The sequence below is a fragment of the Cibotium barometz genome, chromosome 37 (assembly GCF_041138505.1).
Source record: "Cibotium barometz isolate CiBa-2024 chromosome 37, ASM4113850v1, whole genome shotgun sequence".
NCBI classification, from domain to species: domain Eukaryota; kingdom Viridiplantae; phylum Streptophyta; class Polypodiopsida; order Cyatheales; family Cibotiaceae; genus Cibotium; species Cibotium barometz.
In genome coordinates, this window is record NC_141082.1 from 18,034,175 (window position 1) to 18,098,696 (window position 64,522).

General features: G+C 43.8%; 1 protein-coding gene across 5 annotated transcripts; it reads right to left on the reverse strand.

The window, feature by feature from the left end:
• Positions 1-11,309: 11,309 nt before the first annotated feature.
• Positions 11,310-60,547, reverse strand: LOC147617023 (uncharacterized). Of its 5 annotated transcripts, none has more exons than XM_086776658.1 (4): positions 60,259-60,545; positions 36,002-36,157; positions 24,111-24,338; positions 11,310-12,246 (listed from the first exon to the last, which is right to left on the reverse strand). In XM_086776658.1, the coding sequence occupies exons 1-4, from the start codon at positions 60,511-60,513 to the stop codon at positions 12,187-12,189; spliced, it is 699 nt and encodes a 232-aa protein (XP_086632784.1). In that variant the 5' UTR covers positions 60,514-60,545; the 3' UTR covers positions 11,310-12,186. The 5 variants fall into 5 exon arrangements, with proteins under 5 accessions (XP_086632784.1, XP_086632780.1, XP_086632782.1 ...); XM_086776654.1 differs by lacking the exon at positions 11,310-12,246 and adding an exon at positions 23,470-23,874; XM_086776657.1 differs by lacking the exon at positions 11,310-12,246 and adding an exon at positions 23,696-23,874 and having other exon boundaries at positions 24,085-24,338.
• Between the last annotated feature and the right edge of the window lie 3,975 nt (positions 60,548-64,522).

A 64,522-nucleotide genomic window follows, 5' to 3' on the forward strand; every position in this document is an offset into this window, starting at 1 on the left:
AAGGTAACTAAAGAAGATGGAGCCACAGAACATGTATTACTCTTAGAGGATTTGATATGGGAGGCTCTATAGTTACTACCCACCTCTCAAAATACACTCTCAAAATTATGAGAAGATGCCCCTGGACGCCATGCTGAAGAAAAGTTCTTACAACTCTAACGAGACTGAGTATGACAACATTACAGATAAGGTGACAGAAAAAGCCTACAGAGCCATGTCCCTCATAATGCAAGTGAAGCCAGTGGACAAGTACAACACGGTTCCCCTTAACAGAATAGCCAAAGTACATGAAGAAAAAGAGGATGGCTGGGCATGGTACATCCATAGAGAAATGGAGAACTATCTGAAGGCACACCAGTCAAAGGTATGCAATCCATACTTGATGACAAAGGTGTTGAATCCTATAGCACTATTGGAATTAGGGTTAGGGTTACAACAATTCACACACGAGAGCACACAAACTCACTAGATTAGAATCAACAAATGTGTGCTAGATATAAAAGATAAGTACATACCCCAAAATAAGTAAATAAGAGGGTGTACATATGCGCGAGGGAAAAAACCTCCTAATGAGGTAAAAAGTGCCCCGACGGTCCTAAGTGTGTTCACACACATCACTACCATATAATGCTACACATCCCTCCTAGAGTGATGATGTGAATCTATACAGGGTATGGCGGATCAATCCTGAAAAGCAGTAAGCCGAAAGCTTTACGAAAAGCTTCGAACTTTTCACAAGGAAGAGCCTTCGTCGTGAATAAATCTGCAATGTTGTCATGTGTAAGCACATAGACCAAGCCGATCTCTGCTCTGTGTAGAGAGTCTTTCTCTAACATAGTGGTAATGCACCTTAATGTGCTTAGTGCGAGCATGAAACACTGGGTTCCTCGCAACTGCTAATGCGCTCTGGCTCTCAGTGAAAATTGTAGTGCTAGACGACTGTCCAAACACCCAAATCAACCATAAGACGTATGAGCCACACACACTCAACTATAGCGTAAAAGTTACCATGTACTTAGCTTCACAGTTGGAAGTGGCCACTGTAGACTGCTTCTTGTTGAGCCATGATATACGTGAATCACCAAGGCGAAAGCGAAACCCACTAGTAGACACTCGTGTGTGTCATAACATCCAACCCAATCTGACTCACCCCCCTTTGGATAAAATAATCCAAAATACTGAGTGCCTTATAGCGAAAAACCTACTTAAGAACTTGCCAATGCTTCGTACCTGGGCTATGCATAAATCTGCTCAATTGTGAGACCGCATACTATATATCTGGCCTCATGTTGCACACATAAAGAAGGGATCCAACAGCTTACTAATACAAACTAGTATCAAAAGAGTCTCTTGCATCTTAAAGACTAAGTCAAGTACCAGTATCCATAGGTGAACCCACTGGTTTACAGTCTTCAAGATTAAACCTCTTCAATAGCTTATGTATATATTTAGATTACATCATAACAATGCCATCATTGCGCTACATCATACCAATGCCATCATTGCGCTACATAAACTGAATCTCCAAATAGTAATGCAAGGGTCCTAAATCTAACATCTCAAATGATGACTGCAAGTCAGTCTTAAAGACTGAAATCTGATCTATATTGGTTCCCATAAGCAGCATGTCATCAATGTATAGAACGATGACCAAAAATGTGTTCTTACTCCTCTTCACATAGAGGGTACTCTCTGTTGAACTATTGCAAAAATCATTTGCAACCCAGTATCCATGAATCTTCTCATACCATGCTCTAGGAGCCTGCTAAAGGCCATAAAGAGCCTTTTTCAGCCTGCATACTTTAGAATCTTCTCCTTTCACAACAAAACCAGGAGGTTGCGATACATACACCTCCTCATGTAAATCACCATTCAAGAATGCAGTCTTAATGTCTAACTGATTTACATTCCATCCATGATGTGTTACCAAAGCAATGAAACACCTAATGGTAGTCATACGAGATATGGATGCAGAGGTCTCATCATAATAATGATAGTCATACGAGATGTGGACATACCCTTTGCAACAAGTTTGGCCTTGTAACGATCAATGCTACCATCTGCTTTACGTTTTAATTCTTGAGTATAGAGTTATACTCATCCTACATAGCATGTATCCAATGATCATCATTCTGTGCTTCCTTAAGGGAAACGAGTTCCTCCTCATTACATAAAGTAGAAATGAGAACATGATCCACATGAGAATAATCTACATAATGAGGACCTGCACAAGTTCTGCTAGGTAAAGGAGTTGCCAACTTGTTATCCCTCAATGTCTGCATACACCTAGATTCTTCTATGGCTGCACTCTCCTCATCCACTTCATCCTCGATAATTGCCTCATCACAAGGCTGATTTGCAAGCTGATTTTGCACCTACAAAGGTTAAATTTTAGCACTTGGTTGAGCATTCAATTACTCTACACATGGTTGTGCTCCATTAAACAAAGGTAAAAGCGAATCAAACATGTCATGTGAACATACATTTTGCTATTTTTTGCATGAAAGCATGGGATGAACTGAGTTTTTGACAAAAAATAACATCTCTACTTACCAAAATCTACTTTGAGGCCAGAGTCTATATCCCTTGGTTTCTAAACTGTATCTCGCAAATATGCATTTAACTGCCTTATCATCAAGCTTACTACTCATGAACAAGAGCATAAGTAAGACAACCAAAAACACACAAATGAGCCACAAAAGGCTTCCAGCCATGCCAAGATTCATAAGGAGTTTTAGACTACAAGGCCTTGGTAGGGCATTTGTTCAACACATAGTTGCCTCTAACCGAAAACCATGAGGTAAATCTTGGGCTTTCACCATACATCATGCTATCTCCATGAGAGACATGTTCTTCCTCTCAGCCACACCATTTTGCTGAGGTGTATAAGATACTGTACATTGATGCCTTATGCTTTTTTTCAGCCATATATGCATGAAATTCCTTGGACATATACTCCCCCCCCTCAATCTGAATGAAGGGTGCCAACTTTACATTCACATGCATTTTCATCCATGGATACAAAGTGCCTAAAGCACATAAAAACCTTAGACTTTTCCTTTAATGGATACATCCAACTATATCTAGAGTAATCATCAATAAAAGTGACGAAGTAGAGATATCCCCCAATAGATGTTGTCCTCATAGGACCACATACATCACTATATATAAGCTATAATTTCTTAAGAGCTCTCACATATCCATCCTTTGGAAATGATGCCCAATGCATTTTACCAAGAATACACCACTCACATACATGTCTAGCATGGGTCTCAAGAGTTGGCACACAATATCATGCCTTTGAAGGCGTAACAAACTGCCATAATTCAGATGGCCAAATCGTGCATGCCATAATTTTGCATCACTCATAGCACGAGTCGTAGAGACTGAGCAAGCATCACGCTGCAACTTTTCAAATACATCCATATTGTATAGGCCATGAGACAATGATAGAAGAACCATCATTAATATCTTGAACTGTACATTTGTCATCCACAAATTTCACCATCAAACCTAACAAGGCTAAGGCTGAAACTGACAACAAGTTCTTCTTAATGCATGGCACATATAAAGCTTTAGAAAGAGTAAACGCGCCCCCATTTGCCGCACTGAGCACAAATCTACCAACTCCACATTTTACACATGTGACGGTTCCTACACTTGGGATAGATTCTAGAGTTGAGAACAATTTTTTTGTAAAGTAATGTGCTTACTAGCACCACTCTCAAAGTACCAAGCATCCGATTCTGCCACACTGACATGCATACATTGAACAGAAGGGTCATAACTACAATGTACAGTCCATGCCCAATCATCTTGAGCAAAACTTACATATTCCTTCTTCTCTACACTTGGTGCAGATGCATCACCACCACAGCCATGCCTGATTCTTTCTTTTTCTCCTTCTCTAGCCTTTTTTGCACTCATTTATGTAGTGCTCTAGTTTCTTACAATAATGACACTTGCTCTTCTTTTTAGTCTTATTACCTTCTTTCTCTACATCCTTACGTGCTGAGGATTCTAATTTTCGCTTACAGCAACCATGCGAAGAAGCTTGACCTTTGCCTTTCTAACTGGCAACAAAAGCTTGGTCACCAACTCGCATAATAGATATGTTTTACCTAGACTGCTCTTCTTGCAAGAGTATTGAAACCAACTCATCAAATGTAAGGGCATTTGGATTTCCCTTCATCATAAGTCTAAGGGTAGAGGCAAAACTCTGATAAGAATCCGACAATGCATTGAAAACTGTGGGCACCAATGTACTATCAGGATATATCTCATCCACACTAGCGAGTTGCTCCTTAAAATCTTTGATCTTGGTCAAGAAGCTGTCCATTGAGTCTCCCTTATTCATGTGCTCAAACTCCAACTGTTTGCACAGATCTGCAACACGTGCTTCATTGCGCACCTGGTATAATGTAGCAAGTGCATCACATGCCTGTTTTGGAGTCTTACATGACCGAATATGAGGAATAATGCTTCGCTTCATAGAAAGTGCAAGCAATGCATGTGCATGTGCATCTCTTCCATCCCATCTCGTTTGAGCAACAATGGGAGGTATTGGTGGTGCATGTGGAGGAGCCACATCTATATCACATTCTACTTTAGATGTACCTGCAGCACCTGGTTGCACTGGTAGTTGTGAAACAAGACGAGTTTCACTACCACTGACCACATTCCAAAGGCCTTTAGCAACCAGTACATGCCTCATCATATAGGACCACAATGGGTTAGTCCCATCAAGTTTGTCCTCAATAGACAACATGTTGAATACATCACTAGTGCCAGCCATGACTGTCTACCAAATGCAAAATCTTTCAACACACTGCAAGTACTCAGTTTCACTGAATGCAACCCCAGATGGCTGCGAACTAACTGAATCACCTGCAAAGCGCATGAAAAATAAAAGAGTAGAGAATAGAGTGCTACAGGCGAAAGTATGATGGTCGATATTATTAAAGATGCTATAGATACTGCTGCACACCAAATCTTTGTCGTTGCACAACCCAAACACCCAAAATTGAGCAAAACCATTCCAAAATGACCCCTCTCCAGAACATCCGCAGAAACCTTACGGTGCCCAAAACGCACCCGAATCGTGCCGTGGACCTCGAAAATGTTGTATACTTTATATACATCACACTACAGTATATACCTTTTTCTCCTAAGAGGGTATGTCAATCGGAGACAGAAAAACAGGGTCATGTGAGGAGGGAGGCAGCCTACTAGATCATGTGAGGAGGGAGGCAGCCTACTAGATCAAGTGTCAAGCTCTAATACCAATAATTGGAATTAGGGTTAGGGTTGCAACAATGCACACACATAAAATAGAGAAGCTTGAGAGTATACAAACTCACTAGATTATAATCAACAAATGTATGCCAGATACAAAAGATAGGTACACACCCCAAAATGAGAAGATAAGAGGGTGTACATATGCACAGGGAAAAAACCTCCTAGTAAGGAAAAAAGTACCTCGGCGGTCATAAGTGTGTTCACACACATCACTACCAGATAATGCTAAAGACACAACAACCTCTTCTAGATCCAGAACAAGAAGAACAAATGCAACAGGCAACATAGATAATACCACCATCACTTACCTCTGAAGAGCTGCAAGAAGGACAAGCCTTATTGAAAGGACACAAAGAAAATCATGAAAGAGATCAAGAAAGGCAGAAAGAAGAAAACTGAAAAGGAAGATGAGGGGAATAATACCTGATGTTGTAGAGGAAACACAAAGCCTAGAGGCCGGGCTAGCCCAGGAGTTAGTATCTTACCAAGAAGTACCGGGACAGCGGGAAGCAACAAGTTTCAACTTATTAGCACTCTAGAGGGGACGACAGCACAAACACATCAATAAACCCCACCTCCAAGCCCATCACAATTAATTTTCAAAAACCTTTTCCCTCTTTGGAATTGAACCATATCAGATACATCTGCTTCCGCGCTTAGTTGCATACAGAGAGAGCCACTCAATAGGAAAAACTGCCAGAAGAAGAGCACCAAAGCTAAGAAGAAGCAACATCATTACAAGGAGAACTCCCTGAAGAACGACTGGATACAGGAAAGTGGAAGAGAATTGAGGAGACACCAAGCCCCAACAAACGCCAACGTTTGAATGATGCAGAGAGGATTACATAGAAGTCTTTCCTTTATAACCTGGATTACGAGAAATTCCTTCACGAGACTGTCAAAGGCATGGATAGTCTCTTACAGTTGTCACACTCTGGATTGGAAGGAGCGTCGAGAACAAGTGCTTCAATTTGGGAACAAGAGTAGAGGGTGTGGCGATGCCATCTCCTGACCACTCATATGCTTCAAGACAAAAATACAACACTATGGAAGTAGGTCTAGGATGCCACCAACAAAGTTCAAACACTCCAAGAGCATTTAACAACAACAAAAGCAACACACAGAGATGTAATCTTAAAAAGCTTAAAGGCTACCGAGGAGCAAGAAGTGAGGTATCAAACACTCGAAAGTAATAATCTTGTTCTCAACCAAACCTTGGTACAAAGAATTATACTTGAAAGCACAACTAGAATAGGCAAAAGAACAGATTCAAAGAGAAGTGGCACACAACAAAGAACAAGCAAGCATCTAGGCTCAACAAAAATACACACCAAGCTAAGGAAGAAGAACTACAAAGTAACTTGAAATCAATATTCACAACCCTTAAGGATGATGATAAAAGAGTGCTCCAACTTCAATAAGAAAGAGAACAAATAAATAAAGCAAATGCAGAAAAAGTATGAGCACTGAATGAGATCATCAACACCAAATCCTTGGAGATGCAAAAGTTGATGGACACACACAAAGAGGAAGTGCTGCATATTACTTCTTCTCAATTGGAAAGTGGAAGAGAATTGAGGAAGTGCTGAAGAATTGAGAATTGAGGATTACTCAGGAGCTCCAAACTAGTCAAGCCTTGGCCAAAGGCTTCAAAAGATTGCAGAGGCTCAAGAAATGAAAGCTACAACAGCCAGATGAGCACAGGAGGCGACCACAAGACATTTTGAAGAATTGGATGCCACAAGAATGGTGCGAGAAACAAGTATCTTAGATCTTCTCACCACCAAGGATTCTCTAATACATGAATTGGAGCGCCAGCTGGCAATTTGGAAACGCAATCAAAGACAAGAGCCTACCGACAAGTTACGACTACTTCTTAAGCGAGCCTCAGAAATAGGTTCATTGCCAGTAACTCCTCAGGCCCCTCCTCAAACTTTGACTCTCTTTTTGTCTACACTAACACTCTCTTTACTACAATATGAAATCAATCTGTCTGATGATTTGAGCCCAAGAGAATTAACACTACAAAATACAGAGCGTAAAGCTGACCCTACTATAATCATGGGGATTTTCTGGGGGGACCTAGTACTGACTAATCCAATGGATATTTTCTTCTATCCATTACACTCCATTGTGCTCAGCCTTCATAGTTGGTATTGGGTGTTACAAAACTCAGACATCTTGGACAACAGTGTCGACAAAGTAGATCTATTTGGTCCAAATGATATTTCTGGTACACGGCCAATTACGAGGTTCTAGCTTGCAGCTACTACCAGTGGATCATAAGTCATGGATGGTTAGAAGCATATAATACCCACCAACATTTAAATCTCTGTGAGTCTACACTATATCATCCTTTTCGCATTCTTAAATTATATCGAAATATCCACAAACATCTAGAAGCCATGCTGACTACCGTACTTTATAATTTTGATAAAATACATATTGAATATCCTAACATATCTCCAAAGGATATTATTGAGCTACAAGAATTTATGAAGCTCAACAAACCCAGCCACCCACCCCCTAGTTCTAGAGAGGGTCAAGAAGAAACATCAAGTTCCTCTTCTAATCCAACTTACCTTATATTCTCAAATGTCGTAAGTAAATTACTTAATGTATACCCAAGTGTTCCTCCTGCTGACAAATCTCAAGCCGATTGTATATTTTCTAGACTTCTTGCTCATCCCTTAGATTTTCCCACTAACACTCTCGCCCCCGAGGAGTTGCCAATACCCGACCCGTCTCCACCACGACCAACTCAAGAGGTTAGTCATACTCTACCCCAAGATACTCTTGAGCCATTTACTGATAATACTATTCTTCAATCTTTGTCTGTTGCAGAATACGAGGGATTAATCAGAGCAAGGAATCCTCTACTCAAAGCAAAGTTAATGTTCAAAGTGTTAATGTAAATAACACCTTTTGAACCTACTCGGTGGATCATGCCAGAGGCATATTCTGATGTTACTCCAACGAAGCGACCATATGTACCATACCCTCTCCGAGTACCAAAGCCAAAATTAGAAGAGTTATTGCCCTTGGCTGGAGAGGGCACATTATGGTCAAACGTGGCATGACATACAAACCTAGCAAACCCGCACTTGGTAGATCTTCTAGACATCAGATTTGTTACATTCATGATTAGTTACTACTTCCAGAGGTGGAAAAGGGTAGATCTAGACCATACACGATGGGGATATACAACCATTGTCACAGATGATACCAACCCCAAATTGAAAGATTCTGGTATATAGCCAGCATGAAGGAAGGAGTATCTGACTATTCTAAAATATACTCATCAGTATATGTGTGCCCCGCAAACATAAAGAAGGAAGGAGTATCTGACTATTCCAGAATATAGTCATCAATATGTGTGCCTCGCCAACACAGAGAGTGGACCCTTTATATATTCCAATGAAAAGAAGATGGACACCATTAAAATTCCAAGAGGCTAAGCAGAGGGATTCACATGTCTACTACAACTTTCCTTTATTCTTTCTAGCAACATTTACATATATAAGACATCAAAGGAAGCAATTGTTGATTTGGATACATGTATGGCGCCGCATCCCGGACGCTACCATTGCCACCAGTGTCTAATTTCTGAAATTGATCGTGGTCCTCATGGATCAACCTAAAGAGAGATATGATGGATATGGTGCTGATCACCTACACTTCGACATGAATCAAGCCCCTAGTGACAAAGGCATGATGTTATATTATCATCGCCTAAGGTGTCTACCCGCATACATGCATCTAACATTTGTAGATATGGTTGACACCGGGTTCTGGAGATGTCACTCTACATTCACAAGAACCCTGAAAAAGTTTCCATCATGCCAGAACTTCTATCGTCACACGAGTTCCGTGACCAAGTCTTTAGACCTAAGTGACAGGTTCTGAGAATAGAACCTACATTAGGTAGGGGGATGTTAATCCCATTTTGGATTAACAAATATGCTCCTCCATTTGAGGACATTAATAAGTGTCATGTAAAGGAACTATTAAAGTTGTACATTATGAGATATTGGTCACCCAAGGTCTTAGTTAGTAAGTTTTGGGCGCCCAAGTGTGAATAAGGACCAATTGTATATAAAGCATTTTCTCATAATGAATGGACACAATCCCCCTTTGTGCTATGAGAGTTCTTGCTTTTGTCTTGAGAGAGAGAGAGAGAGCATATACTCTAACACATATACCTTCTCTATACTTGTATGCTTGCCACCATAACACACATATTGATGCACTGAATATGAATATGAACTTATATGTATATATAAATACCTAGCATACACCCTATATTTATACCATTTCAAGAGGTGTAAAATATATATGAGTGGCTAAAGTATTTAGTATGCACACACACACACACACACACACATACACACACACACACAATCTATCCATGCATAAGCAAATAATTCCTTATCTAATAGATAAAAGCACCTATGCATATATGCTCTAAGTTCTATGACATACACCTAAGGACATGCGTGGATATGTGCTTTACACATGCTTATGCATCCATCCATGAATACACCCATGCACAAAAGATGGTGTGGGATATTACTCCAGTGAACGGTGTAGATCTGGTGAATGGGATCTTCTTCACAGCGTGGGAACAAGTGAAACTGTAGCACAACTACGAACCAAGAGTCACTTGCATTCGGGAGCTCTCAACGGTCAAGCGGACATAGTATCCTCGCCATCGACTCTTTTCCTCTTAAGGGCCTTGTAAAAACACCCTTATAAATTTTATGTTTAGCCGAATAATATGCTTATGGCATCACCCCTTGTAAATATATTCCACCCCTTCTCTCTCTAGCTGTGTCCTTACTACCCTTAGCTCATACCTCTATAGCCCCCCCCTTCACGATTTCCCCAACCATGGTTAGGAGCTCAACCCAAGCCCTAACCCATGGCTTCATGGACTATAAATATCCCCCTCTTAAGCCTCCAAAAAGCACTCCCCAAAGTAGCCCTTTAGTATCCTATTCCACACCCAATACCACCCCATCTCACCTAAAATCACACCCCTGATACCCAATTCATTCAATCCCTAGCATACCCAAGCATCCACAATCCATCACAAACACACACTCCCACAAGTGTAAGCACCTAAACGAATTCCACCCTCATTAGTTCTAAAGGATTCATTTTTCTACTTCCATGATAATATTTTTTTATATTTTTTTCACATGCTAATTGTCTTCTCCTCATCCCGCCCTCATATCAATGTCTATTATCCCTGTATCCTTCGGACTTCCCTACACCAAACTCGACAAGCCATGATTCTGAAATCAACAAAATCATGGCATCCATTTACGTGACTGCAAATCACAGCCACAAGATAATGTGCAAACCAACAATTACCCATACCCTTGACACATTAAAGTTGCCAATGCCAAATTCTGAGGTAAATTCCACCCCTTGCCGACCGTGATTTTACAGTCTATGGAATCACGGTGTGTGAATGACTTGTCCATTGTTTCTCACTCAGACCTATGTCCTTCTCTTCAACCAAGCTGCAGGGACTCCATCATGATAGCTTCACCTTCCTCCATCGTTTTTTTGGTTCACTCTACCAAAAACAATCTGTTTTGCTGCTATCCTCTATAGAGAGCCATGCATACTAAACATAAACTAGTGTTGTTTCCATTCTACGATCATGTTCTTTTGGCTCTCCCCATCGGTGTATCTCCTACTACCAAATGGGAAAACCTTCTATTCATGAGTGGGATACATGCGACATTGCAACATCATCATGTATATCATCAATAAGTCATCTTCATCACCTATATCATGTATCCCATATCACCTATATCATGTATCCCATACCCTCTATTATCTTCTGCATCACAATCATTTCACGACCTGCTAAAAACATTCCTTCTTAAGCTCACAAACACAAGGTTCTCTTGCCGGTGTTCTGATCCCTATGGTACTCATCATAAAAATGCCTTTCATATATTTGCCCAAACCCCCTCGAAAGTGTTTTACTTTCTCCTTTGTTCTCTAAATAACTTTTCCTTCAAAAAATGCTTCATGAAACTCCAATAACAGCAGCAAGGTCATCATCCAGCATGCCATCCTTCACAACCAACAACCAAGAAACACTCTATTAAAACCTGTAGCCATTTACTCTAGACTCCACTGATATCAGAGATATCGCAAATCAAAAAGGTCCTATATATCCTCTCCTTAACAATTGAGATACAAACCAACAACCTCTTGAATTAATAGGGCACAATATCATCTTCCATGGTCATCCAACTAAACTTACTCTCCCACTTGGATCATATACCTGCAAACAATCTTCAAACAACCTCAAAGTCTTGCCTCTATCAAATGGCTGCATAATCCATGCATAGCTTCTGTCAGCCCTCCTTCCAATCTCTCTATTACTATCAAATCTGAGCTCTTCATATAACTTAGAATGCTTCTCAACTCTGTGTACTTTAACTTAGAATGCTTCTCAACTGTGTACTTTCATCAAGCCTTCATTCCATTCAGATCCCAAATGCCATAATCCTCCTACATCAATGACTTCATCATGCAGTTGTACGTCATATCCACGTGTCACCTGCAGCTGTAAAGTATCTTTACCATCATAAAAGACATGCCCTCTCCTAAACACAACCTTACCATCATAAAAGATCTGTCCATCTAGATCACCTTCAGGATCCGTATGCAAATGCATTCCATCAAAAACATCCTCATGAACAAGATGATCATCTCCTAGCATAGAGCTACAAGTCCCCTTAAAACATTCCTTTTGCAAAACAAAATTTGCATAAACATCATCACCATATCTACTCCTCATACCAACCAAGTCTTGGATTTTCTTCATACACTCCGCATTCGCCAGGTCACAATTCTCTTCAATCACATCAAAACCATCTGACTGGATATCCTCATAACATATGTCCAAGGGCTCAGCATCATCTGCAGCAACATCGTCATCAACCACATCAAAGCAAGTGACATCAATATTATCAAGAAAAGTATCAACAAAGTATGGAGAAGCATCATCCAGCTCAGCTTGATCGCATCTAACACCCAGTGAATTCCCTATCATTTCTAGAATATATACAAGGGTCTGCTTCACAATGCCATCTTGCCCCAAATTTCCTCCTGAATACATGTGGTCAACATCTTCCGAATTTATGTTTGCTTCCTCCATAAGCATCTCAACAGTCAGCTCCACAGCTCTATTAGTATCAGTGCATGGATCTTCCACCACACTGACTCCAATAGGCTCTGATCCAGATGTATTTCATCATCAGATCCATCTGAGGACTATCAAACCAACATCATAACTCATCCTCATACTGACCAAAGCATCAGCCTCATCTTCCTCTTCATGTATTGCTCCAATCATACTCACATTACCAAATTGACTCGGGGGTTACACTTGTCTTGGCATATGATTCCCACTGATTCCATTCCAATAATCAACAGCCCTGTTGACCTCTGGTCTCTGATCCCACCTCGCTCACTTCTAGGTTAAAGACACGGAGGTGTTATTATATGACCTCTCTCTCCACAGTTATAGCACTGAATCTGATCCATCCTATTCCTTGGCTGCCTCTCCCCTTGTGGCCTTCACCTGTTTCTAAATTCCCTGGACTGCAAGGTTCAAATTTCCAATCTGCTCAGCTAGCCTTTGGATTTCTTGATGTAAACCTTCTTGTCCTCTACCTGGTTCCATAACTTTGGGAGCTTCCCTATAAACATGCTTCTCTCTCCTTCCTGCCAACTCCTACTTCCTAAGCCTCTTTCTCCACTGTTCTTTAGCTATCCTCACAACCTCAACATATGTATCTCGATCTTGCAATTCCACCTTCTCTTTGATACTGCCATGCAACACACCAATAAACTTGTCCTTCTTCAAAAAGTCTAGTGGTACTTGATTTTCCCTTAGAACTCTGAGTATCCTTCTCCAGACAACCTCAAACCTGCCCACAAAGGCAGGCAACTCCTCATCTTCCCCTTGGTACAATCTACTAAGCTCTCTCCACAAGTCCTCAAGACTGTGAGCCTTCCCATATCTTCCCTTCAAGGCTTCCTTCAATCTATCCCAATCTCCCTTTTCACCATCTGTGGTAACATCCTCATACTATTCTCTCAATGCCCCTTCCAGCAGGCAAACCCATCATCCTCAGCTTATAGGCATCATCATCTCTATTATTCCTCAAAGCTGCCAGCTCAATCCTCCTCAGAAATTGATTGACATATTCACCCATCTCTCCCTTGAACACTTCATATCCCAAACCAGCCCATAGGTCCTAAGTTGACCTCCAAGTGGATTCCAACTTGTTGATCAAAGTTCTCAACAAAAGTCCTCAGTGGGGGCACCAAAACATGTGATGGCCTCTATAACACCACCAATACCCACACAAGAAGAAGACATACAGGGATCAGAACTAGGGGACTCCAAAATCACAACTCCATGGATCCTTGGAGTTGTGACTGCTAATTAAGTCTAAACCTGAACGCCCTCACTCTGACTTAACTGATTCCTCCAAATATCTTCCCAGGTCAGATCTAACCTTCTAAAATCCTGAACTTCCACCCTATCACACCAGCTAGCCTCTTCTGACCTCTAGCTGACACTGACTGACCCAAACTGACAGTAATCTGACTGTATTCTGATCCAACTGCCATATTCTGACCACAGTCAGAACCTTGTCTTCCAATTCCTCCAAACTTCCTCTAGAGCCCTCAAACTTCCTCCAAACTTTCTCCAGAGCCCTCAAACCTCAAATCTCTAGGTCAAGAACCCTATTGAACATGTCAACACCCTCTACTAACTAAAATCTGACTCTTGTCTCCATGTTGGGGATGAATCCAAGCAGCGATTGAGCAGTATACAACGGTCCATAGATCCACTGACTCTTCAGCACTCCCTCTACTGTAATTCAATGTACCCAAATTCAAGGTGTTATCCCTGTCTTGTCCATTGTTTCTCACTCAGACCTATGTCCTCTTCAACCAAGCTGCACGGACTCCAGCATGACAGCTTCACCTTCCCTCGTCGTTTTTTTGGTTCACTTTGCCAAAAACAATCTGTTGCTGCTATCCTCTAGAGAGAGCCATGAGTACTAAACATGAACTGGTGTTGTTTCCATTCTACGATCATGTTCCTTTGCCTCTCCTCTCCATCGGGTTATCTCTCTCCTACTGCCGAATGGACTCTCACATGCACTCTGCACTCAGTGCATGGTGACAAATTGGCTCATCATCAGCAGTGCAACAGTTGTGAAGTATTAGAACCCAGTAGCATGATATTTGTCATACACCGTGACCCCATTGTACATCCTCAGTCTAGGATAAGTCAGGCACGAGCTACGTAGGTCATTCCTCAGCCTTAGCGGGTCAGTTAGTCAATCAAGTCCCTTAACCCACTTGGAGAGAATCATTCATACATGTAGAGTCAGTAGAAGCCTTAGGGTTTGCATCAGAAAGCACTCTGCAACCTGCATAATATGCATTCATATGCCTGTGCATCATTTAGAACATCCCAGAAGCCCTAGGGAATTTACTACGATTTATCTTGTATTTTTTCCATATTTTCTGGTATTTATTTAGCATTGTCATTTATAAACATAAACTTTATAAAATAAATGACCAGCCTCTAGTTAGTATAAATAGGCTTGCATAGGGCTTAGTTTCTCATTCAGTCTTTAGTGAGCTAGGCACCTTCATCCTCAGCCTTAGGAGCATCCCCGCCTTTATTCCTAGACTAATCCAACCCTATTGGAGCTTCTGCTTCTCCAGCCAGGAGGTCTTGCGTTTTGCTTCCAATGAGCATCTACAGCAGTCCAAGCATACTACTGCAGAGCTAGGCGCAGCCATTCAGGACATAGGCGCCTGTTTCAGCACCTTTTCAGGCCCCAATTCAGCAGGCATCTCTGCGTTTTCTGCATCGCCTACAGTTCAGTCCTCCACAGTCCCCAAAACAGCAAACAGTCCTGCGTTTTTCTGTCCAGCATCAGCCTGCAGCTTGCGTTTTCTGTCCAGCATCAGCACAGCCCTGCGTTTACAGTTCCACAGCAGTCCAGCAGTCCTACCTTGCGTTTTCAGTCCTACAGCAGTTCCACCGCCAATATGCATCATCCATACATGCTACAGCCCTCTGGTAAAGGTAACACAGCATTCATAAGCATTTACAGCATCTAACATAGCTTAGAACAGTCCACCGCCTTCTTTTCTTAGCCTCAGGTGTGCAACCCTTCCTCATGCCCTTGGGAAGAGCGCATAGGCTCGAGATCAGTTCATTGAGGTGTTTCTACAGCTGTGTACAGTTCAGCCAGGCTTCCGATCCTCCGAGATCTTGCGTTTGGCTTATCTATAGTCCACAGTCATTCTCTCTAAAGAAATAAAGCAAATACTATCTCGTTATCGGGATAGGGGGCCCTTTAGTGGGTAATTCGGGACCCAATCTGGTGTAAAGTTCTCATATCTCTCTCTCATCTCTTAAAAGTTTGAAGTATTAAAGTGGATTGCTAAACTCACGAAACTCAGGATACAGAAGACGGTGTGAGCATTTGTGTGACAGGATCTTCCAATACAGAGACTTCCTCTGCATATCACATGCACAAACCTTCTATTCATGAGAGGGATACATGTGACATTGCAACATCATCATGTATATCATCAAAAAGTCATCTTCATCACCTATATCATGTATCCCATACCCTCTATTATCTTCTACATCATAATAATTTCAAGACCAGCTAAAAACATTCCTTCATGAGCTCACAAACATAAGGTTCTCTTGCTAGGATTCTGATCCGTATGGTACTCATCACAAAAATACCTCTCACAAAGTCATGAATGCCTGCAACATCATAGAGAGTAGTGCTTCCAGCCAGCGAGATTCAATCTTCCTAATCACACATTCTCCAATGTTTTGCACCTCTCCCCTATTTTAAAAATGGAAACTGACACCACACCGTGATTTTATAGACTTCAGAATCATGGCCGTGACTCGAAATCCAAAGAATTGTTTGTTGTTTCCAAATCTGACACCATTGTCATACTAACCTCTCATTCTAATCACTAACATCTAACAAGGACTCATGTGCTCCTACCAGTCAATCAACTGATTCAAATTACCTTTTTCAGCTTAATGGCAAGCAAAGAGCAAACTCAAGATCCGTGTACAAGGGACCCACGCTCTCCAACTTTTTCGAGGGGAGGTGACTAGAACCTAAAGAAAAAGACTAAGGAAAAGATTAAACAGAAGGTCAGGTACCTTGGACCACTGTTGGACAAGTGCTAGGGAACTATCATCACACACAAAGAGATAGTGGATAATCAAAAGATTTACTTTCAGTATCACTACCCAAGCTACACGCAATTGGTGCATCATTTGAAAGTCAAGGCTAAGCTGGAGCAAACTGGATTGAGGAACCCTGGCAAAAGCAGTTCAATGCCACATCAACACCCAACTCTGCACTGACTTTATGGCCTCCTATCAACAGGGCACAAAGCGCGGAATGGTTTCAGGGGTGGATGGTGCAAAGAAGCCGGTGTTGGCGAGGCCCTCAACCTACCAGCTAGGGAAAAACCTTCCCTATCTCCAAAAAGTTGGATTTCTCTAGCATTTACGCATCCCCTCATGTAAACAACAATGGAGCAGAATTTATTGCGCTCAGGGATTGCCAACTAGAGAAAGCATGTCTAGTTGCCTCTATGATCATGAAGGTGAAGCCCGCAAACTATTACAACTACATACATATACACAAGGCTTGTCACCTACATCGCGGGGGAACTAGTTGATTAGGCCAGCATGCTACATAAAGATTTTACTCATTACCTCACCAAACACAGCAACAAAGTGGTGAACCCCTAGCTCTTAACCCAAATACTGAACCACGCCACTAGAATCTTGCTACCCGATGCACCCCTAGAAGAACGTGAAATGGCTACCACATCACAAGATGTTTTACAACAAGAATTAGCAAAAGTCACCGCTATCCTAGAGGACACAAGGTGCCTGGTGGTGCAAATCAATGTCAGCCCTCCCAAGCAATCCCAAGAAAAGGGTGAAGAGCACACCTTGCCGACCCCACTCGGTTTCCAACCAACCACTTTGACTCATGCTAAGACCCAAGAAAGCACACCGACCGTAGAATCCCGCAAGCCTGCCACCATCTTCTCCAGTTCCCCAAGAGCCCACCATCCTTGAAGTACATGAGGTGGCAGGGCCAAGCAAGCTACCCCAAGAGCCTATCGTCATCGATGAAGCCTAAAGCCAACCACCAAGCCTCACCCCCAAGGGCGTTGGCCAACCCATTCGAGCTAGAAGAGCTCATTATGCACGTCCAAACCCATGCCTCCATCCAGCCTTCCTCTTCCAAAAAGCACTCAAGAGAACCCATACCAGTGAGCTCAGGGGAAGCCGCCACCGACACTGCAACAAAAAGATAAAAGACAGAAGCCTCTCAAAGTAGCAAGGAACAGTATAAGCCCTTGTACATGTAATTTTAGGAGATGGACGCCACGACCAAGCGGGTGGTCGTGCATGGACTTGAGAAGGGACTCCTGCACTGCATGAAGCCCAAGTACGCCCACATCAAAAAGTACCTAAAGCAAGGGGAATGTGAGAACTATGAAATGGAGTCCTACGTTTCTAACTTTAATATCCTCTCCACCCAAATGATGGACCACAACTTTCACGTACAAGCCTTGGCCAACAGACTATTGAAGAAGCATGCAAGCATCACAACAAAGCTAAATGCATGCCTCATGGAAGAGATGGACCACCTTAGCAAGGATGCAAAGGATTTTTAAAAAAAATACTTGAGGCTAACTCCGCCCTCCCTTAGCAAGTACAGGAGTTGCTGCATCAGCTAGAAAGGGCGAGGCAGGAGGCCAACAAAGAAAAGGCATGCACCACCAAATTGCAAATTTAAGTGGACAGCCTAGAGGAGAATCATAGAGCTGAAGTATATATAGAACTACATGTGAAAGCACACAATCAACAAGTGATGGATCTTCACTCTAACGCTATTGTTGATTGCCCATGCCTTGGAGCATTGGCTGGAAGAGAAGGAAAGGGAATTGAAAGCCACCAAAATAGGATTAAAAGCCCACTTAGAAGTATTACAAGAGCAACTAGAGTAGAGCAAGGACATTTATGACATAAGCTGTAGGAACTACGACATCCAAGTAAAGACTTCAAGGCCACAGTGCAAGAGCTAAAAGTCGAGAAGGTAACCATGTTGGCTAGCCACCAACACGTTATCTCACACCTTAACGAGCAGATCACGTTGTCACCGCTAGGTCACAAGCAAAGAATAGGCTGCTACAAAGCGTGAAAGAAGGCCTAGTCTCCCAAATCCTCCAACTCCAAAAAGCGCATAAAAGGGAGCTCTACATTGCAGAAGCCCTGCAGGCTCAAGAAACCTACCTACTGCTCTTCACCAACAGTCGTAAGGAGAACCCGCCATGTTGGATGAGGACGACACATATAGTAAGCTTGTGGATAGGGTAGCCCCACTGGTTGACCTTTCTCAATGGTTCCTCGGGCCCCTCAACAAACTTTCTCTCTCTTTTGTTCTTCACAAAAACTCTCTCTGCCAATACAGCATTAACTTAAGTGAGAAACTAACTCAGGGAGATCTCGCACTAATTTTCCAAAATACTACATGCTACGCAGATCCCACTATTATTATGGCTATCTTTATAGGGACCCTCAAATTTCAAGAGGCATAATCTATGTATAGATATCCCCTCCTCTCAATTGTCCTTAATTTCATACCTTGGTGTCGGGTGCTTATGCATTTTACTAAATTTAGCAAAGGAGAGGAACCCATTGACCTAATGCTACCATCTCTTCCTAGCTCTTATGTCACTCCCCTTCCTAGACTATAAGAAAGCTTAACATGGATGCTAACACACGGCTAGGTAAAGGCTTGGGGCACACACCAATACCTCCTCTTACATAATTATAGTAAAATTTAGGCATCCTTTGCCTTTTTAATATAATCTGTATACATTTAAAAACATTCCCTGAGGAAGAGGATCTCCATGCCTTACATGATTTATTCATTACCAAGAAGCCACCGCCACCTTCCAATGATGGGGATGGGAATAAGAGGGATGATATAGAGGACAACACCTACCCAGTGTTTAGTTCTATAACTTCTTATTTATCTACTATTCATGAAAATAAAAATACAAAGAAGCCCCATGCTCCACTAACTGAGAGAGATTTTCCTAACACCTCCTTTGATTTTCCCACTAACCCTTTCGCCCTCGAGAAACCATTGTGGACGGCCAACCACTCCAAAGGCTGAAGCTGATCCTTTGCCACGTGAACAAGATGCGGTGGGATCCCATCTTGGATCTCTCAGCCCTCGAATATAAACATATCATCATCATGGATGGAAATCCCCTTTTGAGCTCCCCTGATACGACAAGCCCATGCTGGTTTTCTACAGATAACCCCATCCGACCCAACCACTCCTATCCAAGCGGAAGTCTATGCAACGGGATTGCAGCCTTCGAATGTACCATACCCTTTAGTGGGCGATAGACTAGAAGACACAGAGCTGGGAAAAAAGGAGCAATAAGAGACCTTATGATCTAATGTCGCCCGATGCGGCTCAAGACTAGCCAACCTATAGCTGGCGGATTTGCTCAAGATATCGATCGTCACTGACATGATCGCCCATGCATACAAGTGGTGGAGGCATGAACATTCCGTCGAGTCGTGGGGAGGCTATGAGAAGATTCAAGTGGAGGCTGATGGCTAGGTCGCACTTGCCAACTTTGGTGTCCAGCCAGCCTGGAGATTGCCTTTCCTCACCATCAAATAATATGTTGCCATCTACATGACATCTCCACAGCACCTTTGTATGGACCCCTTGTATACGTCCATCAAAAGAAGGTTCACACCCAAGGAGTTTCACGAGAGGCATGCTCGTGACTCGCATTTTGTTTACAACTTTCCCTACTTCGAGCACAACACTTTTGAGTCACTTAATCAACACCGCCAGTATATGCTCACCATTGTCTATGTATGGCAAGTTATTCCCAATCCAGCAATTGTAGCCACAGTTAGATTTTTTTAAGCTCATCATCCTTCTCATGGACATTCAGGATGACTACATCCACAGCTCTAATAACAAAGGTATACGCTTTGATCTAAACAAAGGGCCCTCCAAATAGTGGCAACATGTATTATTACCATCGCCTCCACTACCTTCCCTCTCATATGCACACAATATTTGAAGACATGATTGACACAAACTTTTGGTGGTAATCATTGTACTTCTTGCATCAAACAATATTGCATGTCCTCTAGACATGAAAGAGGCTGCTATACAAAAAATACTTGGGTTAGTAAGCCCTACGACAATAGATTCCAAGGAAGGAATCTAGATCATGTAGGAAAAAATGGTTAACCCCATTTTGGGATTAACTTAGCATCTCTCCATTACAAATGAGAGATACTATGATTTTTCCAAGAGTAGCTCTGACATCAAGAAGTCGCTCCAATACATAGTATGCAGTTGCAAGATTGTAATTATGAGAATAGTTGGCTATGCTACAAAACCACGAAATTTATAACCATTGAATCCATCTTTTATTAAGTTTTGGACACCCAAGTGTGAATAAGGACCAGATGTATAAATAACACTTCTCATAATGAAAAACAATCTTCCTTTGTGCCAATTGAATTTAGTCTTATCTCCTTGCTTTCTTGCTTGTCTATGGTGTGTGTGAGAGAGAGAGAGTTAAGAGGAGAGAGCTACATTCTTGGTACCAATTCCTTTTATGCTTGTGTTCTTGAGTGTGAGAGTTGAGAGGAGTGAATGTCCTTGTGAGAAGCATGGCAACCTCATGGTGACAGCTTGAGGAGGAGGCAAGAGAGTGGTGCTAGTGTACCACTAGCAAAGCTTGGAGTCTACCGAGACACGAGCTTGGACACCGACAAGTTAAGGTGAGCATTGTCCGTTGCATTAGGAGAGGGATGGTGTAGCCTGTAATAATCTCTCTCCAAAATCAAGAAAACTTCCCAAACTTTGAGAACCTTATAGCCTTCTCTTTTGCTATGATCACTGAGGAGATAAATGTTGGGAGTAAACCATCTTCTAAAAATACGTAGGAGTGCGCCTTCTACACACAGACATAGGTAGAGAAAGAGGCAGATCTTCATCTAGAGGCCAAAGTGCAAGCCATTTTAAAAATTGAAATTACAGAGCAACAACATGAACAATATGAATCTAATGCACAAATATATGGAAGAGGTCACTCTCTAGATGTAGAAGGAGTGAGAGAGGCTAAGGTGGATGGGAAAGAAATCAGAGTGAAAATAGCATGAAGTGTTATTATTGTGGCAAACCAAGTCATATAGCAAAAGACTGCTATAAAAATCAGAATGACATAAAAGTAGAAAGTTGCACCAAGGAAACTATGCATCTTCAAGTAAGCCGAAGATAAAAGTGAGCAACTTTTTGTGATGAAGTATTATATGCTTAGTTCTACATCTGTAGATCCATAAAATCCTAGAGATGTATAGCATGTTACTTCAAGTGCTTCTAACCATATGACCAATCATTGTGAGTGGTTGAGAGATATGCAAACAATGAAGAAACAAGGATATATGGAAATAGGTGATGGTAGTATGCATCCTACTACACGCATGCTGGTAAAATCCCATTATCTATGAAAGATGGCGAAACATACCTAGATAATGTACTTCAAGTTTCAAACATTACAAAAAACCTAGAGTGAAAGCTACAATGTTTCCACATGGTACATGTGTTACAAATATTGATATTAGTCCTTAGGCACTTTTTCCTATAACCCATTAGAGGCCAATACCATTAAACATAGGGGCATGTGTAAGAATGGGAGTGGACAACATCCAAGGAAAGGGAGATGGGTTTGTCATAAGCCTTAAAGAGAGGTGTTGACCTTTAACATATGCAATGAGTGTACCTCTCATCGAAGAAAAATAAAAAATAAAGAATATACACCCCCCAAACATCACTCTAGCTCAGTCAAATCTCAATTACTATCTCCTGGTATATTTATGTCTCTCACTCATCCTTCTTTATATTTATTTTTTCCATCTCCTACTCCCTTTTTCGTTTTTTTGATAGCCTTCTTTAAAAAATAAAAAAATCCACCTTTTCTTGTCATTTTCTTTCTATTGTGAGATCCAATAAATCTCTTTTTATTCTTTTTCATGTAAACATGTCTTGATTTTTTATTTTTTATTTCTTTTCTATTAAAAACACACACCCCTCTTTTTTCTCATTTTTTTATTTTATTTTTTTTATTTTTTAAATCTCTCTCTCTCTCTCTCTCTCTCTCTCTCTCTCTCTCTCTCTCTCTCTCTCATTAATTTAATGATTTTATTTTTATTTTTATTTTAATATATAATTATTTTTAAAAACGATGCCGCCGTGCCCGGCGTTGCCTGCCTCTCCCTCCTTTGCCTCTCTCTCGCTCTCTCAAAAGGTGGTTCCAAAGGTGGAGTATCAATTCTATTTTGGATCTTCCTCCGGATCAGATGTGTTATGTGTATCTACAGCCAGAGCTACTTGATGAATTAAAAGACTCATGGATGAATGCAGAGAAATCATCTAAGCTTTGCTACTACATCAGCCATATCGATCCACAGTGTTGGGACACTTATGGAAGAGTAGCACCTGAATGTACACAACCTTATCTCAGCATATACCTATGGCAGCAAGGTCTTCGAAAAATTCTTTTGGATGTTCAGACGCCTTCCTTTGCCTTTGCCAGATTACACAGTTTTCCTTATATTGGGCTTTGTGGATAATCTACCATGCACGAAATCAGCTGATTTTTTGCCATGAGGAGATCATATGCTTCACTTTTTTCAGGAGGTCTCCTTACCTTTCACTCCGAGATTCTTTTGACCTCCAAGATCTTTCCTTTCACTAGTTGGAGGTGTTTTCCCACTGTTTCTGATATCTTAGTAGCCATCCCACCTTGGGACAGCTGTGAATGTACCACCTTACATTCCTTAATGAAGCAGTGGTTTCACCCAAAAGAAAAAAAAAGAGTGTATGACACAGAGAGAGGAGCAGTCACTGTTATCATAAAGCCAATATGTCACTTGAACTGCAATGTGAGTGCAACCATACAAACATTACACTAGTATTACTGTCATAAAAATGTTGAAAGTACAACTTTGCAAATTCATTTTCCTATAAAATTACATCGGAAAGGTAAAGATCAAGTCAACATTGTATTATATAAAATAAATGCATTATAAAAAGAGTGAATAAATAGACTTGCTGCAAGATTTCCACTCCAAGTAAAAGCAGCCCCCAAAACACAACCCACAAAAAATAATGAAGGTGCACCTATCATGTCAAAATGTGCCACTGTAAATACCAAAGAGCTTATTATAACAGCGCACTGCCATCCATATTGAGTCGCCAACGATTGCAACAAATATCCTCTGTACACAATTTCTTCTAGGCAAGGAGTCAATATGCAACATACTAAGAAAGTACTGAGCTGTGTGATTGTGTTGCCTGATATCAGATCTCCAAGGGCTTCACCTTTGCCATCACCCTATGCCATGCAGCAAATTAAGACATTTTTTGTTTCAACCCCCCAACCCCCATATGTATGCCTTATTGTACATGTGTGTGTATGTTTATATGTGTGTTTGTATATGTATATGCTTATGTATATGAACATGTATGGGAGTTGGAGTTCTCACACACCCTCCTTTCTAAACAACACAAATTTTGCAAGAAATTATCAGTAAAAGTTGTTTACCTTTTCTGGAAAAAAATGAGGTTTACCTCTAAATGGAAATGCAGCACTCCAACGATAAATGCCGTGGCCCTCATAGCCATTAAGATAGTAGCAAGCCCAACTGTTGCTGTAGCCAACCAACCTCTACCACCACTAGCATTCCGAAAATCAAAGTTAAAACACTTAAAAGTCTGCTTTGATTGCTTCATAGAGGATTTTATCAGCCAGGTGGCTCCGCCAAGCTCCAACAGCTGAAAGATCACTAATGAAACTGCCTGGTTCAGCAAAAGGAAGCCGTGTTAACAGTTGCAACTCCTTACCGAGCCTTTTTCAACCCAAAGTGTAGAGCTCTATCTTTTAGAAGTTGTACAAGTGCATAGAAGCACTCATCATGGACCAATGATTTGTTAGCAAGATAATGGTGACTATATCACCCAAAATGCCTAAGACAGTAGTAAAGAGTGCACACGACTACAAGGGATGCCCTTATTGGAGTTCCTCTTATAGAGTTCAAATTAGGGCATTTGATCTCAGCTTATGTCCAATATGTCCACCTGATTCTAAAATGCAAGGTAGTGAGCATGTGACAGCCCAACTAATGTCTTCCTTCTTATCAAGTCGAAATTGTTCACCAAAGGCTGCAACAGGTTCCTGCTAAGATTTAGAATTCGTGCCTTCACTTGGTGAAAGAGGCATTGCACCTTCGCCTCTTACAACCCACCACAGTTGTTGACCCCCACTACATGTCGCCTCTTGTACCTGCTTCAAACTGGGCATCTTGCCTCGTCGTTGGGCATCACATTGTATTGCCGCTGAAAAAGGAATACCAATCTGCATAAGAAGGCAGAGCAGAGATCCAATCAAGGCAGCTAGGGAGAGTCTCCCTAGGTGCAGAGAAGTACAAATAACTGAGAGGCTATATCATACAATAGGAGGGGGGAAAATCCAAACAGGTGGCCTGTAGTGCCAGCGGGGGGTACCCGCGTATAGAGTATAGAAAGGGCCACTGCGCCAAGTGGTGTGGAAGGCCTGGCGTCGCAAGATCGCTCGATCCGAGTCGCCCCGGATGCGGTCATACTGGCCTCGCAGGGTGTGAATCAACTCCTGCCAGATAGCCTGAACAGTCTCTGCTGGTGGCTCCAGTCTCCCCTCAAAGGCCCTGAAACAACGGGCTCTCCAGGTGAACCATATGGTGAGGCTGCTGAGGAGCTCCCATCGTAAATCCCTCTCCTATGTCCAGCCGGCTGTCGAGAAATCCAGTGAAGGAACAAGGCGAGGCTGGCCCCCAATGAATCTGATGGCCTGGCTGGCTTGCTCCGTCTCGTATCCCAGAGCTAGCCCTGACGAAGTCGACCAAGCAACGGCTCCCCACGTATACATTCCCTCTGGAGAGAGGGGGACCAAAATGCGCAAAATCCTCAGCCAAATCTGCTACGCCTGTGGACAGTCCCATAGGCAATGTTGCTGTGTCTCCAATGGGTGGCCGCATCAGACGCAGGCCGGCGGAAGGCCACTGTAGACTAGCCAGGTGCCAACTGCAGAGCCCCTGTGGGCAACCAGCCACTAGAAAGCCGAGATCTTGCATGCCTGTCTGCTAGCCTAGAGCCTGGTCCAAAAATCCTCCAAGAACTCCTGTGAGAGTCCCTGTAGCCGCGAATGCTCTGATGCACCTCGAGAGACCGTCCTCCTCGCAGTCAAAATATGCCTTCCCAACTGAACAGTGTACTGGCAAAAGGTGATCTCTGTGGCCTCAGGGGACGCATAAGGATCATGCCACTCATACTCGCCAGGGTCCCACTGGAGCCGGGCCAAGGGACGCGCAGCATATGCCCGTATGCACCCATCAGAGTCCACATCTGCAGGGTCTGGATCAATATGCCACTTCCGAGAAGCGGCGGCCACTACTCGTATCCTCTGAAAGATGCACTCTGCAACCAAAGGCGACTCCGCCTCCACTCTCTGAAGTCTGCCCTCATCCTGTATCTCATAGTAGAGGCATCTACCATCCTCAGTGCAAGCTCTGACAGCAATCAGGATCTCCAACTGTGTAAAGGCTCCCATCCACCGTGGGGCCGCTCGCTCAAAAGGCGTGAACCACTCCTCAGTGAGAGCCTCCTGAATGTCATCCCTCATAATCAGCCCCCCTCTGAAGTGACTCAGCCTCTCCGCCTGGATCTCCTCCGAGAGACTACAAAAGGCCTACCAATCTCCAAAACTGTGTGCTGGGCCTGCCGCCAATGGTCCATAGGCTAGACGAGGCCGAGAACCCAGCATATGGCCCTGCTCTGTGCGTACCGTGGGGCTCCAGATGAGCGGCTGTCTGGCCCGCTCCTCCTCACAAGTGGGAGGTCTCTGAGAAAGCCCCGGTCTCAGCAACTCCCAAGCTCGCAGGATACTGAAGGCAAATATGTCCTCCCATCCTCTACTGAGGCCTGTCCTCCTCATCTCTGTGCAGATCCACAGTATCTCTGGTGCCCAAGTGCCCCTTGTTGGGTGATCTCTAAACCCTAATTGACAGGTTTCTCCCCATCAACAAGGGAGAGAGAGAGAGAGAGTTGTGGGGATAAGTCAACTCATGAAAAGCATGAGTGTGTGACTCCCCTATCACACATGTATATTGCACTAGTACACATAGTGCACTTAGTACATTAAAAGTACTAAGTGTACTATGTACTATAACTTATGGGCTTGTACACACTATAAGGGTGGGCATAACGCCTTTACCCCAACAACCTCCCACTTAAAGGCAAAGTGCCCTTAAGTAAAGGAAAAGAAAAAATCAGCATGTACATGATAATATACAAGGCCATATCAAGGCTGAAAATGGCCTCATCCAATGCCCATCAAGTGTCTGCAATGAGCAAACCGCTCCGGAGGCAAACTCTTCGTCAACAGATCAGCCGGGTTGTCATCCGTGTGAATCTTAACAAGCTGAATTTGCTTGTTCTCTATCACCTCTCTGATGAAGTGATACTTCACATCCACATGCTTCGTCTTTGCATGAAAGACAGGGTTCTTTGCCAACTGGATGGCACTCTGACTGTCACAATGCAACAATGGAATATCCCCTGTATAGCCCAAATCAACCACTAACCGAGATAGCCATAATGCCTCCTTGCAAGCCTCTGTGGCTGCAATATACTCGGCCTCTGTAGTAGATAAGGCAGTGCACTTCTGCATCCTGGATATCCATGACACAGCACCTCCTGTGAATGTAAATACATAACCGGTAGTAGACTTCCGGTTATCTGGATGACCGGCATAATCCGAATCCGTGTAACCATGCACTAATGCATCCTGTTTGCCAAAGCAAATGCACAAATCCTGTGTGCCCTTCAGGTATCTCATGACACCTTTCACTGCTTCCCAATGCTTCTTGCCAGGGTTGGCCATGTATCTAGAAACCACTCCCACTGCAAATGCAATGTCCGGCCTAGTAGCAACCATGGCATACATGAGACTGCCACAAGCTGAAGCATACGGAATCTTGGCCATATCAGCCCTGTCACTATCTGACTGTGGGCTGTCCATAGCACTGAGTTTCACATATGGAGGCAAAGGAGTACTAGCTTTCTTCCCCCCGTCCATATTGAACCTCTGCAAGACTTTGCCAATGTATTCTTTCTGAGACAAATACAACACATGCTGATTTCTGTCCCGAAGTATCCGCATACCCAAAATGTGATTTGCATCACCCAGATCCTTCATGTCAAAGGTCTCATGCAGCCTCTTTTTCAATGCATCCATCTCTTTACGAGATTTCCCGGCAATCAACATATCATCAACATACAAAATGAGAATCAAGAGACTGCCATCCAAAGCTTTCTTGGTGTACAAGCAGTGATCTATGTCACTTCTCCTGAATTTCTGAGATTTCATGAATGTATCAAATTTATGATACCATTCTCTTGGTGCCTGTTTGAGCCCATAAAGACTCTTTTTCAGCTTGCATACAAGCTTCTCCTTTCCACTCACTGCATAACCCTCTGGCTGCTGCATATATATCTCCTCATGGAGATCACCGTGAAGAAAAGCAGTCTTCACATCCATCTGAATCAAGTCCAGATCATCATGCGCAACCAAAGCCAACACAGCTCTAAGTGTGGTCATTTTGACCACTGGAGAGAAGATCTCATCAAAGTCCACACCATATTCCTGCTTAAAGCCCTTAGCCACTAACCTGGCTTTGTATCTTGGCTTAGCATCTGATGCAACTTTGAGCCTGTATACCCACTTGCATGGCAAAACCTTCTTGCCTGCAGGCAAAGGCACCAACTTCCAAGTTCCATTTTTGTGCAGAGAATCCATCTCTGACTTCATGGCACGCTCCCATAGAGCTTTGTCTGCCCTCTGTAAAGCCTCTTTGTAACATGAGGGCTCCCCACAGTCAGTGAGCATCAAGTAGTCAACCCCTGGAACAAACCTGTCAGGGACTCTGGAGGGTCTAGTGGACCTCCGTACCCAATGACCATCATTTGCAGGTTGCTGTCCAGCCTGCATATCACCCATTGGTGGCTCCTGTTCCATGCCATAAGGCTGAAAAATCATGCCCGGTATCTCCTCCAACTGTGGTATATCCATAGGGATATCTTCTGCCATATCTGGCTGTCCATTTGGACCATTTTCAGCACCATTTAAGGGCTGGTTTTCCTGCTGTAATGGCTGATTTACAGCCCTTTGTTGTTGTCCATGATGTCCATCATCATCAAAGATGACTCTGCCAGGCTCCTGTTGCCTTGCAGGCTCCTTATACATGCATGTTTCATCAAAAATGACATCATTGCTGCGTATGATCTTTCTATTCATGGGATCCCAAAGTCTATACCCCATTTCACCTCTGTCACCATATCCTAGGAATATGCATTTATGAGACTTAGGATCAAGTTTGGTGCGCATTTCCCTGCGTATGTGCACGTACGCAACGCAACCAAACACTCTCAAGTGCTTGTATGACGGAGGCTTCCCTGTCCATACTTCTTCTGGCACTTTCCCACCAAGCCTCGTGTTAGGTGACCTGTTTATAAGGTGAACGGCTGTCATAACAGCTTCAGCCCAAAAACCATGAGGTAATGCAGCATGTGACAACATAGAACGGACCTTCTCCTGTATGGTCCTGTTCATCCTCTCTGCTGTCCCGTTTTGTGGAGGATCATAAGGAGTAGAGAGCTCCCTCTTGATGCCTTTAGCATCACAAAAGTCCTGAAACTGTTTGGACGTATACTCTCCACCATTGTCGGAACGCAAAGCCTTCAGTGTTTTGCCAGTTTGATTCTCAACAAGAGCAACAAACTTCTCAAACACTGAGAATGTATCACTCTTCAAGCGAAGAGGATAGACCCACACCTTGCGTGTGGCATCATCAATAAAAGACACAAAATATTTTGCCCCTCCCAAAGAAAGCTGAGGCATCTCACATACATCTGTATGCACAAGCTCTAACTGAGCATCTTTCTGTCCAAGAGCTTTCTTGTGGGGGCACTGTAGTTGCCTACCATATATACAATGCTCACAAAATTGAAAACTTGAAAACTTTAGAGAAGGCAAGTAACCCAAACGAGACAATTGCTCCATTCCTTTGACACTCATGTGTCCCAACCGGCTATGCCACATAGAAATTTCCGGCAGCTCGGTTGCATTTACATTAGCATGGTGACAAACACCTGCATGCATGAAATAAAGAGTGTCCACCTTAGAGCCTCTGGCAACAACCAGTGAGCCCTTACTAATCTTCCACTTTCCACTACCAAATGTGGTAACATAATCAGCATCATCAAGCTGTCCAGTAGAAAGCAGATTCTTTTTGATCTCAGGCACATGCCTGACATCATGGAGCATAAGCTGTGAGCCATCTGAAAATACAAGCCTCACGTCACCTCTGCCAAGAATTTTGCATGCATGGTTATCACCCAAATAAACCACTCCTTCATTGCCAGCAGTGTACCTGACAAACAAGTCTCTGCAACCTGTGACATGAAAGGAGGCACCTGAATCAATGATCCATGAGTGCATACCATGACCACCTGTAAGAAGTGAATGGGCATCAAGTGAAGACGTAAAGAGGACCTCATCCTCACTGCCACCTGCATGTGACACATTGATTTCTTCGATCTTGACTCCACTTTTGCCCTTTGGCTTTACATCTTTGGCTTCATCCTTCTCTTTGTCTTTGCCTTTTCCCTTTTCCTTTTGATCATTTTTCCATTTGTAGCATTGCTTTTTGATGTGTCCCTTCTTGCCACAATAATGGCATTCCAAATCCTTTTTGGAGCGAGACTTGCTCCTTCCCCTTTCTTGGCTTTTCCCCCTTTGCTGGGGTCTCCCACGTGCATTCATTGCATTAGACTTGCCAACAGAGTTGTTCTTCCTGTTCATCTCTTCTTGAAGAAGAGCACCCTCAACATCTGCATATGACAGCATAGCATTCGAATTGCTAGTGGCTGTCCTGAATGTGTCCCAACTCTCTGGCAAAGTGCATAACAAAAAAGTGGCTTTGAACTCATCGTCCATTGCCAACTTTTGATTTATAACCTGGCTGACAATACCATTAAACTCATTGAGATGGGCTGTCATAGAAGCCCCTTCCTTCATCTGAAGGCCTATGAGTTTCTTCAACCAATACACTTTGCTTGAGGCACTTTGTTGGGCATACAAGTCCTGCAATCTCTGCCACATTCCCCAAGCTGTCTTCTCTTCACGAATGCTGAAAAGTAATGAGTCTGACACAGACAACATGATAGTAGATCTTGCCAGCTCATCCATATCTTCCCACTCTTCAGCCGTAAGAGAAGCGGGCATCACACCCCTTTCTTTGATAGGCTTGTGCTGCTTTTTCTGAAGCAACACATTGTAGCACTGGGTTTGCCAAATATCATAATTATGCGAGCCTTCAAGCTTCTTGATGTGAAGCAATGAAGAGCTCTCACCTGTGGTTGCCATAGCAAAATACAACCTGTAATGCCTGACTCCCTGCAGATGTGCAAACACTGCACTCAAGATGTGCAAACACTGCACCCAAAGCACACAAAGTGCTCACAAATGTTCTCCCAAGCTTTATCTCCCACTGCGGAAGCAAGAATGCAACTTTTCTCCCACTTTTTGTGATGAAAACACCAAAATCTGGTTGCTGCAGATTTTGGACAGCACCTTAAATGTGCTCTTTTGCCTTTCCAAAGTACTGTACAGCAGTACCAAGTGCTAACCAATGATGTACCAAACCTGTCCCGGCAAGTACAGCAGCTGAATTTGAACCTTTTGGTCACTCAAAACAGTGTACAGCCATGCCAAAACATGCACAAAGCTGTGCCAAATCTGTACCAGCAGGTACAATAGCAATAAATGCTCTCCTGGCTGTCCAAATGAGTAAAAATCAGACTTTTACAGTCCTGTACACTGCATAAAACAGTCCCGAACAGAAATTGGGCAAAAGCCCCTTGACTGCAAGCTGATTTCTGAAGATTCAAGGCATAAATGTCTTGCCTGCTGCTTTGCCAAGCTCAACAAGCATACAAACTTGAAAAGCCCCTTGATTTAAGATCAATTTCTGATCATACATGGTACATTGACGCACATGAAGGCATCCAGAGTGTTCACGATGCTTCCCCCTGGCCACATATACATCAAATACGTGAAAGCCCCTTGATTTACAAGCACATTGGGTGCTTGTAAGGCATCAGCACATTAACCACAGCATCAAATGCGATTGCCTGCATGCAAATCAACTCAATCGGCACAAAAGCCCCTTGATTTGCACTGCAATTTGCTGCAATTTGCTGCAATTTTGTCCAAATGTGCGATTTCTCACATCATACAGCATGTATGAGTGCTTAATTGCACAATTACATCAAAAGCCCCAAATTTCGACCTTTATTTCCTGCAAATTGATCCTGATTTGATCAATTTCCTGCAAATTGATCCTGATTGTGACCAATGTCACCCGATTTTGCCAATTTTGCTCCAAATTGAGCAATTGGGCACCTGTACCTGCTCAATTGATTGATTTGACAAGGAAAATTCAAAATTAAAGCAAAATACCTTTGATTTCAATCCAATTTGCAGGCTGAATTTTTTGTTGCAGGAACCTGCTTTTGTTCTGTGCAGGTGAGAAGGGGGGAACACGTTTGTGTTGATGCTCTTTTTAGCTTTCCAATGAGGGCTAATGAGGGCGCCAAGCACATCCTGGAGGTAGGTGCACTTCGCTTGGATGCCTGCTGGGCAATGTAGCTGCACACCTGGCTGACCTCCACGACCAGCTCTCCACGCCTGCAGTCGACGGGTCGTCAAGAGCGCTTCGCTTCCTTTGCCAGGTTCGCTCGCTCACTTCGCCGTGTGTTAAAGCTCGCCGTCCAGCGCTGACAAGCCTGCGTGTGAATCGCGTTGGGTTCGCGCAGGCCTCCTCTTTGCCACGTATTCGCCTTAGGCTGCGAATAATTCATCACCCGCCTTCGCTCCTTCGCTCGTTTGGTAGCCTTCGCCGTCGAGCGCTAAGTCGCCTACGCTCACTTAGCTGCCTTCGCCTCACTTTGTGCACCAGCGCTACACGTATAATTGGGTTTCGCCTAGCGCCAGTTGAACAAGGCTCTGGTTCGCAGCCTGCTTGGCTGCTGGGCAATGGGGCAGCCCACGCTGATGGCTGGGCAGCAGTTGAGCCAGCCCACGCCTACTGGCTGGGCAGAGACCAGAAAAAAATACAGGCAGCTCCAAGAGAGATTCAGCAGGCGACCAGCTCCAAGAGAGATTCAGCAGGCAGGAGCCATCAAGGAGAAGAGGGAGGGACCAAAGCTCTGATACCAGTTGATGGGGAGAAACCTGTCAATTAGGGTTTAGAGATCATTCATGGGAGACATACACAGAGAAGCAAGGGAGAGAGAGAGAGAGAGTTGTGGGGATAAGTCAACTCATGAAAAGCATGAGTGTGTGACTCCCCTATCACACATGTATATTGCACTAGTACACATAGTGCACTTAGTACATTAAAAGTACTAAGTGTACTATGTACTATAACTTATGGGCTTGTACACACTATAAGGGTGGGCATAACGCCTTTACCCCAACATTGGGGGCGCTCTAGCTTGCAGCCGCCGCTGAAAAAGAAGCTCCTTCCAGGCTCAGCGCCTGGAAGCAGCCCCCGAACAATAAGCTTCCCCAACAAGGCTCTACTCTGATCAGCTGGATCTATAATGCCCAAGCCCCCCTGGGCCAACGGAAGAGTAATAACTGCCCAAGCAACCTTAGCCCGGGCCGGCTCACCATCCCGCCCAGACCAAAGAAAGTTCCTGATCAGCCTCTGTACCTGGCTGATGCAAGAGCTCGAGAAAATCCAACAAGACGTGATATACCACAGTCGCTAAAAGCACCTGATTTGTCACCACCACCCTCCCAGCCAAGGAAAGCCGAGCTGTACTCCAATATAAAAGCTTCTTCCGAATGCTCAGAAGAAGCGGGGCGATCTGCTGCTCAGGTGACAAATCAAGTCCAATCTGGCATCCCAGATACCGCACTGATGTGCCAGGAGGAATCCATCTAAAACCCGGGTCTGGGCTCCATGCCGGAGCGCGGACGCTACTGATCCAAAAAGCCACTGTCTTGCACCAATTGATCAATGCTCCTGAAGCCACACCAAAAACCTGTAGAGATTGCTCTGCCCTCTGTAGATTGGCCTCCTCGCCATGCAAAAACAATCCCGTGTCATCAGCAAACTCAGAATCAAGCAAGTCCTCACCCCGGACTGGAAGCTGGAGTCCTCTCAAACCAACCTCCTCTGCTATCAGATACATGCTCATAGCCTCTACAAAGAAAAGAAAAAGGAACGGAGCGAGAGGGCATCCCTGCGGACTGATCTGGTCAGCTCAAAACTCGGTCCCTGTCCTCCTGCCATCAACACCTGGCTATGAGCTGTGGAATATAGAGCCGCCACCCCTCGAATCCAGTCTGGCTCAAAACCCAGGCGAAGCATAGTGCCCTCCAAAAAAACCCAGTCAACTCTATCACAGGCCTTCTCAAAATCGAGAAGCATGACGACCAAGTCCTCGCCGAGAAATCTAGCTCGGGCCGTCGCCTCCCAGAAGGTGAAAATGTTGTCAAGGATACTGCGCTCCTTGACAAATCATGTCTGAGTACAATGAATCAAATCCCCAAGGAAGACCTGGATCCTCAAACTCAGGGCCTTGGCTAGGACCTTGTAGACAGTATTGAGGATCGTAATAGGCCTCCACTGCCGAATATCATCTGACACTCCCTCCCCCTTGAAGATAAGAAAGACCAAGCCCTCTAAAAAACTCTGTGGCATCATCCCAGTGTCCAAAACATGCTGAAAACCCCTGCGGAGGCCTGGCCCCAAAAGGTCCCAATAGCGCATAAAAAAGGCAGGCGTCAATCCATCCTCCCCAGGGCAACTATGACACAGGAGGGCCCTCAAAGCCTCACCAAGCTCATCCTCTGAAAGAGGCTCACCCAAAGCTGTGCGCATACGATCTGTGACCCTCCTCTGCACATGGACCCACACAGTCTATCTGCAAGCATCACGTGCCTCCGTGGCTGGCTCTGCTGAAAGCAGGTCTCTGTAGAACTCAGTGGCAATAGCTCTAATCTCCTCGGGCTCAATGGCTAACGATCCGTCCTGCCTCCTGAGCTGGCGTACTCCTGCTCGTGCATGGCGGGGTCCGGTGATCTCAAAAAACCCCCCAGTCACTCTATCACCAAGCTGAGTTTCAAGCACCGAGCCCACCAATGATCCTATCCTGGAAAGAAGCGGAAGGTACTCGCGGCGAAGTCCAGGAAAGCAAACTGTGACATGGAATAGGCGCTCTCCCTGCTCGGCCGCTGCTGGGTCGAAACCATGCTGCCCATGTCTGAAGAAGGCCCGAGCGTCCCTGATGTCAAGGGGACTCATGGCTAGGACCTGGGCCACGCTCTGGGCTGTCTCGAACTCAATCTGGTAGTGTCCGCGGCCCAGTAATTGAACGTCCAAGATCTTGCCCAAATCTGCAAGAAGGTGGACCTGGAGAAGATCCCGGATCTCCCCTCTGCTGGGACGGGTGCCAACTATATGGCAGATGGTGGAATCTACCTGGAGGCGTTTCACCTCTGCAGCAAGGCTCGCTTCCTCTTCTGGCGAAAGAGAAAGCCTGATGGGGGTATCCTCAAGGGCGGGTGAGGGGGCTGCGGAAGAGTCCCTCTGAGGTGAGGCGGGAGGGGACTCCATCAGAGTCTGAAGCTGAGTCGAGGGCGAAGCGGAGACGGAGGGTCCTGCAAGAACCAAGCTGCACGAAAACAGGGAGAAGCGCGGAGCAGGGAGGGAAAGACCGAAAGCGAGGGGGGGAGGGGCGGATGACAAAGGAGAGAAAAGGGGGGGGGGGGGGGGGGGGGAAGGCGAGGGGAAGCGGGAGCGGACAGCGGGAAGGGCGCGATAGGTTGCGGGACGGGCGCGATAGGGGGGGGCGAAAAGGGGAGAAGGGTGCGAAAGGGGGGCGGGGGTAGGCGGGCGCGAAAGGGGGGCGGGGGGCGCAAAAGGAAGAGGGGACAGGCGGGACGCGGAGGGGAGGGGGGCGGGAGCAGGCCGGGACGAAGGAGAGGGCGAAGGCGAGGGCGAGGGCACGGGCGAAGGCAGGCAGGCGGGGGGCGAAGGTGAGGGACGAAGGCGATGGCAAAGGCGGGGGCGAAGGCGGGCAGCATGCTTGAGCCGGGGGGGCGCGGGGGGGGGGGGGGGGGGGGGGGGGGGGGGGCTTCAGCGAGCGTGCAATGTTCCATTGCTGTCTATTTTCTGCAGTGCACTTGCTCTTGTGTTCTCAGATTTTGTCATCATCTCCGCTGCATATTCTGACACAACCCTTCCCATTGCTGCCTGTCAAAGCTACCATCTCAAGAGAAAAACAAAAATCCTTGAAATGTTTAATATTCACAAATCCATGTTACTCTTGCAGTAGCTTTTAAACACACGTACCATGGTTTGAGAGGCTAGCTCTTTCGTGTTCAGTTGTTCTGCCAATATCGACAACCCGCCAAGCCCTAGTGGGATATGCAGGATGCTGAAGTATGAGATCATAACAGTCACCACTGAATCGGGATCCCATATGACATGGGGCAGCAGCGAAAATGTCTGCACAAACAGCAATACCTGATCACCATTTGAATGCACTGAAGGTAGATACTAATCTTTTAAATCCCCCAAATATTAACACTAAGAGGAAGAGTATGTGTATTAACTGCCAGTCTCAAATATAAGAAGACAAGATATGCATCCTATATTAACAGCCCATCTCAAAGTCCATAACATTGTATTAGTAATGTTGGGCAGGCATGGAGGGTAAATTTATAGCATTTTCCCTGTGCTTAGCTTGATCACAGAAATTAACAGCCCACATAGGTGTATCTTATTATAATCCGCCCTTGCAAGTCTCCGCCAAAGAGCCCCCAAGCAAGAACTATGGCTCTAGACAACCAAGTGAAAGAAGGTGCAAATGTCTCCTCCTATACCTGTGAAGCATGCCTCCTGTCCATCCCACTCCCTCTTCTTTTGACCACATTGCAGCCACCCTTGCAAGTCTCAGGCTTCAGCTACCCAGTCCCCACACCTAAAACACTTCCATTGCGTGCCTAACCTCACACATTACCCATTGTGCCTGTTGCACACTTGCACTACTCTTCCATTGCCTGCTGTTACATGTCAAGTATCGTCGGATTTCCTAAAAGCAGACATGTAAATTAGAAGTTTGGAGGGCTTCGGGGGTCAGGTGGGTTAGGTGGTTAAGGTGTTGGAGGGTGGCCAAGGTATTAGATGTTGTGTTGAAGGTGTAAAACCAAAGGGGTGTAAAGCCTAAGGAGATAAAGAGGACATGAATTGTTCGGTATCTTTAACCTACTTCAAAAAGTTAAGGAGTGACCACACAAATTTAGAAACTCATTCAATTCCAATAAACATCAGGTGCAAGCAGTCAGCACTTCTCTTCAAGCATTGTCTGAAGCTATGAATACATAATCTTGAGTAATAATCTTCCTAAAGCCTCATATCATCAAAGAATACAAGCACCCACTTATAGAGGAAAGGTCCAAGCACCTTGTTCATTAAAGCTCGAAATGTTACCGGCGCATTGCATAACCCAAACAGCATAACCAAATAATGATAGAGACCTCTCTTGGTCCAAAATGCCCTTTTGTACTCATCACTTTCCTTTATTCTCAATTAGTGATAGCTCGATCTCAAATCAATCTTAGAGAAGAAACATGCACCTTTCAACTCATCAAGCAAGTCTTCAAATCCCTATAATCCATGTACATGCGAAAAGTGTCATCCTTCTTCTTGACCAAGAGTACGAGTGATGCAAAAGATAATTGGCTAGGAGTAACCCATCCCATGTCCATAAGCTCTTGCACTTGCTTTTTAGAAAGAAAAACAGAGAGATAATAAATTTATATATAGAGAGAGAGAGATAGAGGGGACCTGGGAGAGTTCATGATTCATGAGTATATAGAATAGAATATATACTGTCTTGATGTGTTAAAGAGAGAGAAATGAAATGAAATGAAATGTTATATTAACGTCTTCAAAAGGCCAAAGTGACCTATGAGACCAAAGTTACAACCATGTGACATCTCATACTTTGTCACTTTGGCCCAAGGTAGGATCAAAACGTACGTACGGATCCAATCCGTACCGTACATCCATACCGTACGGGGATCCGTACGTACGGAACGATCCGTACGGTTGTTGGTTTTTTTTTTTTTTTTTTTTTGCAGCGTGCCTGCGTCTTGTGTCTGGACTCTGGAGGCCGTATGACCTCAACCTTCCGGTAAGGGCCAGCCGCCATGCTCTCTCCTCTACAGTTGCACTCTCTCTGTTCGCTACTGTCGCCGCCGCCTTCTCCCTGGGCCGCCCCTTGCTCACCGCCGCCTCAGTTCGCCTCTGCCCTCACCGCCCCTGTTCGCTTCGCGCCTCTGTGTGTAGCCGCCCTCTCTGTTCGCCACTGGCGCCCAGTACGGCTAGCAATATGCTGGCCCGATCGCTTTTTCCGACCCATCCTTGCCCAGGCCCCCAAGGCAGCAACATAACTCTCTCTCTCTCTCTCTCTCTCTCTCTCTCAGAGCCTTAGCCCACCATCTGTGGACGACTCACTTGTGACAATGTAACTTGTCTTAAGTAATAAGTATTAAGTATTAAGTACGATTAACTTATTAAATATGATTGACAACTTGTGATTCTAATTTCTCACTTTTGAATTAGTAGGTTTGTGACCTTGTTGTATCTCTATTTCGAAAGTTTTATATGTCAATGTGGACATGGATTGAAATTTTATGTAGGTGGCTGAAATTTCTGAGATTTTATATATTTTTACCAATGGTACGTATTTTTACGTACCTTAATTTTTTTTCCGTACCAAACAACGTACAGTACGTACGGATCCGTACAGTACATAATGTTTGGTACCACCTTGCTTTGGCCTTTATAGGGATCTATGAGCCCGCTAAGATGATTATCTTTGTGGACGATCATTTTACTTACTCTTCGACATAGACCTACTAGAACTTTTGAGCCTATTGCTTAGAACATAAAAGAATGCTGGATCAAAGAAATAATTCTTTCACTCGAGCGTAGTTGAGTCTTAATCTATTTTACATATGTGTGATTCACTGTTTGGATTATTTTCACAACTCATAATTTCTTATAAATTAAATAAAATTTAAAAATTATTTCTCTATTATTTCTTAATAATGTACAATATAGATAGTAAGAAAGTTATTGTGAGGAGTTTCATGGATGTTAATGATAGAAGCCATCATGCCAAGTATTTAAAACCTCAACAATATGAGGCAAAAGTAGATAATGAGAAGGCTCTCAACGAATAATGCATGCTTTTAAGTGGTGCCAAAGGAAACTAAAAACCTCTACTAAGTGGGTGCGACATAACGATGGTGAGAAGACTCGAAATGGAAAAAAGACAATAAACTTAACACTAGAGAAGATACTACATTTGGTCAACAACACAAACTCTCATATATATTAAATGTGGAGAGCTTCATTGTTGATCTTGGTAAGCGCATAAGCAATCATGAAAGTGGGAAAAGCAGTTCAACTCGAGAATCAGTTCGTACCATTGTAAGTGGCAATGGCGAGATCAAGGATATGGTTGAAGCTACCTCCTCCGTGTAATGGATACATGTGGTGCTTTTGGAGAAGCACAACTTTGTGATGTTGGTTGTTAAAAGACAATTGATGTTATAAAAGAGAAACAAGTTTGGTAAGTACCCATGTTGATAGGCTTAGAATGGAAGTATCAAGTCTTAAAGTAACATTGAACAGGTTTAGGGCTTTAATTACCAAAATGAGTCGTAGATTGCAAATTACCAAAATGAGTCATAGATTGAACAAGTTTGGGATTTACAATCTACGACTCATTTTGGTAATTAAAGCGCCAAACCTATTCAATGTTACTTTAAGACTTGATACTTCCATTCCAAGCCTATCAACATGGGCACTTAACTTGTCTTGTTTCTCTTTTATAACGTCAATTGTCTTTTGACAACCAATATCACAAAGGTGTGCTTCTCCAAAAAGCACCACATGTATCTATTACGAGGAGGTAGGTAGCTTCAACAATATCCTTGATCTCGTCATTGCCACTTACAATGGCATGAACCGATTCTCAAGTTGAATTGCTTTTTTCCCTTTCATGATTGCTTATGCGCTGTCCAAGATCGACAATCAAGCTCTCCACATTTAACACATGAGAGTTTATCGCTGACCAAACGAAGTATCTTCTCTAGTGTTAAGTTTATTGTCTTATTCCCATTTCGAGTCTTCTTACCATCGTTCAATTTCTTGTGGCATCGCTTAAAAGCATGCATTATTCGTTGAGCCTTTTCATTATCTACTCTTGCCTCATATTGTTGAGGTTCTGAATACTTAGCATGATGGCTTCTATCATCAACATCCATAGAACACCTCACAATAACTTCCTCACTATCTATATTGTACATTATTAAGAAATAATAGAGAAATAATTTTTAAATTTTATTTAATCTATAAGAAATTGTGAGTTGTGAAAATAATCCAAACAGTGAATCACAAACCAAATCACACATACGTAAAATAGATTAAGACCCAACTATGCTCGAGTGAAAGAATTATTTCTTTGATCCAACATTCTTTTATGTCCTAAGCAATAGGCTCAAAAGTTCTAGTAGGTCTATGTCGAAGAGTAAGTAAAATGATCGTCCGTAAAGCTAATCATCTTAGCAAGCTCATAGACCCATTGAGTCTTCTGTAGATGCTAACAGAATCTCTCTCTCTCTCTCTCTCTCTCTCTCTCTCTCTCTCTCTCCCTCCCACAAAGAAATTCTTTTTAAATAAACATATATTAACAAATCAAGACATTATATATTCTATTCTATATATTCATGAATCATGAAATCTCTCAGGCTCCTCTATATATAAATTTATTATCTCTCATAATGGACTCATTTACTACAAAGGTAAACTCTACCTTGTGCCTACATCAAGCTACAAGAAAAGGGTGTTAGAAGATTCAAGAGATACATTCTTCTCCATTGTCGGGACACATGGGGCTGTTTAAGACCTTTGAGAAGGACGGAAGAGTTTTTAATGGAAGGGAATGTGGAAAGATGTGTATACTTTTGTGACAAGTTGCTTGCCTTGTGAAACAAAACAAGGATCCCACACATAAGCCCGGTGATTTGCTTCAGCCTTTGCCTATTCCCGATGGCAAATGGACACACATCTCCATGGATTTCATCACGGGGCTTCCTCATACAAGGAGGAGATGGAATAGTATATATGTGGTGGTAGACCGCTTGACAAAAGTGCTGCATTTTATTCCTTCCAAGGTCAAATTTTAAGCATCTATGGTTGCAAAACAGTTTGTGGATCATGTGTTCAAGTTGCATGGAGTGCCACAATAAATTGTTTGTGACCGAGATGTGAAGTTTATGAGTTCATTTTGGAGGACATTGTTTGAGATCATGGAGACTGTTTTGACACCTAGCACCGCCTATCACCTCGAAACCGATGGACAAACCGAGAGGGTGAACAAGTGGGTAGAAACTTACTCAAGGCAGTATTGCCATGATGCGCAAGGTGTTTGGTGAAACCGGCCTCTGGTAGAAACCAAAGTGCGATAGACTAGCAGTCACCCTTCCACTTGTAGTCCAGATATGAAAACAAATTTGATTGGAGCTAGAGTGCCCCAAATCTGAAATAAAACCGACACCTGTTGGCCCCAAAGGTTGGCGCCCCTTGCGGTATTTCTTTATTCAATTTCAAAAATATGTAAGGCTGAGTACAACAAAACCAGCCAAGAGAATACACCTCTGGGCTCGAATACGATTATGCGGTGAATATGGATGTATTGAATGTGAATGTTGATAACAAAGACAAGAAGGTTTCGGACTGGTTGTCCAATCTGGCAGCCCACAATACCTCTTAGCACAGAGGATTCACACACACAGATCTGTGTCTCAAAGCAACACTCTGTGCTTCCCTCTGATCAGCCAAGACCATTCAGCAGGACAACCTTGAGCATACATCTGGCATATCTCATGCACATGATTCCACAACTCAGCACAAACATACATTCACTGTCCAATCTCTGTTTCCACCCTTTTCAATCTGCCATACCCCTCCTCTCACAAGGGGCCAGATAGCACAACTCTGCAGCAGACATAAGCCAATGGAAAGAAAGACAGATGAACAAGTTCAGAGCTTACCAAGTCAGTGCGTGATTCTGCACCCGTGGAACAGTTCGTACCAGTCTGTACTTGACAACGACTGTCTGTACTCTTTCCCCTGCAATCACTTGACTATTGCACCAACCAAGCTCTGGAAAAGCTCTGCCTGCAACTGAAGATGTTGTACCTGTCCGTACAGGTCAGTAATTCAGCACTGTACCTGTCCGTACAGCCTCCACACACCTGACTGAATCTGTCCGTACAGAACTGTACGGACTGTGCTACTGTCACCTGAGTCTACTTATGCGCCTGTTGTACTCGACTGTACCTGATGGTACAGTTCTGTACCTCCAACCAACCGCCTGTCAGCAGTCGTACAGCCACATGTACCTGCTGTCCATACGATTGTACCTGCAGCACAACCGCCGCCAAAACCTGCAGCGCAGCCTCTACCTGCTTTCAGCCTCTGTCAGCGCCGCCTGTACCAGCAGAGCCGTACCCTGTACGGGCAGCCACGTGGACTGTACCTGCAGCTGTACGGCCTGTCCTGTTCTGTACAAAAAATCCAGCACGCAGTCCAACGCACAACAGCCAGACAGTTCAGTCGACCAACTTCCCCTTTCTCTTCCACGCTTGTTTCTTGCACGACTCCCCAAAAGCTGTTGGGGTAAAGGCACTATGCCCACCCTTATAGTGTGTACAAGCCCATAAGTTATAGTACATAGTACACTTAGTACTTTTAATGTACTAAGTGCACACTGTGTACTAGTGCAATATACATGTGTGATAGGGGAGTCACACTCTCATATCTTCATGAGTTGACTTATCCCCACAACTCTCTCTCTCTCTCTTGTTCTCTCTGTATATGTCTCCCACATGAATTAACCTAACCCTAATTCATTCTCTCACACAACTGGTATCAGAGCCCTGGTTTAGGGTTTGTTCTCGAGTGCTGCGTGTGTTTTGAACCAGTCGCAGGCAGCCAGGTAGCCACTCAGGACGGAGGGCAGTGAACTCACTGTTGTTCGCCATAGCCAAGCTAGCAGCGCTGCCCTGCAGGCGCACTTCAGCGCCATACAACGCCTTCAACTATCCGACTGAGTGTGTAGAAGCGCTGGGCGTTAGTCGTCGGCTGGTCCACAAGGCGGATAGAGCTCGTAGCGCTACAAGGCGTCAAAAAACTTCAGCCAGTAGCGTACAAAAGGCAGGCGTGTCAGGCGCCACCCGAGCCGTCGACTGCAAGCGTCGGCTGGGCGTCAATACAACTAGGCGGGCGTCAATACAACTAGGCGAACATAGCGCGAAGGCAAGCTTGTAGCGAACCCGTAGCGTGGCTGAGGTAGCGAGGAGGCTAGCGCGCACAACTGGCCGCGTAGCCAACAACTAGGCGTATATGCGAAGGCAGCAATGAGGCGAACGTGCATCTACGTCCATACAACAGCAGGCGTATATGCGAACGTGCAATCAGCCAACACCTTGCTAGAGGTCTCCGCCTCAGTTGTGCAGAAGCCGTTGCCCTTATTGCTTCTCGAATCCACAGCAACAAGCAGGAGCAACAGCATCAACATCAACAAGAAGTGCCCCCCCCTTTTCTCCTGCAACAACTAAAATTCAGCCTGCAGATCAGAGAAATTCAGAAAATTACAAGGTATTTTTCTTCAATTTTTTTTTGGGATTTGCAATTGAGCAAGTACAATCAACAATTGAGCAGGTACAGGTGCCCAATTGCTCAATTTTTGAGCAAAATTGGCAAAATTGGGTGACATTGGTCACAATCAGGATCAATTTGCAGGAAATTGGTCACCATCAGGAGCAATTTGCAGGAAATTGGATGTCGAAATTTGGGGCTTTTGATGTAATTGTGCAATTAAGCACTCATACATGCTGTATGATGTGAGAAATCGCACATTTGGGCAAAATTGACGCAAATTGCAGTGCAAATCAAGGGGCTTTTGTGCCGATTTGGTTGATTTGCATGCAGGCAATCGCAGTTGATGCTGTGGATAATGTGTTGATGCCTTACAAGCAGGGGCTTTCATGTATTTGATGTATATGTGGCCAGGGGGAAGCATCGTGAAGACTTTGGATGCCTTCATGTGCGTCAATGTACCATGTATGATCAGCAATTGATCTTAAATCAAGGGGCTTTTCAAGATCTTATGCTTGTTGAGCTTGGCAAAGCAGCAGGCAAGACATTTATGCCTTGAATCCTCAAAAATCAGCTTGCAGTCAAGGGGCTTTTGCCCAATTTCTGTTTGGGACTGTTGTATGCAGTGTTCGGGACTGTAAAAGTCTGATTTTCACTCATTTGGACAGCCAGGAGAGCATTTATTGCTACTGTACCTACTGGTACAGATTTGGCACAGCTTTGTGCAAGTTTTGGCATGGCTGTACACTGATTTGAGTGAGGAAAAGGTTCAATTTCAGCTGCTGTACTTGCCGGTACAGGTTTGGTACATCATTTAAGAGCAATTGGTACTGTTTTACAGTGGAAGAGCAATAGAGCACATTTAAGGTGCTGTCCAAAATCTGCAGCAACCAGATTTTGGTGATTTCATCACAAACATTGGGAGAAAAGTTGCATTCTTGCTTCCGCAGTGGGAGATAAAGCTTGGGAGAAAAACTGTGAGCACTTTGTGTGCTTTTGGTGCAGTGTTTGCACATTTTGCAGGAAGTCAGGCATTGACAGGTTGCATATTGCTATGGCAACCACAGGTGAGAGCTCTTCATTGCTTCACATCAAGAAGCTTGAAGGCTCGCATAATTATGATATTTGGCAAACCCAGTGCTACAATGTGTTGCTTCAGAAAAAGCAGCACAAGCCTATCAAAGAAAGGGGTGTAAAGCCCGCTTCTCTTACGGCTGAAGAGTGGGAAGATATGGATGAGCTAGCAAGATCTACTATCATGTTGTCTGTGTCGACTCATTACTTTTCAGCATTCGTGAAGAGAAGACAGCTTGGGGAATGTGGCAGAGATTACAGGACTTGTATGCCCAAAAAAGTGCCTCAAGCAAAGTGTATTGGTTGAAGAAACTCATAGGTCTTCAGATGAAGGAAGGGGCGTCTATGACAGCCCATCTAAATGAGTTTAATGGTATTGTCAGCCAGGTCATTAATCAAAAGTTGGCAATGGACGATGAGTTCAAAGCCACTTTTCTGTTATGCACTTTGCCAGAGAGTTGGGACACATTCAGGACAGCCACTAGCAATTCGCATGCTATGCTGTCATATGCAGATGTTGAGGGTGCTCTTCTTCAAGAAGAGATGAACAGGAAAAACAACTCTGTTGGAAAGTCCAATGCAATGAATGCACGTGGGAGATCCCAACAAAGGGGGAAAAGCCAAGAAAGGGGAAGGAGCAAGTCTCGCTCCAAAAAGGATTTGGAATGCCATTATTGTGGCAAGAAGGGACACATTAAAAAGCAATGCTACAAATGGAAAAATGATCAAAAGGAAAAGGGAAAAGGCAAAGACAAAGAGAAAGATGAAGCCAAAGATGTAAAGCCAAAGGGCAAAAGTGGAGTCAAGATTGAAGAAATCAATGTGTCACATGCAGGTGGCAGTGAGGATGAGGTCCTATTTACGTCTTCACTTGATGCCCATTCACTTCTTACAGGTGGTCATGGTATGCACTCATGGATCATTGATTCAGGTGCCTCCTTTCATGTCACAGGTTGCAGAGACTTGTTTGTCAGGTATACTGCTGGAAATGAAGGAGTGGTTTATTTGGGTGATAACCATGCATGCAAGATTCTTGGCAGAGGTGATGTGAGGCTTGTGTTTTCAAATGGCTCACAGCTTATGCTCCATGATGTCAGGCATGTGCCTGAGATCAAGAAGAATCTGCTTTCTACTGGACAGCTTGATGATGCTGATTATGTTACCACATTTGGTAGTGGAAAGTGGAAAATTAGTAAGGGCTCACTGGTTGTTGCCAGAGGCTCTAAGGTGGACACTCTTTATTTCATGCATGCAGGTGTTTGTCACCATGCTAATGTAAATGCAACCGAGCTGCCGGAAATCTCTATGTAGCATAGCCGGTTGGGACACATGAGTGTCAAAGGAATGGAGCAATTGTCTCGTTTGGGTTACTTGCCTTCTCTAAAGTTTTCAAGTTTTCAGTTTTGTGAGCATTGTATATATGGTAGGCAACTACAGTGCCCCCACAAGAAAGCTCTTGGACAGAAAGATGCTCAGTTAGAGCTTGTGCATACAGATGTATGTGAGATGCCTCAGCTTTCTTTGGGAGGGGCAAAATATTTTGTCTTTTATTGATGATGCCACACGCAAGGTGTGGGTTTATCCTCTTCAACTGAAGAGTGATACATTCTCAGTGTTTCAGAAGTTTGTTGCTCTTGTTGAGAATCAAACTGGCAAAACACTGAAGGCTTTGCGTTCCGACAATGGGGGAGAGTATATGTCCAAACAGTTTCAGGACTTTTGTGATGCTAAAGGCATCAAGAGGGAGCTCTCTACTCCTTATGATCCTCCACAAAACGGGACAGCAGAGAGGATGAACAGGACCATTCTAGAGAAGGTCCGTTCTATGTTGTCACATGCTGCGTTACCTCATGGTTTTTGGGCTGAAGCTGTTATGACAGCCGTTCACCTTATAAACAAGTCACCTAACACGAGGCTTGGTGGGAAAGTGCCAAAAGAAGTATGGACAGGAAGCCTCCGTCATACAAGCACTTGAGAGTGTTTGGTTGCGTTGCGTACGTGCACATACGCAGGGAAATGCGCACCAAACTTGATCCTAAGTCTCACAAATGCATATTCCTAGGATATGGTGACAGAGGTGAAATGGGGTATAGACTTTGGGATCCCGTGAATAGAAAGATTATACGCAGCAATGATGTCATTTTTGATGAAACATGCATGTATAAGGAGCCTGCAAGGCAACAGGAGCCTGGCAGAGTCATCTTTGATGATGATGGACATCATGGATATACCACAGTTAGAAGAAATACCGGGCATGATATTTCAGCCTTATGGCATGGAACAGGAGCCACCAATGGGTGATATGCAGGCTGGACAGCAACCTGCAAATGATGGTCATTGGGTACGGAGGTCCACTAGACCCTCCAGAGCCCCTGACAGGTTTGTTCCAGGGGTTGACTACTTGATGCTCACTGACTGTGGGGAGCCCTCATGTTATAAAGAGGCTTTACAGAGGGCAGACAAGGCTCTTTGGGAGCGTGCCATGAAGTCAGAGATGGATTCTCTGCACAAAAATGGAACATGGAAGTTGGTGCCTTTGCCTGCAGGCAAGAAGGTTTTGCCATGCAAGTGGGTATACAGGCTCAAAGTTGCATCAGATGCAAAGCCAAGATACAAAGCCAGGTTAGTGGCTAAGGGCTTCAAGCAGGAATATGGTGTGGACTTTGATGAGATCTTCTCTCCAGTGGTCAAAATGACCACACTTAGAGCTGTGTTAGCTTTGGTTGCGCATGATGATCTGGACTTGAGTCAGATGGATGTGAAGACTGCTTTTCTTCACGGTGATCTCCATGAGGAGATATATATGCAGCAGCCAGAGGGTTATGCAGTGAGTGGAAAAGAGAAGCTTGTATGCAAGCTGAAAAAGAGTCTTTATGGGCTCAAACAGGCACCAAGGGAATGGTATCATAAATTTGATACATTCATGAAATCCCAGAAATTCAGGAGAAGTGACATAGATCACTGCTTGTACACCAAGAAAGCTTTGGATGGCAGTCTATTGATCCTAATCTTGTATGTTGATGATATGTTGATTGCCGGGAAATCTCGTAAGGAGATGGATACCTTGAAGCAGAGGCTGCATCAAACCTTTGATATGAAGGATTTGGGTGATGCAAATCACATCTTGGGTATGCGGATACTTCGGGACAGAAATCAGCATGTGTTGTATTTGTCTCAGAAGGAATACATTGGCAAAGTCTTGCAGAGGTTCAATATGGACGGGGGGAAGAAGACTAGTACTCCTTTGCCTCCATATGTGAAACTCAGTGCTATGGACAGCCCACAGTCAGATAGAGACAGGGCTGATATGGCCAAGGTTCCGTATGCTTCAGCTTGTGGCAGTCTCATGTATGCCATGGTTGCTACTAGGCCGGACATTGCATTTGCAGTGGGAGTGGTTTCTAGATACATGGCCAACCCTGGCAAGAAGCATTGGGAAGCAGTGAAAGGTGTCATGAGATACCTGAAGGGCACACAGGATATGTGCATATGTTTTGGCAAACAGGATGCATTAGTGCATGGTTACACGGATTCGGATTATGCCGGTCATCCAGATAACCGGAAGTCTACTACCGGTTATGTTTTTACATTCACAGGAGGTGCTGTGTCATGGATATCCAGGATGCAGAAGTGCACTGCCTTATCTACTACAGAGGCCGAGTATATTGCAGCCACACAGAGGCTTGCAAGGAGGCATTATGGCTATCTCGGTTAGTGGTTGATTTGGGTTATACATGGGATATTCCATTGTTGCATTGTGATAGTCAGAGTGCCATCCAGTTGGCAAAGAACCCTGTCTTTCATGCAAAGACGAAGCATGTGGATGTGAAGTATCACTTCATCAGAGAGGTGATAGAGAACAAGCAAATTCAGCTTGTTAAGATTCATACGGATGACAACCCGGCTGATCTGTTGACAAAGAGTTTGCCTCCGGAGCGGTTTGCTCATTGCAGACACTTGATGGGCATTGGATGAGGCCAGTTTCAGCCTTGATATGGCCCTGTATATTATCATGTGCATGCTGATTTTTTCTTTTCCTTTACTTAAGGGCACTTTGCCTTTAAGTGGGAGGTTGTTGGAGTAAAGGCACTATGCCCACCCTTATAGTGTGTACAAGCCCATAAGTTATAGTACATAGTACACTTAGTACTTTTAATGTACTAAGTGCACTATGTGTACTAGTGCAATATACATGTGTGATAGGGGAGTCACACTCTCATATCTTCATGAGTTGACTTATCCCCACAACTCTCTCTCTCTCTCTTGTTCTCTCTGTATATGTCTCCCACATGAATTAACCTAACCCTAATTCATTCTCTCACACAAAAGCAAGAGAGAGAGAGGGATGAGAGAGGCATGCAACTCCAAAAGTGGAGTGGCCTCTCTCCAAACTTATCCTAGGGTCCCAACTTTAATAAACATTAAAGTTCCCTAGGGGTCACTAAGGCCTAGGGGCAACCATAAATAAAACATTAAAATATTAATGTTCTAGTTCCCCCCCTTCACACCTGGAAATGTCCATACATCATTCTCTGTCCGGGCACCCCAAATGTGAATCATTTAATATTTTTGCTCAGCAACCACCATGCCCACACTTGTGCTGTTTCATTTTCACAGGGCCATGACATTTGGGATGAGTTATTGCCGCTTTCCGAGTTTGCTCATAATAGCACGGATCATGAGAGCATTGACATGTCACCTTTTGAGACACTTTATGGATACAAAGTGAATATGCCAATGATGGTTCAAAAGCAAGGAGTGAATCCTAACGTAAAAGAGGAGATTGAAAAGTTGGATGCACTCTTGCAACAATGCAAAGCTAATATGAAGCAAGCTCAAGAAAGGATAAGACATTATGCTAATGCTCATCGGAGGCCATTGGAGTTCATTGAAGGTGATTGGGTATTCTTGAGCTTGGAGGATAAACCTCCCTTGGGACCGTTGCCCGGGAACCTATCTGGCTCACGAGTCACAGGACTGCCATCCCCTTTGGCTTTGTGGAACACCACCAACAAACCTCCTGGGAGTTCTTCCCGCTTCTGTGTTCCTTGCCTTGGGCTTCGTATCCGTGTACTTTCCTGTACCTTGGACCTGTACACCGTCATATGGGACTGAATCAGTGTTTAGCTTTGCTAAGCCTGATGCTCTGATACCAATGTAGCACGCGGAAGCTCTGGGAGTCTTCTTTCAGCCCTAAACACTCTTGGAAACCATCTGATGCAAAACACAGATATAGAGAGAGAGTAGAGAGAGAGAGATGTGCTGGAAATTCAGTTTATTGCTATGGTACAAAAAGGTACCTACATCTGCAGCCCTTGGCTGCCTTCCTAAAAAGGTGAACATCACCAAAACATTCCTATACTAGGGACCCAACTCCTAAAGAGTTGAATGCCTTAACAATGAGCACATGGTCCCTTTTTATAGGACCTTTCCAAGCTTGGCCAACTGGCCGATTGCTGGTCGGCCAGTTCCACGACCATAAAGCCCTTCAGCTCTGCCCGACTGCTGTAAACGCTGCCCGACTGGACTCCAATTTACACACAATGAAGCACCTGCAACTAACACACTTCTGGCACTGCTGACGTCAACAGTCGACAGTCCTTTCTGGCAGCCGACAGCTTCTTCCATGCCTTGCTCCAAGTCCTGCTCCAGTTTTCACTGCCACAAGTGCTCTGTGCTCTGTCATCCTGGTTCTAAAGAGTTCATACTCTTTGTCTGGCTGCCTCTTCTGGATTTAGCCCTGAAAATGTCCATGGCATCTATGATGCATATGACACGGAAAGCCCGCCACAACGCATCCACATTCAAGTGGCCAAAACGAAAACGCCACAAATCATCGAGCCGAGTACCTCTCAAAGAAGAGAGTGCTAAGAGTTTGTACATCCCATTCTCCATTCCGCCTTCCCAAACAACCTGGCCTGTTGGTTTGTCCCGGAGAGCAACAAAATGTTCATCAAACTCCATCCGTATGCCAACCTTGCAAACCTCATGCACTGACAAAGGATGAAAATCAAGGGATGTGACATAAAGAACCCAGGAGGAATGCTTTTCCCCCCCTTTGCCATCGCGAATAATCTCCAACCTGCCATCACTGTGAATTGGGATAGTGGATTTGTCACCAATGAAGATGTGAGCTGTCTGCCGCCGTCGAAGATCCTATAATAACTCTCGAGGGGTCATGTGCCTGGAAGCACCACTATCGAGAATCCACTCCCGAGTATCCCTGGCAAGATGAGACGAATTGCCTCCCTGCTCCAAGAAGATGACGCATCTGTGTCCATAATCTCCAAGTGCACAAAAGCTGGAGTCTTTGAGGCTGCAGATGAAGAATCAACACTCTTCTCGGTACTCCGCTGAGGACACTTCCTCCAATAGTGACCCTTTTGGCCACAATGGTTACAAGTCCACTCGGCCTTCAAAGCATCACGCTCTGAGTCGGGGTTCCTCTCAGAAGACTTCACCGACAAAGACTTCCCTTTTCCCTTGTTGTTATTATTGTTGCGGCCTTTCGACCGCTTGCTAGTCAGAGCCTTAGAACCTCCGCCCTGTGGAGGGTTCGTAAACCGCTCTTGCGGATACAAAACCATCGGCACAAGCTCCTCCCATGTGATGGTACTGAGCCTCCCACGGGTGATCAAAGAAGAATAGAAAGCTGAATACTGAGAGGTCAGATGAGACACCAAAGTGATGGCCATGTCCTTTGAAGATATCACCTTCCCAGCCTAAAGAACCTCCTACTGAAGCTCCTGGAGTTTGTTGATATGCTCCCGCATCGTCGACGACTTTGCAGGATTCATCACTCGCATCTGCACTTCCAAGAAAAACTGCTTCATGGGTGATACCCTGTTATACAAAGAAGCCAAGTGCTCCCAAATCCCTCGGCCCAACGTCGTGTGTTTGATGTGATTGATCACTTTGAAAGAGTGCACAGAGCGAAAGCAGAGTGGCACTAGAATGTGCTGAACAGAGAGTGCAAGAGAGAGAGAGATATGGAGAAAACTATGCTGATATACTGAAGCAAAACAGTCCCAAGCAAGAGACACTACAAGTCTCATGAGGGAGCAAAACATGTACAAGACTTAATGAACAATGAGACCAACACCCACTATTTATAGTAGGGGTAAGCTGGCCGACTGGAGCTGCAAAACAGGCCGACTGGAGCTACTGGACAGGCCGACTGAAAAATGCCAGAAAAGCTGGGAAAAATCCCAATAAAATACTAGAAAAAGGGGTGGCCAGCCCACAAGCAAGGGCCATGTAAAAGGGACCAAATGGGCACCATAAAAGAGGAGAATATGGGGATGAAGAATGCCATCATCCTTCTTGGGTTGAGACACCGCCGTTAAGGAAGAGTTCTTTGCTGCTCCATCACGCTTCTTCTTGTGACATTGGGGTGACTTGTGACCCTTCTTGCCACAATAATGACATTCAATGTCCTTATTCTTTGAAGATTTGATATTTTTATCCTTGTCGGAATCCTTGGAGTTCTTGTCAGAACCCCCTTTTCCTTTCTTTTGTTGATTCTTCCCTTTATCTCGTGCTGCCAAAGCTCCATCAAGGCCACCAGGGGTGCCAGCCTGCTCCTCAAAGCGAGACTCAATCTATATAACGGAGGGGAGAACTTCCTCCCAAGTAACTAGAACAGGACAAGGAGAAGAAACAAGAGACTGAAAGTATGCATCAAACCTCTCTGGAAGTTTGGAGAGTAGCCGAATAGCCATGTCCTCTGTGGAGATGTCCTTGCCACAAACAGCAAGCTCGTCTCGGAGATCTTTCATCTTCGAGATGAAAGCAGATAAAGATGAAAGCAGATAAAGATGGAAAGGCAGAAAAAGATAAGTTCATAAGTTGCTTTTCCAACGCCAAAATCCGACCCGGAGACTTAATCTCATAGAGATCTGCAAAAACCTTCCAAACTTCATGTGCAACATCTGCTGTACGCACATGAGAGAGAACAGAATCCTGACAGTTCAACATCAGAAAGGAGAAAACGCGTCGATCATTCGACTGCCAAATATCAATATGTGCCAAAGTCGCACCATCGGAAGCAAGGGTGGGAGGGGTGGCATTGGCCGGTGTAACAAGCCAATCCCAAAGATCCACACCACGCAAGGCCGATTTCACCTTACCTTCCATAGGGTGTAGTTGGAACCATCGAACTTGGCAGACTCAGCAAACATATGTAGAGAAGTCAAGGCAGCCATCACAAAAGCTTGGGCTCAATCTCAAAAAATGCACAAACTCTGAAGAAGAAGTGTCCTCCACAGGTACCAAGGGTGCCACCAAAGCCTGCAACACCACAGACCCCCTCTGCAAAGGGGAAAGCCCACTGGAGAGGAAAACGCAGCACACAGAAGGCTGCTGTCCTTTTAAAAAAAGCCGCCTATGTCCAATCTCCACGTGGAAAAGAAAACGCCGGTCAACAAGTACCTGATGGCTGTGTTGATGAAGCCAATCTGTAGGCGAAAAGACCAGCAGGTGCTGTCCAGAAAACGCGGCAGCAAAGGGCTGCAAATCTGAGAGAAAACGCAGAGGAGAGGGTGCTGAAAACAGTGCTGAATCTGGGCAAAGAGGTTGCTAAACCGGGAACGATGATACCATGAAAGAGTGCACAGAGCAAAAGCAGAGTGGCACTAGAATGTGCTGAACAAAGAGTGCAAGAGAGAGAGAGAGAGAGAGAGAGAGATAGAGAAAACTATGCTGAATATACTGAAGCAAAACAGTCCCAAGCAAGAGACACTACAAGTCTCATAAGTGAGGGAGCAAAATATGTACAAGACTGAATGAACAATGAGAGGCCAGCACCCACTATTTATAGTAGGGGTTATGCCAGAAAAGCTGGGAAAAATCCCAAAAAAATACTAGAAAAAGGGGTGGCCAGCCCACAAGCAAGGGCCATGCAAAAGGGACCAAATGGGCACCATAAAAGAGCAGAATTTGGGGATGAATGTGCTAACACACTTGGGGTGTGCAATTAAGGAAGATGAAAGAACGCATATGGGCATTGACACAATCCCACAACTGTGCCTGAGCCTCCTGCTCTTTCCTAGTAGAAGGTAAAAGCTCACCCTCCTCCAACTTTGGCCGTGGAACTCTAATTACAATGAAATCAGCCAAATCGTAAGACTCTAGAACAGACTCCATCATTACCTTCCATATACCATAATTGGTCCCGTCCGACTGTCGATCCATCGAAAATGTCGGGAGGGTGGGGATCTTCACATGCTTCTCAGCTATCTCAAGTAAATCTGCCATCTCAAGGGTTCACAAGATCTTGTGAAGGAAGGGTGGCTGGGGAAAAAAAATGAAGAAAAGGCTGCAAACACTATGCAAGGTGGCTGTCCAGCAATGATGGCCGCCTTCTACCTATTTCTCCAAGTCCCGGGCAGCCCAGAAATTCTCCAATCAGTACCAAAAAAATAGTAAACCCTCGAGCTCTCATTGTCTCCAAGCTTCAAGGCACTTGGGGCTCTAATACCATATCAGAATGCACAGCGGAAAATGAGACAATTGCTGTGAGAAAGAAAACGCACGTGTAGAGAGAGAGAGAGAGAGAGAAGTTGTATAAACTCTGCTATATACACAAGATCCGGTACAGAATGATACAAGAATGCTGTGGGGGGACAAGGTGCTATATATACTACTATGGGCAGCAGGTCAACCAATATAGAATAGGCCGACAGCCCATAAATGAGACCCACGATTGGGAAAATCTAGTCGGCCAGCTCCTGCATCATGTCGACCAGCAAGACATCAGTCGGTCGGCCAAAGGAAAACAGTCCCCCACGACCAGATAAAACATGGAAAATGAGAAAAAAAGGAGAATACTCCTAACTGGGCAGGCACACCCACAACAGAGGCCCTCACTCCTTGCTGAGTAATATGGTACAAAAAGGAGATGACTGCTAACAAATATCCCCTTCTTGAAGAAGATAGTGAAAAGCCAACTTCCTGGGATTCATTTCCAACATTGATGCCAGGTCTAGGAAAACATCTGTAGCACTGGTCTCCATAACCCTTTTGATTTCCACAACGGTCCTCGCATGAGGATCTTCCCGGTACATCTTCAAATTTGCATCCTTTTCCTAAAGCTCTTGACGAAGCTGCCTCGTCAAAGAGTTATGATGATCAAGCTGTGCACATCGATGATCTTGATGTATTGTTCCGCCATGTGCTTGAGAGTTCTAATCCTCTCCCTATCTTCCTCACAACTTTGGGTCCTGTCCATAACCATAGGATTGTCTGCCTAGATAGAATAGGCAAGAGGCTGCGCCATGATACCAAGCACTTTTGGGCACCTATAGGGATACTAAATCGGCCCAAAATAAGCCCCAAACCTGTAAATACAAACCATAAAAGTTGTCGATCACCTACCTGCAGCAGCAGGTGTGTCACATTCTCCCTCACTAAAACTAAACCTATCCTCAACTCTACGTCGTCCATACAAAGTGTTCACCCAATAAAGGAAAAGACTGAATCCACTCTCATCCAAGTTGCCAATTGTCTTGAGCATTGCCCAACTGCCTTGCATCCACTTCTTAGACTAACATTTGGTCCTTGACCCATCAGCACTAAATGCTCTTGTGACCAATCATCTCTTGATCAAACACTCACTGCCATTGAGCATCCTTCTCTACCACGTGCCAAGAGGACTCCTCAAAATGACCAAGCAATACTCCACCATCCGCGTAGATTAATTACAATACCTTTTTGTGCCAATTCCAACACACTATGGCAGAGGAAATCAAAATTAGAACTCCTCCGAACCGCTACACCAAACATGTATCCACTAGACCACGAGGAACTTGCAGCCTGCACGCTCAGACTAACATCTCCCTGCTTGTTCGACGCCAATGCTTGGCCCTCCCAATGGACACCTCTGAATCAAACATACTCCAAGTAATACACCATGTGATACACCAAAGAAAAAACTATGACCAGTACTCCAATAATCATTTGCATGGCAGAGTCACACTTGAAACATTGACCGGACACATAACTCCTCAAGAGAGTCATGTCCATGACACTCCCCCACTAGAATTGTTCTTATCTCCATGGATTTAACAATTCTGTCTTTTGGAATCTCCTTGCCCTTTTGATGTTGAACTTTCTACTAGGTTCTAGATGTAAAACTATCCCGTGTCTCGAGGGTCATAGCAAGACAGAGATCACGGTTTTATGGAGGTCAAGCTTGGATACTTCAAATGGACCCTTCTCTTTACAATAGTCAATCCTAGCATTATTGCAACCAAAACCAATGACTCTAAGCCACCAAAACTTGTAACAAGAAGTTGAACCAAGTCTTGAGAAATCATCCAGTGATAGGTATTAGAAAATGTGTCCTCTCTCCTATTAATCGACAAAAAGAAGATCAAAAGGTCGTCAAAAATTAGATGCAAAACTTTTGCAACTAAAATAACCCAAAGGAGTTCATCGAAACTCACCAATTCATGAAAGGGTTTCCTAGTAATTTTCGTAATAAGCTTGAATAATTTCCACTTCACAAAAATGTAACACCCCTAATAATTTTGGATCCTTTCACCAAGCTATTTATCATGCATTTGTTTACTTACAAAAGCAATTCTAAGTTTCCATTTGAAAATAAGCATGACAACGTCATTTCCAAATTAACAATATTGAATGAATATACAAAATTAGGCCAATGATATGCGACCCCAAGTTATGGTGGCCCATGCCATGGGTTAGATTAACCCCCATCTATACGTACCAAATGGGTGCCCGATGGTCATAACTTGTGTGTTGTCATCAACTATGGTCAAGTTTGCACACATATATGACCAATACCACTAATCTACATAGCCAACAATAATAATGCAATCAATAAGATACCACGCCTAAGATCATGGCTCCACTCTTCAAAGTCTAAAGTAGCAAAGCTACACCATATCAATGGTTTGAGAAGACTGCCAAACAGCATCTCTTATTTGTTTAGTGAGACCCACATACTAAAATCCTCAACATTAAGTTCATCTTTTCCACAACATATTTTTGTATGTTTCCTGGTTTTTTTCTTTTCAACACTAGGGAAGAGGTAAACGAATTCCAATACGCAATTTATTAGTAGGCATGCAAATGAACAAAACTAAGAATTTCTATGAAGATAAGGATTGTCCGAGCATTAAGGAATATCAAACCATTCAAACTTTCTAACCACATAATGCAAAGGTGGAACTAAAGATCTCTCGATACTATGATTATAAAGAAGAGAATGGACAATGTAAGCAATGTTGTAACCTTATATATATACACTCGCATGTGGATTCCTATCATGTTAACATTAAGCTACATGCATGAACAAAAGGTTAGCTTGCCTGACTGAAGGTTGACTCACTATCCTGAGACTTGAGCAACTGTGTACTACACGTTCGGGATTGTGTTACTACGGATCCAGCACTTGCCTCTGCTGCTCTAGGACTTGGCACTACAGCACTAGCTCTGGATCCTTCAGGTTGACCATGGCCCATCCTTAAATATGCATATCTGCTGGGTTGCCTATCTAGGGTTGGTGGGCAGCACACATCCCCATAGTTGGCAGTCCCAATTGGCCAACTGTCCAACTGGCACCACACTTGAGCACTTGTTCCCAGCTCCTATGGGGAGCTTCCTCGGTGCCTGATCAGTTCCAATCCTGCCCCTTAACCTGCTAGTTTTGAGATCCATGTCCATGTGGCACTCAATTAACTAGTTCACATGACAATTGATGTATAAGGAGAGTAGAACTAGACTAGCTCCATCCCACTTCGTGTGAAAACAGCATTTTACCCAGCCCTAAAAGGGATTTTTCTGGGGTTTTTGGTTTTATTTGGGGATTTTGTGTTTTTGCTGCTAGCCGACGGCCTTTGGGCTGGCCGACCAGCAGTCCCCCTCAGTATATATAGGTTTGCCTCATCATTCACCCAATGTACAATATCATTGATCATATCTGGTACCACTTCATATGCTGCTGCTGCTGCTTCTGCCGGGCTCTACACCACATAGTTTCATCTTCATCGCCTGACACGACAGAACCTCAGCGTTTTCTCATCTGGCCATATCACGGGACAGCAACCCACTCTCTGCTACAGGCCACACCGTGGGACAGCAGCCCTCTCTGCTACATTCAGTACATAAGCATATCATCAGCGCTTACATCAGCATATCTTCAGCACTTACATCAGCGTTTACAACAGAGTTTACATCAACATATCATCAGCGTTTTACCACAGCTCATGGGACAGCAGCCCCCTCTGCTACATAGAGCACTTCAGCGTTTTTCCTCAGCTCACCATCGGGACAGCAGCCCACTCTCTGCTACATCACACCATCAAGACGGCAGCCCACTCTCTGCTTCTCTTCACCATCGACACCCTTGAGGTACGTAGCACCCTTGTCACCAGAGCTTGCACCACTCGGGACGGCAGCCCTCTTTGCTCCTCACCACCCTTCAGGTACACAGCACCCTTGTCACCAAAGCTTGCACCCCTCAAGTACGCAGCACCCTTGTCACCAGAGCCTGCACCCTTCAGGTCTTGCAACACCCTTGTCATCAGAGCTTGCACCACCACCACTCGGGACGGCAGCCCTCTTTGCTCTTCATCTACCACCTCAAGTACAGCAGCACCCTTGTCACCAAAGCCTGCATCATCTCATCCTCCGTTGCCACTACCACCTCGGAGTGCCTCTGCATCCACTGACTTGAACCTTCAACACCAACCACCTCTTGGAGTGCTTTGCCTCACATCGACGCGAGCCTTTGTCATCGACCGTGTTTCAGCTCCACCATCATCTCTGCTTCTGCACTGGTCTTTCTACTCAGAGTCGCATCACATCAAAGGGCTCTTCTACACATGTTCACTCACCATTTTATATAGACTCACTCACTCATTTCATGCTCTGTTGTTTTGCTCTGATCTCTCGATCTCTCGTACATCTGATCCTTTCGTCCTTTTGCCCTCACATGGTATCAGAGCTATCGTGTGAGCAAAGGGATTAAAGACCTCAAGAGCACATAGCATGGATCGTCTACCCGCACTCTCAAAGAACCAATTCTTCTCACCAGAAGATGTTTCTCCAAACTCTGATTTGGACCACACAGGGAATGGGACTTCTTACTCAATGGAGAGTCCTGTTCAAGATCTTACTTTGGGAGACGATCAACCCATCTACATCGCCTCACCTTCACCACCTTTGACATCACGATCGCCCTCTCTGACTTTATCAGATTTTGTTTCCAGAGGGGGTGTGTGAAAACAGCATTTTATCCAACCCTAAAAAGGGGGATTTTAATGGGTTTTTTGGTTTTATTTGGAGATTTTGTGTCTTTGCTGCTGGCCGACAACCTTTAGGCTGGCCGACCAACAGTCCCCCTCAGTATATATAGGTTTGCCTCATCATTCACCTAGTGTACCATATCATTGATCATATCCGGTACCACTTCATATGCTGCTGCTGCTTCTACCGGGCTCTACACCACATAGCTTCATCTTCATCGCCTGACACAGCAGCACCTCAGCGTTTTCTCATCTCGCCATATCACGGGACAGCAACCCACTCTCTGCTACGGGTGTGCGACAACAGCCCTCCCTGCTACATTCAACGTTTACATTCAGTACATCAGCATATCATCAGCGCTTACATCAGTATATCTTCAGCACTGACATCAGCATTTACATCAGAGTTTACATCAGCATATCATTAGCGTTTTACTGCAGCTCATGGGACAGCAACCCCCTCTGCTACATAGAGCACTTCAGCGTTTTTCCTTAGCTCTCACCATCGGGACAGCAGCCCACTGTTTGCTACATCACACCATAGGGACGGCAACCCACTCTCTGCTACATCACACCATCGGGACGGCAGCCCACTCTCTGCTTATCTTCACCATCGACACCCTTCAGGTACGCAGCACCATTGTCACCAGAGCTTGCACCCCTCAGGTACACAGCACCCTTCGTCACCAAAGCCTGCACCCTTCAAGTCTTGCAGCACCCTTGTCATTAGAGCTTGCACCACCACCACTCGGGACGGCAGACCTCTCTGCTCTTCATCTACCACCTCAGGTATAGCAGCACCCTTGTCACCAGAGCCTGCATCACCTCATCTTCCGCTGCCACTACCACCTCGAAGTGCCTCTGCATCCACAGACGTGAGCCTTTGACACCGACCACCTCTCGGAGTGCTTTGCCTCACATCGACGCGAGCCTTCATCATCGACCGTGTTTCAGCTACAACATCGTCTCTGCTTCTGCACTGATCTTTCTACTCAAAGTCACCTCACATTAGAGGGCTCTTGTACATATGTTCACTCACCATTATATATAGACTCACTCACATATTTCATGCTGTGTTGTTTTGCTCTTATCTCTCGTACATCTGGTCCTTTCGTCTATTTGCCCTCATACTTTCGACTATAACTTCATGTCAAGACCGAATCTATTTGTCGTCACAGTTTACAAGAGTACTCATGTCCAAGTAACTGAACCCAATATGCTATTCAAGTTGGTTCCACCAAGCCTCAACTGCAGCTATATTCTGGGGGCAAACCCATGCATTATACAAAATCAAACAGGCATTAACTATTCCACCTCATCTACATTAACAAGGGTGGTGATGAACTCATCCTCACTAATCACGTGGAATCCAAAGTATGCCCTCTAAGCATCCTACCTTGTATATCCATGCAGACTCCCACGAGTTGTAACTTGGCATGTACGGCTAATCTTGGGCGTATTTGCTATAACATTAAGTTGAAGAAAGAGAGGATTAGGTTCAAATTAACCTGCAGATATCGTATTTACCTGGAAGGGATCGTCATTGAGAGATGAAGAGGTAGAGATGTCCGTGGGACCTTCATCTGCACCGTTGGATTTGCTACAACGAGGTGGTGTGCGCCACTGAGATGGGCGATGGCAGGAGCAGCTAATGATGGGTGTGTCAAGAAAAGTGCTAGGGCGACCTCCACAGAAGCTTGACCGCTGCGAACGGAGTGAAGAGAAGATGTCAACCCTTGTAGCCTGTAGCGTAACGGCATGATAGCGTTGGTAAGCTGCCATTGTCTTACACGCAACAGAGAAAGGAGTACAGCGCCATGTAAAGATCAAGTAACGTTCGGGATTTTGGGGCCTTCACACATGTCCGGGGACATGTGTGTCCGCTCTCAGCTTCACTCCAGTCGGACGGACACAACATTTGTTAAGGTGTTAGTCTTACTTGTTCGCCCATTTTGTGTCCGTCGCGTTAGGAGAAAAAAACATGCCTCATTTCTCCAAGATTTAGGCCATGTTCTAAGTAAAAACAATCCACAATTTCAAGTGACCTTGTATACATATTCTCAAAATTGCATTCATATCTCACATAGATTTATAACAAGAACAAATATCATAGCAATGTAGCATACAAAGACGCAAAAAAGGACTAGTCTCATAGATTCTCAAAATGCATCACACAAAATCATCTAAGCCAACAATATAAATATCCATATGTGTCACCAATCTAAGTCAATAATGTCAGAATCAGCAAATTGAATTCTTTCCCTACAAGAAGGATCATTGATCCATCCCCCACTTGCTCTATTATCAATAAATATAAAGGACATGCACAAACGATACAACGATAAATAAAATCTCAAAAAAAACTATATAATAGAAAAACATAATCAAGATTACCTTGTACAATAGAATATTGAGTGGATAGTACATGAGGAGCTTTAGTATGAAACTCATAACGAATACCAATTATCGTGATAGATGTAAGAAACAGCCAGTTGTCTCGTCGGGTGTACTGAATACCTCTCAAAAGATGCAAAGCATCTCTCCATCTCTCCAAAATAAATAAATGCCCCACTCTTCATCCGGAACACTAATTCCGTACATCTCCAGGTCTTCAAGGAATAATATCTTTTGGAAACAACATTAAACAAGTAAATAAGGAGAAACAAGGACCATGAGTCCTACCTGAGGAGTGTGCTGGTGGTAGAGATGTTGGAAATAGGGTTGCAGGAACGTACACACACACACACACACACACACACACACACACAAAATAGAGAAGCTCAAGGGAGCACATACTGAGATGATAGATAGATAATGAATGTGTGCTATATAAAGATGATAAGTATAGCCCAAGATGGGTGTATACTAGTACATGGGAAAAAAACCTCCCAAAGAGGGAAAAAGTGTCCCAACTGATTCTATTGTGTTCACACACATCACTGCCAAATATAGCTACAAATCCCCTTGGGAGTGATGATGTTTAAAGGAGTGAGCTAGCACTAAACATATAGAGATGTGCCAGGCTCTTTGGATTGTGAAGGGGAGCCTAGACCTATCTCCGAAGGGAAGTAAGTTCAAAGCTTTGTGAAAATCTTCAAACTTCTCTTGTGAGAGAGCCTTCGTAAATAAATTTACCATGTTGTCGTGTGTTGGTACATAAGCCAATCTCATTTTCTCTACAGAGAATCTCTCCCTGGCATAATGATAATGCACCTCAATGCGCTTAGTGCGAGCATGAAAAATTGCCATAACGCTATAAATGTCAGTAAAGATGATAGTGGCTAAAGACTCGCCACCAATACACAAATTAGCAATAAAGTGTCTGAGCCAAACACACTCAACTGTAGCTGTAAACGTTGTCCTGTACTCATTGTCATAGCTAGAAGTGGTCACAGTGGGTTGCTTCTTGTTGAGCCATGATATACATGAATCACCAAGGCAAAAACAAAAACCACTTATGGACACTCCGTGTGTCATAACATCCACATTAGAGCCAAAAACGTTAAAAAAGGGTCGCATTTTAATCATTTGTATTGGATTTGGATTAATCTTTGGACTAATAAGAATGTGACATTCAACCACAAATATGACATTTAGTGTCACATCTACTTTTCACTAACTTCACTAGTTTTTACTATTTTAGTGGGTTATCACCACTTTAATGTAATATAGCACGGCTATTTCTAGGGGTTCTAACTTCAAGGGCCTGCCCCCATGTACTAAATGTCAGTACTTCAAAAAATAAAATTTAAAATTTAGATTCTCCCCAAAATGAACGGTACATTTGAGTAAATGCATTTCAAATTCCCTAGTCTACCGTTGTTACACCTCTTTCTCATTGTCTTTGTGCATCATCCTCTCCTCTATACATCATCAAAAAATTTTAAGACAATAGTCCAATCCAAGGTACACTCCTAATGCCATTTCATCATGCATTCTTCACAGTGTCAAAGATGACTAAGGTGTGTGGAAAACGATAAAAGGCAACCATTAGGCAAAGGTCCTCACAAGATAAAAAGGCAAAGAATAGGCTTACTACAATACCATTGGAAGGGGCATATCTTGGAATTCAAGATAGCTAAAGATGGGTGGAGGGAAAAGGTGCAACATGTGTACACGAGAAGAGACATGCACATGCATCGTTCGTTTGCATTGCAAGCTCATTGTAAGATTTTTTAAATAAATTAATTTATGTTATTTATGATTTCTAAAGATGGGTATAAGACAATGATGCATGTGTATACAAGAAGAGACTACATCTGCATTGCAAGCTCATTGTAAGATATTTTTATAATTTAATTTATGTTATTTATGATTCTAAGGTTTATTTATATGTGTTATATACGTGATAGATGTTTATCCATCAACAAAAATTGAGTGGCAACCTGTGGAGTCATTCATCAAGACTTTCAAAGTTATGCATGATGATCTTAGGAAAGTGTGGAGTGGATTCAGAGGAAAAATGGGCATTGAGTGATGATGACAGCATATTTCTCTTTGTCGATTGTTGCAAAATGGACATTGAAGGATATGTGTGAGTCCTTGGAATTTCTATTAGATAGCATGTCATCAAACTTCAAATTTAAGGTAGATGGTATTACGTTGGGAAGAAGATATGGAAATACTTTCAATTGTATGAAATGTATATTCTCTCTTGTAATCTTTAAGTTTAGTTCTAAATACAAAATAATTTTGCTCACATTTATCTTGCCTTTAGGATTTAATATTGTTATATTTAAGACACAAGGTAAGAAATTGAACTTGATAGTCATTCCATCTTCTTATATTTAAGATATAAGAAAACATGATCAATGTTAAACAAAAAACAAAACTTAATATATAGTAATCTTATATACATACATACATACATACATACATACATACATATATATATATATATATATATATATATATATATATATATATATACATACATTTCAAGGGTATCTATACAAGTTAGCTAGATACAAAGAGTTAGAAAAAAATATCTTGTTCTCAATATTTTCTACTCCTTAGGCTCTTGTTGTGGCTTGTTGGTCTCCATGGATTCTTTAGCTGACTTGGACTCCATTTCAACAAGCTTCACTTTAGTCTTTCCTTTCTTCTATGACACTTTTTTTGTTTTCTTCTTTGTGGATGTCCCAAATTTCAATGGAGACATTGTGTGGGCAAACCTTTCTTTTTTGATATTTTTGTTTCCTCTTTTGTAGTGGTAGTGGTGAATCTAGATCAGGGGGAAGGTATACAAGATTCGTGAGTATTAGTCTAATTACCTTTACTCTCACTCACCATATATATATATGTGCATGTATAACATGACGATGTAAACTGTAAAAATAAATAAAATTGAAACAAGTCTTAGTATATAATCTTTTCAGCATAAAATTTGAAGCTCACAACAAAAAATTTCACAATAGGTTGAGGTGCTATATTTTAACCCATCGAAAAGAGACCAAAAAATCTACCCCTCATGTAGGCACATTGCATCTTCTACCACTAAGGGCCTAAAACAACTCCACCTTAGTGAGTGTTGCCTGGTACATGAACTGATGAGTCACTAAATCCAAGCCTAGAACCCACAAGTACACGAAGTATAAGTGCTTGCATGGCGTAAATTCCAGGTGCTTGCTCTTTCGTTTTTGAAATCCTTCACATGTGCATCGAAAAAAGTCAGCTATTAACATAGGGTAGTTCACACTCTTTGTTTATTTATAGGAATCCAAATAATCATAAGGCGGTGTTTATAAGGGACATTTTATCTTCCTATAGGAACATGATGGGGCAAAACCTA

Bases quoted from the DNA above. Each gene is read 5' to 3' on its own strand.
- LOC147617023 (XM_086776654.1), bottom strand. From the start codon at position 60,513: ATGGCAGCTTACCAACGCTATCATGCCGTTACGCTACAGGCTACAAGG. The intron at 36,158-60,258 runs GTAAATACGATA...CTGTTTGTGCAG, and splicing joins TCAATGACGATCCCTTCCAG to ACATTTTCGCTGCTGCCCCA. The intron at 23,875-24,110 runs GTAAACCTCATT...TGCATGGCATAG, and splicing joins TGCTGCATTTCCATTTAGAG to GGTGATGGCAAAGGTGAAGC.